Source organism: Sinohyriopsis cumingii, chromosome 15 (genome assembly GCF_028554795.1).
Source record: "Sinohyriopsis cumingii isolate HCF-2022 chromosome 15, ASM2855479v2, whole genome shotgun sequence".
NCBI classification, from domain to species: Eukaryota; Metazoa; Mollusca; class Bivalvia; order Unionida; family Unionidae; genus Sinohyriopsis; species Sinohyriopsis cumingii.
Window position 1 is genome coordinate 84,376,133 of NC_142975.1, and position 72,089 is coordinate 84,448,221.

The 72,089-nt window shown below is 34.9% G+C and overlaps 2 long non-coding RNA genes across 2 annotated transcripts; both read right to left on the reverse strand.

Annotated features, from left to right (window-relative positions):
• Positions 1-17,210: 17,210 nt before the first annotated feature.
• LOC149782230 (uncharacterized) lies at positions 17,211-19,039 on the reverse strand. Its single transcript, XR_016414574.1, has 2 exons — positions 18,963-19,039; positions 17,211-18,104 (listed from the first exon to the last, which is right to left on the reverse strand). It is a non-coding gene; the product is annotated as an uncharacterized LOC149782230 (long non-coding RNA).
• A 20,637-nt stretch (positions 19,040-39,676) lies between these two features.
• Positions 39,677-42,491, reverse strand: LOC149782231 (uncharacterized). Its single transcript, XR_016414575.1, has 3 exons — positions 42,362-42,491; positions 41,475-41,555; positions 39,677-40,619 (listed from the first exon to the last, which is right to left on the reverse strand). It is a non-coding gene; the product is annotated as an uncharacterized LOC149782231 (long non-coding RNA).
• Between the last annotated feature and the right edge of the window lie 29,598 nt (positions 42,492-72,089).

Here is a 72,089-nt window from a genome sequence, read left to right on the forward strand (position 1 = left end):
ATTTATAGTAAGTGATGACCAGAAACATTTTTCCAATCTGTTGGGACTGAATCAGAGGAGGTAAACATGCTGCAAAGGACTGGGTTTTTAAGGATGCAGAGTGTTAGGATGTCATGACTGCTTTGACTGTACTTAGATTTGAAAGCTGCTTAACCACGTCTTCAGTGGTGACAAAATATTGTCAATTGATGGCTTTGTTCAATTTCTCGGAAGTGCACATTTTTCTAAGCTTAAATGAAACTGGTATTGTGAAGATTGAACGATATGTTTTGTTTGTTTTGTTTTGTTGCTGTTGTTGTTTTGTTTTGACATGCTTTGCTTGAGGCATATTGACTTTCACTGAAGTAGATGTGTTCCTGTGAGTTTTATTTCTACACTGTATGCGAATATCCAAAATCTGTTATTAGGTTTGGTGTCTTCTCATCCGCTTTTAAAGGGCTCGGCTAATAGTTATCAGCTTGCCTTTTGATCTTGAAATCGATGAAAAATATTTAGTGGAAAATCTTTTATGTCTGAAAGCCTCTTGGTGCTTCACCAATATTACAAATACGGCTGACAGTAGTCTAAATAATTGATTTTTCCACGTCTGCCAAAAAATAAATTGGATCATATATAGTTGCAAATAAATATTGTCATAAAATCAGACATTTAATGATGTACGTAATAAAATACATTAGGTACGCGTGGAAAAATATACTGCCGCCAAACAAAAAGGCTTACATTATGATTTTGATTATAGACCATCTGTGTAAATACGCCTCAAGCCACATGCAGGTACCTAACCACACAAGTTAAATAACAACTGTCATTAATATTATCGCGGATCGTTGTGGTTATGCTTTAATGATTTCCAGTTTAAGGTAAATTCTGAGAACAATATCAACGATGATATATAAAATATATAAAACCAAACATTGTTCATGCATAATTTGTATCCGAATGCAAACATAATAAAGTATTGTCTGTTATTCCATAATGCACCAGACATAGGTTTACGATATTCATAATACGCACGTATGTTGCATGAATATTTATGGTATATGTGTGTCTGCCTAAATACCCTTCCGTAGGTTTGACCATCTGTCTGTCTCTGTCCGTATGTCTTCATGCAGATATAGTTAATCAATTGAAATTGATAAGGTCTTAGCATTATTATATATTGTCCCAACTGTAACAATACTGATTGGCTACAAACTATTGAAATGCATCATACAACGTACCTTCTACTTCTTTTAGCTCATGATCACGATTTAGTAACTCATATTTTCAATTTAATAAATCATCTTGACTTAGTAACCCATGATCTCGACTTAGTAACCCATGATCTCGATTTAGTAACTTCTGAGTCTGACCTATCTAAAATGCATTTTATTTAATGAATTTAAACATGAACATAGCAAGATATGCCATATAGAAGGTAAAGGATTAAGACAAAAACCATGACCTGCAAGGTTCTCCACGCTTGACGATGCATGAATTGTAAACAGATAAGAACATATGTCGGTTGACAGTAAGTTTTAATGACCGAACAAATTTTGAATAGTCTTGGTGAAGACTATCTTGGTTCAACAGTAGCATTTAGGAACATAAGATCGAAATTAGAATTGCACAGTACTTCCTTCTAGAGCGATTCGTTGCGAATGCGAATCATTTGGAAAACTGGATACTTGCTGTTTACAACTGTTCATGACCTGTGGAAGTGCATGCTTGTTAGAAACATGTGCGATTAGGTACATCTATTTGACTTTTACCATATGGTGTGAGGGATTGAAAGAGTTAGATACGTTGGTGTTGGTAATAAAAGCAAGTGGAGTGGAAAATAAATTGTGTGCACTTTCAGCATATTCATATCCCCAAAGAGGTGATTCGATTATAATAAGTGAACTGCAATTTGTCTAAGTATGACATAAAAAATGGTAAATATATCTCCAGATAAAAGAAAGATGTCTGGGAACACGAGTGTTAATGTGTTTTTGAAGTTTTAATGGAGTCAGTCTGCCGAGTCGCAATGGATAATGTATTCATTCTCGAGTGGCCGAAGGAAGAAACGAGTTGTAATAAAGACTGGTATTAACTTGTTTATATTAAGTAACAGCTGGGTGAATCAGAGGAGTGAGATCGGGAGATGTGCTGTAGGGAAGTGTGAGATAGGGAGGGATTGAATCAGTTGTCGTTTTATTAAAATATATTTTAATAAATCTGTGTTTTTGTCGGCTGGATTCAAAACTTAATTCTCGATGTAGTGCTTCAGTAGATACTTATTTCGTTCCACAAGTCACGATAATGGCTGCCTCATGCTGTATTATTGTTTGTTTGTTTTCGTTTTTTCATTTTGTTATCTGTTCTCGGGGTAATATGCGGTTAATTTTGATTTAGTAAGCTGTGATTTCGACTTAGCTAGAAATCTCGGCTTACGAAACTCATGATCTCGGCATAAGAACTCGTAGTCTCGACTTAATAAATCGCTATGTCGATGTAACACCCCACTTGTAAGGGAATTGGGTTGATTGGCGGATAGTACCTTCTTTCAAGGTGTCCGCTTTATTCGGTTCTCGTTATCTAGGAGATGATCGCCTCGGTGTTGTTGCCCGGATCGAGTAAACTTTTAGGTAGAATAAATAGAGATCTGAGCTGATATAGAGAACATAATGACCCGAGCCCCTGTACATAATGATCAAAATGTAATCAATTACATAAACAATGGTGATAATACAATACGTTAGGAAGATACACTTCTTTTTGGAATAAATCTTTCATCGAATTTCAAAACACAAATATATTTATAAAAATAGCCGATCTGTGTTACTGATAGAATTAGTTCATCATACGATCAATTGAACAATCGAATTCGTTGCCTTGTACAATTGCATAACCTGCTTAGCTCTGGTTCACTCTAATTTCACTGCAGCTGTTCTCTATCTTTCCGCCTTTGGCCTTTCTTCTTCTCTCCCAACCTCCCTATTGTCTAGCCTCCTTTCGGCCCTCAAACTTTATGTGGGTATGTGGATATGTAAGCATGTAGATACACAGATACTTGGATACGTCAGTGCGTAATTACATCTGAGGATACGTCTGGGAATACGTCTGAAGAGCTATTTTCCCCTTTTAAAACAAACAGAAAACAACCTAAACTTTCTGTTGGTTATCCTACTGTGAAGAGAACATTACTCCCCTCTCGTTATCAGATAATACTATCGGCATTCAAAGAGAAACATAAGGCTATTTAGTCGGACCAAGCATGGCAGACCGAAAGAATCCTATACTGTACTTCCTAATGGCTAATTCATCACTCCCATTAACAGCACACGAGACATACCAGTTCCGTTCTAGTCTCAATTATACAAATGAATGAACGAAATTCATTATATGGCTGAACTACCTTATGTTCAGCGAATACACACATTCAAGTCTTTACATACATTAAATTACACTTCATGGCTTAACAACGTTAATTTCAGTCAATATGTACTCAAGTCTTTATCATACGTAAAATTACCTAAGACCGGTAAATTCACACGGATTCTCGTAACTCATATCAACTAAAGTAATACCTGCAATTCTAAGAACCTAGTTCCTATACAAACAAGACGACAAATTCAAACAATCGACAACCTTATATAAAGAAGATTATTGTACGATTCATATAGATAAATTGAACACAGTTACACTCACATCAAGATAATTGATCAACGAATTTAAATTAATAAATTCATGCAAATATTTTCAAATAATTCAAGCAAATCATTATATTGGTATAAACGAATCTTATGAATCTGACGCAAATACCTTTGTGCTTTCAACCGTTTCTCGCTTCTACCGCCAAAATTGTGTCCGTCGACCTTCCAGACATCCGATCCCTTGGACAAATGTTTCAAAAGAGAATTTCCCCTGTACCTTTACTCTTGCAGCAAAGATTAGACTATTTAGATTTCCTGCAAGGAAATTTCGTTTGGGAAACACGCCCCAATTTAGCGTAACCAATCAGGATTAAACATATTTACCGCCTTTTATAACTAGGCGCAAAAATTGCGGTCAGCTTTCCTTAGGTTTTCGAATAACTGTTTCTGGAATAATAGTCCGTCTCGTGGCCTAAACTAATGTGCTTTTCGTAGATCGACAGAAATTTGTCCCCACACAGTCGACTTGCTCAGTTCGACTAAGGAACACAAGAACTCTAGATGTTTGAGCGAGAGTTTTCACCATAGCTGTATCTTTCTTTTGTGGACAACTTTTTAATTTCAAATAAAAATGTTCTTTTGAATACAGTCCTCAGTAAATCTGGTTATTTATTCCGTGGTATCAAGCAGGTCGTCTCTATAAGCAGCCAAAACATGATCATGTTCGATGTTAGTTATCAGTACCTTAGGACACATAACTGTACTCACCTTTTCCAGAAAATCATATTGTACCTTTAACAAATGAAATCTGTGAATGAGTCAAATGGTCAAAATAAATACCTCTACACTGGGTAATACATTCAGTCTAACGTGAACAATATGAAATAATGGGACTACCTGAAGTCCACATTCCACAGGTATTTGAACATTGATAAGAGCTCAAAATACCATGGCCTTGAATCATTTGGAATCAAGCAGCTGTATTTGTTTCTTTTACCCAAAACACCGTCTTGAAGAAAATGGTCAAATTAGTGTCTTCCAATGGCGTATCATGATAAATTGGCTTTGATGAAGGCTGCTTATTTTCCCTTATTTACTTTCTTTATTATTACCAGATATTTCTGTTTGGGTACGTATATGCATGGCCCTAATTCTGATCTATTCGGGTTTGAATTCTGAATTTTAAAAACAACACAAGTATACGTTTGTTTCTAATGCCAGAAATACAATTCTGCAATCCTCCGAGGGATTGTAGTAGGTGCGTGTGTGTGTGTGTGTGTGTGTGTGTGTGTTTGTGTGTGTGTCGTAGTCAGGTGAAACAATCGCTAGTTAGTAGAAACTTGTAAATGGTCCGGACCGTCTCTCTTCTGGTTGCCTTCCAATCTTTGACATCCGAGCAATCAAAAAGTAGACCAAATATGATGAATCATGCAAGATATATACTCGGACAAATAGTAATAACCAATAAAAACTACAATTCATTTGGATCCCCTCCCACATTCAAGTTGAGGGAAACGAAAAAGCAGACGCAGAGACAAGAAACTGTCTCAAGGCACCTATTGTTGAAAATAACGCCTTCATTGTCACTAAAATAAATAGCATCATTCATAACAAAATAAATGCAGTATGGCAAGAACACTGGGACAAGGCCACCACAGGTAGACAAATGAACAAAAGAGAAAGGAAAAACAATTACGCACATCAATAACTCGTCCTTCAAAAATCCATACGATGTCACCATAATAAACAGGATAAGATCAGTAAGAACCCTATTGGCAAGATCTTTAGCAAAAGATATCAAATGTGCCAAAAGAACAAACTGACCCCACTGCCCGATTCCGGAAACACCCCAACATGTGCTAAACACCTGCGACGTAGCACATACCCGGAGTTACTAGGGACCAAAAATAAAACCTTAGAGAGGTACATCTAATAACCTCCTGGAATGTGTAAATTAAATAGAAAAAAAGACGGCAAATATAAATTAACGAAAGAATTCAAAACTAAATGTAATGCGTAACCCCATCCACCTCCACCCCATCCGGCTACGACAAAACAGTAATCAGAGTGGTCGAAAGACAGCGCTTTATAGCAACCACTAAACCCAAAAACAGTGGCTCGGGAAAAATAACAATATGCTAAGCGATACAAATTCTCAAAACTAATCGAAAATAATAAATTAAACCCACCTCCTTGGATACAACAAAACAAATAGTCGAAATGGTCGAAAGACACAGCCTTATGGATTAAATAAAAACAGTGGCTGGTGAAAAAACAATATTACAAAAACAGATGACACTAATTCAAAACTGACCGAAATGAAAAAACCCAACCCACATCCCAATCTACGATAAAACAAAAAGTCGGAGTGATCGAAAGACATAACGTTATAGCAACGACAAAAACATAAAATAGTGGCTGAGAAAACATTAATATCAAGTTAAAAGCTAAAATAGTACTGATAGTAAGACAATAATAATAAAATCAACAGAAGGATACCAGTACGACTAAAATTAAGGCCATCAATGTAAACAGATGAAAGCAATCACACAAATAAGGACATCTAAACTAATAAAATAAACCACACAAAATACGCATAATAAAAGCGAAATCAGTCTACAAGCTAATCATATGACCAATCAGGTGAGGAGTACACAGGCAATCAAAATTCAGGAACAAAGGACCAACAGGGCAAATAAGAGCAGTAACAACGAAAATCAGGACATTTGCAGAAGACATCAAACCGCAAGATACGGGAAAATACGGGAAACAAGTAGCAGAAATAAAGCTCAGGAAAAGAAAGCAAGATCGTAGCAGGAAAAGGGAATAAGACAAGAGTTGCAGAAATAAAGAAAATCAAGAACAACATACGTAGAAAAAACATCATATACAGTACTAAAGAAAACAGGAAAAGAAGCAGACTTTAGGGAAACGAATGAAACCAGAAGAAACTGCCACACAAAACAATTAAAATAAACGCCAAAATCCCACCCTATAGATACGAAATTGCCACCCCAAATAAATAACTTCATGCCTAAACCCAAATATCCCACTTCACCACCACAAAAGAAACACACAAATCTATAACACACATCCAGTATAGCACATATAGAACACCACCCCACTTAAAGCACACACTTATGAAATAGGCTTTCATTGTGACCCAAGATTGCCCTCTTCCGACGAAATACTTTTTTGCCGTGAAATTATATTGATTAGTTCAGTTTACAAATTCATGACGTTCAGACACCCGAATGAAAATTACAAAAATCAACGGCTGCTGAAGCCTCGATAACTCAGAGCATATTTCTGAAAACACGGGTGCGAATAGTACACGAACAATAATACAACTTTTACAAAGTTGGAAAATTTACAACTTAGGAATCTTCAATTCAGATGTGACTCTCACATATTTGGAGGTAGGTTATGGGCTGATCCGCACAAAAAAGGAAACTGGACATAGAATTGATACAAATGTACTTACGCTGCTTGAGTGAAAGGTCAGACATTACAAATTTTAAATATTTGAGAAATAATCAAGTCTTATTTTTTCAAACAAAATGATACGAAAACTGAAGAAACTTTTCGTTCTTCTTCTTTTTGTGTCTATGCTCGATTTAATTCTGGTCCAATGTAAGTTTTGCACTATGTTCCTTCTTTCTAACAGTCATTCTGTATATGTTTGGACCCATCTCTCTGTCTATAAATCAATGCCAGCTCTAGAACCATTGACATGATATATTAATTCAAGATATAAAATGTTCTGACCTTGATGGAAATGTTATCTCGTTTGTATGATATATCAGCTCCTGACAGAAACTAAAGACGTTAAAGATAATGATTCCCAGCTACGAGTTCATGAGTCATGAGCAGCAGATTAAGTTGCCGTAAAGAGATAATACGAGATAATACGAGATAAAATTTAGTATAAGCTGCATTAATTATTTATTCTTGTGGCAAATGTTTTCTTTCCAATTCCAGATTTCGTGTACAGCTATTAGATTTTCTTTGGTAGCATTGCTAACTCAAATCTCAGATAGCATTCACTGCAGATTATAAAATAAAACCGTAGCGAAATTATTTTCCGTATTGCATAATCATATTATTTTTTAAATCTTCTTAATTTTCATGAAACAACTTTCCTCGAACGTTTCATAAGCAAAGGTGACGCAAAGATGGCAACCAGTGAGTTCAATGAAAGTCTGTTTATCAATGTTTTTTCTTCTTCTGCTTCCAATAATGTGTCGGGGTTCCTCGGGAAGATACTCGCACATGATGTGAAGTATGCAAATGTGGTGAGAGTTCCAAGTACAGCTAAAAACAGGTTACAAACATATCTGGTTGGGAGGTAAGTAATCCTCGCGTTAACACCAGATCTGAAAGCATCGATAGATTCGGCGTTGACTAGGTTGGATGGTAGGGAGTTCCAAAGGTGGCTTCCTGATCGAAAGATGTAGTTCTTGTATGCGTTGACTATAGTGAAGGGGGCGAGAAATCTGCGTGAATGTCCTTTAGTGTAAGCACCTGTCTGGTGGAGGGATGGTACTTCTGGGAAGAAAACCAGGTGGTGAACGTTGATTTTACTTTTTCGGGGCATGTGGACAGGTTTCTACGAAAAAATGCTGTGGTGCTGTTAGCCTTTCTTTGTAACAGAGTCAACGTGGCTGTTTCATGATATCGTGCTATTAATAGTGACTCCCAAATATTTGACCTCAGATGTCATCGTCGCTTTTGACCATGGGTTGAGTAAACGACTGAGACAATGTGTCTCTTGTTGGTAATACGGATGCCTTCGCTTGTGTCAGAATTGAACTCTATTAGCCAGTCCCTTTCCCATTGTTATAGGCGGTCTAGGTCTGCACGTAATAGATCTGCATACTGTTCCGCGTTCATTACGCTGTACAGCAATCTGTCATCAGCAAAAGGGCTAACTTGGGAGTCGACTCTCAAAGCCTAGTCCTTCATGTAGATCAAGAACAGCTGGTGACATATCAAATTCCCAGTGGAACATATATATATATATATATATATATATATATATATATATATATATATATATATATATATATATATATATATATATATATATATATATATATATATATATATATATATATATATATATATATATATATATATATATATATATATATATATATTGTTACGTGTTCAGGTTCTCATAAACAGTAACAAGAAAAAAGTGAAGACATCAAGCTTTGTTAAATTTAACACATCATTTATTTCCCTAAAAAAACAAGGTAACAATGAGGAAAAGAACTTACGCTTTTAAGAATCAAATCCAAAAATAATCCAAGAATAATCCAAGAATGAAAAGTTAGAAGTCCTAGTAATAAAATATTCTAATGAATTTTAGTTCGAGTCCCGACAAGAATCCAAAATGGAAGGCGATGACATATACTGTAGTCAGTGTTGTACGGATGTGTCTACAGTTCTTTGTTGAACCACAGACATTAATATTCCGGTGTTTGAATTTCAAATAAAATTTGGATAAATGTCTGCTCAAGAATTCTGTCTTAGAACTTAAATATTCCCAGGGAAAGGAATTAACAATTCCATAAAATCGAATTTCAACTGAGACTGGTTACAACAGAATTAACACCTTGACGTCTAAGTGTTTAAAAACCCGACTGACTAAATTTTCTATACAGAAAGGTTATATACTAATTTACGAAGCAAAACAGATTCCCTTATGAGGGTCACGTGATCACTCTAGAACAAGATAGAAGCTTTACATTACGTACTCACTGTACAGCCTCGATTTCACTCTATAAATCACACTAAGAATGAATAAAAAAGAAAGAAAAAAGTTATTTACTTTAACTCTTACTAATTATGTATCAAGGTCAGGAACTAGGTCAGCATTAAGATATAAAGTTCTAATATAAGGTGTTTACGAAAAAACAGTCAGGTCAAACTAATTTCTAGAACATTTCAAATTCCAGAAAATAGAATTACATTACAATAGCAGAGTTACAATGCCAAAGTTCTTTCACTGACAATAAAGCATTTTCGCACGCTCAGCAACTTCAATATTCTATTGTGTAATATTATAGAAAATGTATTTGCTAATATAATCAATATAATCAAACAGGTAAGAGAATTACAATCCGTTATAACTCAGAATCAAACCCGTGCAGCGAGTTTTGGCACCAGTCAGCCTCCTCTTGTGCACTAGTGCCAAAATTCACATTCTAGCTTTGGATACATACGTCCATGTATGTTCTCTCTCTCTCTCTCTCTCTCTCTCTCTCTCTCTCTCTCTCTCTCTCTCTCTCTCTCTCGCATTGACCCAGCCTCCTCTCGTGCACTAGTTCCCAAATTCACATTCTAGCTGTGGATACATACGTCCAAGTATGTTCTCTCTCTCTCTCTCTCTTGTATGAAGGCATCAATTTATCGTTACAGCTTAATGTATGAAAATTACATTTTAGCGTTGCTAACGTACCATTTAAATAAACTACTTTATAAATAATAATTTTAACTTTGCATTGACCCATTGGTATATTAATAGTTTTCCTTCAAAATTGAAAAGAGTGTGAGCTCTTTAAAAATCTATAGTGCATGAGTAAGTTAGATAAAAGTTGACAATATGGCTGAAATGAAAATATACTACCTACAACAAATAAAAACAAAATAAATAAATAAATACTTGAATGTATTGGGAGATATTCGTTAGAAACAACAAAAATGCTCTCTCAGCATGATTTTATAGATGATGTGGACATTGAGAGAAAGTCTTAAAACAGTTTTGATGTTGCACAAGACATCTTAGATAATGAAAATGAGGCCAACACCAATTCAAGGCCGGATTTAAACTTATCAGAGATGGATGATATGGGGAAACGGAAGGGAAATGTGAGAAACATTGAAAGTGTCACTGATGCTGATACCAAAGATGATACCAATGATGATGCTTTCACAGACATCGCAAGCAGAACAAGATTCAGATATAGACAAAATTAATGAAGGCACATACATGCAAATCAAAACCAAATTTGGAACTCTTAATAGAAGTGCCTTCAAAAAAAGATTGAAATCAACACTTGATGTCAAAGGTCTCAGGGATTCTAGGCAAGCTCTCTTTGATCTATCAAAACGGAAGAGATATGATTGTCCTGATGGTCGATTAGTAGAACGTTTACCTCGAACAAATAGTGCTCCTGTGGAGGATAAGTTATCGGAAGATATTTATATTATATTCCATTTCATTGAAGGAGAAAATAATTACAGTGACATGAAAGCATGTATATCTAAATGGGCATTGAAACATAATTATGAAACAAGATCATCACAGCGTTTAAACTACATTCGCATTGATTGTATATCACAAAGTCTGAAAGCTCCGGTCAATGATAACTCCTTACAAAGAACTCATGAAGATGCTGATAGGATGAGCACAATATTTGCGCAGATAGCAATAATGAATGATAAGTTTGAAGAAAAATTCTCCAGATTGGAAAACCAGTTAGGTGATATTATCACACAGACAGAAAATGAGATCCTAAACTTAAAGTCAGACTTAATGGAAACTACGAAGAAACTCGAAGAGGCAAACTCTCATATAGAACAACTGAAATTAAAGGAAGAAAAACTAATCAATAATAACAGAGGAATGTATTTCCAGATGTCATCAATGGCAACCCGGGAAAATGAGATTAAAGAATTATCTTCTCATGTACATCAACATCTAGATGTGATCATGAAAAAGATTAACTGTATTGAGGGAAAGTTAGACACAATTTGTACAAGACACAAACTTTTATACAATCAAACAAAGGAAGTGGTAGAAACGTAGACTTGCAAATGAAAGAAAATCATGGAAATCATGAACTATCAGCATACAAGGAGAGTAGACATGTTATCTCTCCATCTATTGACCAAGAAAATGTAGTACATGGACAAAAAGAAATACACAAAGAGCCTACTAGAGCTCTTCCAGCAAATTTGCCTGGAAATGGTCCCGCTATGTTTACATTGAAAGATTTCCCGCCACTTTCACGGAATGATCGGACTAACATAACCGAAAATGTGAGTCATAATCAGCGCACAGAAGGAACATCTAACAATGCAAGTACATCAACCCACAATCAGCAAAAGATATTAAGATATGAAGATAGAGCAAACATAAATATAAATGAAAACATAAATAAAGATCAAAGGCAAAACAAATCACCAAATGATCAAAGAATGCTTCCGAATGACGAGGAGAGACAAAATAAGAAAGATACATCGTATAGACATATTGAGACAATTATTACCAGACCAAATCAAAGGAATATAGAATCAGATGTGTTTGAACCAGTTGTAAGAAACAAAATAAGACGCATTCTGCTATCAAATGTCAAATCGAGAAAAAATATAGATGTAGTAAGGACAGCTATCGCAACTCAGTGCAAGGAGGAGGGTGTGACAGTAACATTCGTCCGCCTCATAAAGGAACGACCCCATTGGAATTGATCAAATATATATACATTTCGACTAAATGTACTGGATAAAGATTTTGAACTAATGATGAATAATGAATCATTTTGGAGTTCTGGAATAAAATGTAGGGAATGGATAACAAACAGAAAATGGAGAGAAGGCTACTCACTTGATGAAACGCATGAGAATTACAAAATATATTCCTAATGAGCATAGCCATATGACTAGTAATTGCTTCTTAATTATAATTATGCTCATTATTTCAACATGGAATGTACTTGGTATAATGTCTAGCACGCAGAAACTAATTGAATTGTTACCAGACACAGATATATTTGTTATCACTGAACATTGGCTTTGTACAAAGAATCTGACGTATTTAGATAAATTACATGATGATTTCAAAGTAGTTGCGTTACCTACTGAAGAGATATAACAATGCTATAGAGGTAGTGGCGGGGTTGCCGTATTTTATAGAAGATCACTATGCAAAGTAAGCACCTTACAAAATGAGTTCCCAAATATTATGGCGGTGAAAATCTTAGTGAGAGACTTGGAACCTATAATTTTGATTGCAACCTACTTTCCCTCGTCAACTAGAATTGATGATGCATATGACAAATTTTGTGAAAATGTTTTTGATGTGTATGATAGGTATCCTGCTGAAAATATATGCATAATTATAGGCGACATGAATGCAGATCTTGTGTGTAAAAATCCATCAAGAAGAGATCTTGCTCTCAAAAAAAGAATAGAACAGAGAAACATAGTTGCTACGCTGGTGATAAAACCACATGAACATTACATCACGTACAGATCAAAAGACGTGTCACGAACGTCCGCACTTGATTATATATTAATACCTGAAATAATTAGAGGTGCTGTAAAAAGACACGTAGTAAATGACAAAATTGATTTCTCAATATCGGATCACCTACCTATTACAGCGGCACTTGCAAAAGATATATTCAAGGAAAATAAAAAGACGTGTATCTCCAAGAATGAAATGGAACTTGGCAAATCCATTAGAAATGAGCATGTATAAATCTAATGTTAGTGCATTCTTTAATTTCACCTATGAGTGCAAAAAGGTAGAATATATAGAGAAGTATAATGAATTGATAACTAAGAGTGTAATAACTGCATCAGACCGATATATTCCAAAGTCCGAATTCAAATCGCACTTGAAACCATATTGGAAGAAAAGTGGGCTTGAAAAATTACATCAGAATATGAGAAAAGCGCGCGGAGAATGGATCAAAGCAGGAAAAAATAGAAGCACAGAGTGTAACATCAAAAGAAGATACAAGGACGTGAAAAGAAAGTTTAGAAAGTAACATAGGCTAGAGAAAAAGGTATATAAAGAGTGCATATTTGAAGAGATAGAAAAGAGCGCAGAAATGGGAATAGACGAATTCTATGCAGTCATACGGGAATATAGAAAAGATAAATCGGACATTGGTAATATTGCATTTCGAGGAGTAGAATCTAATACTTTTGATGAATGTGGCAATCTATGGAAACTATATTTTTCTGAATTAAGTGGTACAACAGATGAGGAACATAATGATTGTGTCAAAATGAAGAATATGTACGAAGAAAGCAAACTAGAGACTGATAACATAAAATGTAATAATATTACAGAGGAAGAAGTGTTGCAGCATATCAAGTCTCTAAAAACAGAAAAATCACCAGGCATTGATTGCGTATCGAATGAGCACTTAAAGTATGGTGGAAAATATTTAATCAGACATTTAACTGCCCTTTTTAATTACATGATCCAGTATGAGTATTTACCTAATGTATATAGATGTGGGATGATTATACCGATATACAAACAAAATGGTAAAGATAAAAAGGATCCGGTGAATTATCGTGGTATAACATTGACATCTTGTCTGGGAAAATTGTTTGAAAAAATATTGATGACCAGAATTCAAAAGTATTTAGACAAAATAAGCTTTCCACATCCTTATCAATTTGGATTTCGTAAGGAGGCTGGAGCTATCTCCGCTGCATTTACTCTTCAAGAATTTTTGATGTACTTTAATAATCATAACTCTAATGTATATGCTGTTTTTCTGGATAACGAAAAGGCATTCGATAGACTGTGGCATTGTGGACTACTAAAAAAAACTAAGAATATTAGGAATTATGCAAAAATATGGAGAATAATCGCCCATCCTAAACACAGTCAAGTGCCTGTGTAGCGTGTAGAGGATGTATATCGAACACATTTCCATTACGGAGAAACCTTGGTCAAGGGCGTGTAGTGTCGGCTTTTTTATTTCTCGTGTACATAAACGACCTATTGAATGAACTAGCAATGACTAATTGCGGGATAACAGTGAATCAGATGAACATACCTGGCATGCTTTTGGCAGACGACACTACTCTACTAAGCTCTACGCTGAATGGATTGCAAATACCCGTGAATACAGCTTATCAGTATGCACAGAAGTGGAATTTGAAATATAACTCTAACAAGAGTAATTGGATGATATTTAGTAAAAAAGATGAAGTGTACTCATCAAATGGAATTACTCTGGGATCACAGAATATTCCTAGAGCAAAAAAAGTGAAATATGAAGGAGTTACCTTTTCACAATCAATGAAAACTAATGATCGTACAGTCCATTCCTACGATAAAGCTAAAAGTGTAACAAACTCACTATACTCAATTGGATTAAATGCAAATGGGATGAATCCTATAGTTTCTGTGAAAGTCTGGGAAAGAGTTATATTGCCGTCTGCTTTGTATGGCTCAGAACTCTGGTTTAATATGTCATATCAGGGCATTGAATCAATGGAGAAAATACAACGATATTTCGCCCGGAGAGTACAAGGTTTCCCTCAAAGATCGCCTATTGGATCTACGACATCATGCTTGGGGATGATATCAATGGAAGCCCGCATAGATAAGCAAAAACTCGTATTTCTTGGTCGCATGTGTAGAACATCAGCAAAAATAACTGCTAAAAAGGTTTTCCTCTGGGTTGTTGGAAATTTGATTTTTGACCCCCAACATAGCTATAACTCTTTTATATATGATATATGATATAAATACTGTACTCAAAAAGTATGATTTAGAAGACTATCTCAACGACTTTATTTTCACTGGAAAATTTCCAAATAAAATAACATGGAAAAACTTAATTGGGACAAGAATACAGATATTTGAGGAGAGAAAACATGAAATGAGTATCAGAAATCCATCAGAGGCATTCGGTAGATTTTTAAAAATTAATCCAGGACTAAAAATGCATCATCTATGGAAAATAGCTTACACTGACTCAAGCAGAAAAATGGAATATGGGACATTAATTCGTATTGGAGGAATGCAAGCAAGACCTGGACTGTGTCCCCTATGTGGCAAAATGAGTCATGACCGTATTTTGCACATTTCGATGAATTCTGCTTTAACCTCAGACGACAGAAACCACTTGATGGAAAGTCTATTTTCGTATATGCCTCCAGTGATTTACCGTGGTTTCTGTGATCAGATCGATGATGTTATACTGATTATACTACTTGGTGATTTAAATGATATATCAGAACGTTTAGAATTTGAGGCATGGATAAATATGATCAGACTATCTACCAAGTATTTCATTAAAATAAAAGACATTATATATTGATTCAATAGAGAACTCACTCAGAATATAAGGAAAGAAATACTTGTACTGGATTGCAAAGCGATTAGGAAACTAACTATTTTTGTTGTGAGGATACATTTTCAAATGTTCTATCGTACATATATCTCTATCTAGTTTAGTAATGATTTTAATTTATTTATTCGTTTGCTATTGGAAATAATTCAATAAGTAACGAATCCACTATTTTTGTGATTCTATGTATTTAAATGCATTTCTTTTTTGTCTTAAAATCTTCAGAAAATGGAGGAATAAAAAAGAATATCATCATCTCTCTCTCTCTCTTGAATAAAGGCATCAATTTATCGTTACAGTTTAATGTATGAAAATTACATTTTAGCGTTGTTAACGTACCATTTAAATGAACCACTTTATAAATTATAATTTTAACTTTGCATTGACCCATTGGTATATTAATAGTTTTCCTTCAAAATAGATGAGATCTTACTGTTTTATATTCAACTATATTGAAGCCACGTTTTGACAAATTATTTGTATTCTTCCACTGAATATAAAATTGTAAGAAATGCCGCATTTATATGAAAGAAAAAGATTGGCATTTAACAGGCATAAGGTAGTAATATCCCTGATATATAAGCTAAAGTCGGTACCATTATGAGAAAGGCTAACACAACTGCTGAAAAAGGTGCGAAAATTGCCAGGACGTTTACCCCTTGTACCACCATAGCAAATGGTTTAAAAATAGGTTTAACGAGAGGCGGGGGAGCAGATGAAAGAGTGACGGTGATAGGAATACAAGTGATAAAAGTAGCCCAGAGTTTCTCGTTGGAAAAGTTACAAACATTATAAATCAAATTGCCAACCATTTGCATGAGTTAGCCAAAGAAAGGATCGGCCGCATTGGCTGGTATAACTGGCATTGTAATATGCTGTTTTAACATTGCTCGGAAACATTCAATGCTTAATTGACCGGTGACAATTTTGCTAATTTATGGATTAATTCGCTTGTTCTTTACAATTTAACTACAAGTGTTATATTTTGGTGACAATAGCAAAAAAAACTCAACAAAAGAAAGAAACTACAAGAACAAAAAGTAACTTTTTACACCAGATCGTCCAACTAGAAGAAGAATAATGACAGTAGGTTTGTGAACTATGTATTTAAACTTATGAGATGTGTCGTGATGGTTATAAGACTGTTTCATGACTACATAATTCATATCGCCGTTCTTCTGTCTTTGCCCTGCTTCTCTTCTGTCATTGGACGATTTGGTACAGACACCTATCATATGATAGTAAGTTATTCACACTTTCCTGTTTGTGCTAGATTGGGCCGAGAAAGAGAGATGGAGCGAAGGTAGGTAGATATGTAAAATGTTGGATAGAAAAGAAAGAAGAGTAGAACAGATGTTGATATACAGTTAGTCAAGTACTATCTGGTTTCTTTTCATGGAAATATTGTCCTTAAAGGTGTATAACACAAAATGGCTATTTTCATTTATTCACATGTAAAGCTACACTCAGACATGACAAAATGGATAACTAAATTGTAACAGATAGATGTAGATATATTTGCTGGGATTTTTAATGTGCCGCAGATGTCTGCAAAGAAAGAGGTGAGAGAGAGAGCTACTGCTTTCCAGTTCTTTTCTCAAAATGAATAAGGAGTTCTCATAGTTCTTACAACAATACCGTTTGTAAACGAGACTGATTTGAGACCTTAACGTGTGATTTATAGTGATTGTAAACTATCTTAATGGCTTTAGCATTTTCATACCTATACTCTAGGTGATCGTAGGGATGCAACAGAACAGGGAAAGGGTAAATAAATGAGGAGACATCGAACGGAAAAGAGGAAAAAAGATAAAATGTAAATATATGTGTGCAGAAATTTACTTTTAATTAAAACTTTCAAAATTGTTGGCAATACGTCTTGACATTAGGAGAGAGATGAAAACTTCATTCCATACTCCATTGCTTTATTTAAAACATAGCCTAAAATGTTATTCAAATAAATTGCTTATTGGCATAAAGTATACTTAGCAGAAATTTATTTGGTTTAAACATTTCCCTAAACAAGGGCATAATATATAATAAACAAAGACATTGTCCAATTATTGTTGACAACCTAACAGCAAGAAGAACAATAGTATTATCATTCAGCCTCACTAGAAACAGTGAAAAGTATCGGATGAAACAGTATCTATATCAGTTGGGGTGCTAACAGCCGAACTTCTCTGTAAGGACCCCGAAAAATTGGTGAAAGACCAGGTCTACTTATTGGCAGGAGGACCAACAGGACCTGTAGGACCAGTACGACCAGTAGCACCAGGCAAACCAGTAGGACCAGGACGACCCTTTAGACCAGGACTTCCAGGAAGCCCAGGCACTCCATCACGTCCACGAAGACCCTTCTGACCTGGAGGACCTAGAATGCAATTTAAAAAATTCACTTTTAACACTCCTCTGGATCAACGTACTTACATAAAACACAAGACTTGAAAAAGCATTCAAAATCGTTTCTAAAATAGCATAGCAGTTCTCGGTATTTAAATTTACTCGTCAACGTTGCGTTGTTATTTTGAATAACATCATCAACATTATAAATAAGTTTGATCCCAAAACCTAATAGATTTCTATGTACGATGGAGTTCGGGACTGAAACTGAAATATATATATAGAAATCTAATACTTATACATGAGGTGTAGATAAGTTAGAAAGACAGAAAACCTGGTAGCCACAGGAATAAATAATTCATGTAGCATAGACTAGATTTTAGGAATAAAATAAACGAAAGTATATAATAAGATAGGAGACGAAACACACTGCTCTGAGTGCGCATTGTTATTAAATGCGCCCACCGCCCATTATATCTTCCTGTTTTGGATAACGTGGGTACGTAAGAAAGCTTGCCAGCAGCTTCTCGTGGGTCGGTGATTACTCCCGGGATTTTCCAGGGTTCTTCCTCCACTAGTTATACTGGCCGCCATGTATAGCCTATCCTGTGCTGAAAAATGGTGTTAAACCCTACAGCAATAACAACATCAATCTCTTTTTGGGGTCGTTTTCTTACTTTACGATAACTTAATCTTTAACGCTTATCTCTTTAGTTTCTGTCAGGAGTTGGTATCGCATGCAAATGAGGTAACATTTCGTTCAAGGTCAGAACATTTTATCTCATGAATTAATACAACATGTAAATGTTAAAGAGCGGGCTCAGATTTATAGACAGAGAGATAGATCAGGCGTACTGTTAGAAGAAAAAGAACACAGTGCAAAAATTACCTCGTTGTGCCAGAATTAAATCGAGCATGGACACAAGGAGAAGAAGAACGACAATTGTTTTCATTTTTCTTCTGTGCTTCTCTGAAACAATTGAGACTTTCATGATTATTTTTAAATCATTTAATATCTATAATTTTAATGATCCATCTGTAGCGACGCTCACTGGTAGTAAGCGAGAAAATGAAGATTTAACGTTGCATATTTGTGCTCCTCCCACACAATCAATGAATTTGCAAGATTTCGTTTAGAAGGGAAACCACCGTTTATCTAAAGAGATTGCGAAACATTAAACAACAGGAAGATAAACAAACAAACAAATACACAAAAAGAGGTGTAGCTGCATATGGCACAAGGACGTATTCACCAGACCTTTACGCATGCGTGAAGAACAACGTTATGTCGGGTCGTGGAAAGACAAGGATTCGACCGTTGATTTTGACTATATCAAAGTTATGCAAAATAATATTAATTAGCCAAGAGCAAGATACATGGTATGCTTTTGTCCAAAGCTGCTATGTTTAACTAAGAGAGAATGCAGCCTTGTAAAAGAAAGTAGATGTAATTGTCCAAACGTTTTATATAACAGATTGGATGGCTGAGACAGGGATAGATTTGCACATTCATGTTCAGTTCACCTAGAGTTTGTTGAATTGGCTGAAATTATTAATGTATTTCTCCGTAATATTCCAATAAAAATAAACTTCGCTCAAGAAAGTTTTGGGGAGACTCACGATATTTCTTAAACATTAACATACTCTATGTAAAACCGTTAAAAATGTGTGTCACAACAGTGAAATAGTACTTTCAAGATAAACCAGTGTGTAAGAAGATGTAACTGCATGACGTGAAAGAGAGAGGACAGTCCTAATGTAGTGCCGTTTGTAGACTTACCTCGAGCTCCTTTCAATTATGAATAGTTCACAGTTTGTGCCTTCGCTTAGACAAACTAGCCTGCCAGTGGGATTTTATATCGTGACAATATGGACAGCTGTGCTTAGCTACTGAACTTTTGACACCGATGATGAACAAAATATGTCAGTAAAATTCATTATTTACTGGATAAGTCCACTGCCCAATCAGAAAGAGATGTATGGCATTGCAACATATGGTAATGCAGACAGCTGATGATGCACAGTTGGTCATAGAAACTGACGTGAAAATCGCTATTGTCTCTGGAAATATTTAAAATATCCACTACAAATGTAATATTAATAAACACCACAGGTGGAATACTATTATCCTTACCACAACCTCTACCACATGCCAAATACTAATATTACTCCTGCAACTAACGCCACTAATGCGTAGACTACAACAAATACTACTATTACTCACAGGTTTTCTGTAATGATACGTGATTGACTCTTACGTAAATATGAAAGTTTTCAACTTGAGTATTAGGTCTGAGAAAGAATTGCATATTTTGAGTCACCGCTGTGAGTGAAGATGAGTATTGCCTCAATATCTTCTAAAATGTGTTATCAGGCAGTGCTCGCATTACGGCCTGAAATATCCTTAAAATAAAATGTCGACGTATGCCTGTTTTAGTGTCGGATTTCACGAGTAAATGACGCTATGATGTGTTGTCATATTCATTCTTGTTCCGGGCCGCACCCGCAACAAATGACTGTATTACGCACAATGTCTGTGTTAACCACAATATTCAGCTGTAGCACACAAAAGAAATACATTTTTCTAGCAGAGGAATAAAACTTGTCCGCATACCTTAATATATCTGAATGATCCAGACGATATACATGGCGATACATGCAAAGAGGAAATTTAGTTCGACTGGTCCAAGGCAACCTGCTTGTTTTCTTATTTGTGTGTAAATGAAAATACGGTTCAGATTCTGATTAATTTTCCTATTACTATCTGCGAAATATCGGATACATGCTTTAGCAATTGCCTCAGATGTTGAGGAATCTTCATACTCAGCAATAAGTGTTTATGTCAATTGTTTATGTTCCTTATAATGTGGCCAGTAACACCTCAGTAGGTTTGTAGCAATTCGCACTTTAAAAATGGTGTCACTACATATTGTCTTTATGCGTGACATATGGACCTTTTAATTAAATAACAAATTAGAAACCTTTGCTTGATTTTGACGAAATCGTATATTTGAGGTTTCTAAAGAAACAATGATGCACATTAAAAGGAATAAACTAAAAATCAAATGAACATAAAAGCTATACAAAACAATCTCTCGGATCTGGGAGATGACTAGATAACCGAAAATGTTCAATAAATTAATTTTTTCGCAAATGTGTATGTAATCGGATTAGTCTCTGAAATAAAATTGATAAGAATGGTTCAGTGTAATGTATAAGATTCTGGATATTGCATTTTACTCAAGTCATTATTCATTCAACATAAATAAGAGTTTATTCAATAAAACAAATCTGAAAACGAAATTTCAAATCTGCAGGTGCTTTAGTTATTGCACGTTGACATACTCGCATCAAATAAGAAATTGGAGCTGTTAGAGGATACCTGTGCAGTTTCCAGTTTGTCAGCAGAGGATGGAGAGTGCACAAGTATAATCTGTCTATAGGAACCAGGTATACCATGGATTTCTGGGTCTTCTACAGGACATGGTTATGTCTACTCTGTCCTGCATGATTTAGACTAATCCTTAGTTAGTGAGGACATTCATCCCCACATTTATCTGGAATCTTGAGAAGGAACCATCTTACTTTTTTCTCGGTTAGACAAAATGGCCCAGTCTAGTCCCCATGGTTTGCATTCTATGGTCTTAAAGTAACAGAAAAGTGATAAAACCAACATACTTTATAAATTCAACAAATAATTTATTTCCCTATAATGCAAAGTAAAAGTTTAAAATAACTTACAGTATTGCAAATTAAATTACAGATAGCCCTAAAAGTTCTATCACAATTCCAAAAGTATAGAGTTCCCAATGTACTCCAGTGGTGTTCCAGATAAATTCAAACCTTGAATGTGCTGATATATGAATAACCTGGAATAGTACTGATTTTCTAAAAGTATTGAACCCCATTTTGTATAATTTCAACAGGCGTTTCTTGCGGTCAAATTTGTCAAACGCATCACTGAAGTCCACTACAATGACACCACTTTCATCACATGTTGTAATCTATCATGGATCCATTAAGACAACCGTACGAGCTGAGACTAACATTTGAGTTTCGTTCTAAATCCAAGCTGGCATGGGTACAATAGGTGATTTTTGTCAAGGCATGTCTTAATGTCAATGCTGACTTTGGTACAATAGGTGATTTGTGTCAAAGTAGGTCATAAGGTTAGACACAAGAATGTGTTCCAGAATTTCATAGCATATACAAGTTAGAGAAATTGGACTGTATTACTCTAATTTGGTTTTTGGACCTATTTATAGTAAGTGATGACCAGAAACATTTTTCCAATCTGTTGGGACTGAATCAGAGGAGGTAAACATGCTGCAAAGGACTGGGTTTTTAAGGATGCAGAGTGTTAGCTTGTCAAGACTGCTTTGACTGTACTTAGATTTGAAAGCTGCTTAACCACGTCTTCAGTGGTGACAAAATATTGTCAATTGATGGCTTTGTTCAATTTCTCGGAAGTGCACATTTTTCTAAGCTTAAATGAAACTGGTATTGTGAAGATTGAACGAAATGTTTTGTTTGTTTTGTTTTGTTGCTGTTGTTGTTTTGTTTTGACATGCTTTGCTTGAGGCATATTGACTTTCACTGAAGTAGATGTGTTCCTGTGAGTTTTATTTCTACACTGTATGCGAATATCCAAAATCTGTTATTAGGTTTGGTGTCTTCTCATCCGCTTTTAAAGGGCTCGGCTAATAGTTATCAGCTTGCCTTTTGATCTTGAAATCGATGAAAAATATTAGTGGAAAATCTTTTATGTCTGAAAGCCTCTTGGTGCTTCACCAATATTACAAATACGGCTGACAGTAGTCTAAATAATTGATTTTTCCACGTCTGCCAAAAAATAAATTGGATCATATATAGTTGCAAATAAATATTGTCATAAAATCAGACATTTAATGATGTACGTAATAAAATACATGAGGTACACGTGGAAAAATATACTGCCGCCAAACAAAAAGGCTTACATTATGATTTTGATTATAGACCATCTGTGTAAATACGCCTCAAGCCACATGCAGGTACCTAACCACACAAGTTAAATAACAACTGTCATTAATATTATCGCGGATCGTTGTGGTTATGCTTTAATGATTTCCAGTTTAAGGTAAATTCTGAGAACAATATCAACGATGATATATAAAATATATAAAACCAAACATTATTCATGCATAATTTGTATCCGAATGCAAACATAGTAAAGTATTGTCTGTTATTCCATAATGCACCAGACATTGGTTTACGATATTCATAATACGCACGTATGTTGCATGAATATTTATGGTATATGTGTGTCTGCCTAAATACCCTTCCGTAGGTTTGACCATCTGTCTGTCTCTGTCCGTATGTCTTCATGCAGATATAGTTAATCAATTGAAATTGATAAGGTCTTAGCATTATTATATATTGTCCCAACTGTAACAATACTGATTGGCTACAAACTATTGAAATGCATCATACAACGTACCTTCTACTTCTTTTAGCTCATGATCACGATTTAGTAACTCATATTTTCGATTTAATAAATCATCTTGACTTAGTAACCCATGATCTCGACTTAGTAACCCATGATCTCAATTTAGTAACTTCTGAGTCTGACCTATCTAAAATGCATTTTATTTAATGAATTTAAACATGAACATAGCAAGATATGCCATATAGAAGGTAAAGGATTAAGACAAAAACCATGACCTGCAAGGTTCTCCACGCTTGACGATGCATGAATTGTAAACAGATAAGAACATATGTCGGTTGACAGTAAGTTTTAATGACCAAACAAATTTTGAATAGTCTTGGTGAAGACTATCTTGGTTCAACAGTAGCATTTAGGAACATAAGATCGAAATTAGAATTGCACAGTACTTCCTTCTAGAGCGATTCGTTGCGAATGCGAATCATTTGGAAAACTGGATGCTTGCTGTTTACAACTGTTCATGACCTGTGGAAGTGCATGCTTGTTAGAAACATGTGCGATTAGGTACATCTATTTGACTTTTACCATATGGTGTGAGGGATTGAAAGAGTTAGATACGTTGGTGTTGGTAATAAAAGCAAGTGGAGTGGAAAATAAATTGTGTGCACTTTCAGCATATTCATATCCCCAAATAGGTGATTCGATTATAATAAGTGAACTGCAATTTGTCTAAGTATGACATAAAAAAATGGTAAATATATCTCCAGATAAAAGAAAGATGTCTGGGAACACGAGTGTTAATGTGTTTTTGAAGTTTTAATGGAGTCAGTCTGCCGAGTCGCAATGGATAATGTATTCATTCTCGAGTGGCCGAAGGAAGAAACGAGTTGTAATAAAGACTGGTATTAACTTGTTTATATTAAGTAACAGCTGGGTGAATCAGAGGAGTGAGATCGGGAGATGTGCTGTAGGGAAGTGTGAGATAGGGAGGGATTGAATCAGTTGTCGTTTTATTAAAATATATTTTAATAAATCTGTGTTTTTGTCGTCTGGATTCAAAACTTAATTCTCGATGTAGTGCTTCAGTAGATACTTATTTCGTTCCACAAGTCACGATAATGGCTGCCTCATGCTGTATTATTATTTGTTTGTTTTCGTTTTTTCATTTTGTTATCTGTTCTCGGGGTAATATGCGGTTAATTTTGATATAGTAAGCTGTGATTTCGACTTAGCTAGAAATCTCGACTTACGAAACTCATGATCTCGGCATAAGAACTCGTAGTCTCGACTTAATAAATCGCTATGTCGATGTAACACCCCACTTGTAAGGGAATTGGGTTGATTGGCGGATAGTACCTTCTTTCAAGGTGTCCGCTTTATTCGGTTCTCGTTATCTAGGAGATGATCGCCCTCGGTGTTGTTGCCCGGATCGAGTAAACTTTTAGGTAGAATAAATAGAGATCTGAGCTGATATAGAGAACATAATGACCCGAGCCCCTGTACATAATGATCAAAATGTAATCAATTACATAAACAATGGTGATAATACAATACGTTAGGAAGATACACTTCTTTTTGGAATAAATCTTTCATCGAATTTCAAAACACAAATATATTTATAAAAATAGCCGACCTGTGTTACTGATAGAATTAGTTCATCATACGATCAATTGAACAATCAAATTCGTTGCCTTGTACAATTGCATAACCTGCTTAGCTCTGGTTCACTCTAATTTCACTGCAGCTGTTCTCTATCTTTCCGCCTTTGGCCTTTCTTCTTCTCTCCCAACCTCCCTATTGTCTAGCCTCCTTTCGGCCCTCAAACTTTATGTGGGTATGTGGATATGTAAGCATGTAGATACACAGATACTTGGATACGTCAGTGCGTAATTACATCTGAGGATACGTCTGGGAATACGTCTGAAGAGCTATTTTCCCCTTTTAAAACAAACAGAAAACAACCTAAACTTTCTGTTGGTTATCCTACTGTGAAGAGAACATTACTCCCCTCTCGTTATCAGATAATACTATCGGCATTCAAAGAGAAACATAAGGCTATTTAGTCGGACCAAGCATGGCAGACCGAAAGAATCCTATACTGTACTTCCTAATGGCTAATTCATCACTCCCATTAACAGCACACGAGACATACCAGTTAAGTTCTAGTCTCAATTATACAAATGAATGAACGAAATTCATTATATGGCTTAACTACCTTATGTTCAGCGAATACACACATTCAAGTCTTTACATACATTAAATTACACTTCATGGCTTAACAACGTTAATTTCAGTCAATATGTACGCAAGTCTTTATCATACGTGAAATTACCTAAGACCGGTAAATTCACACGGATTCTCGTAACTCATATCAACTAAAGTAATACCTGCAATTCTAAGAACCTAGTTCCTATACAAACAAGACGACAAATTCAAACAATCGACAACCTTATATAAAGAAGATTATTGTACGATTCATATAGATAAATTGAACACAGTTACACTCACATCAAGATAATTGATCAACGAATTTAAATTAATAAATTCATGTAAATATTTTCAAATAATTCAAGCAAATCATTATATTGGTATAAACGAATCTTATGAATCTGACGCAAATACCTTTGTGCTTTCAACCGTTTCTCGCTTCTACCGCCAAAATTGTGTCCGTCGACCTTCCAGACATCCGATCCCTTGGACAAATGTTTCAAAAGAGAATTTCCCCTGTACCTTTACTCTTGCAGCAAAGATTAGACTATTTAGATTTCCTGCAAGGAAATTTCGTTTGGGAAACAAGCCCCAATTTAGCGTAACCAATCAGGATTAAACATATTTACCGCCTTTTATAACTAGGCGCAAAAATTGCGGTCAGCTTTCCCTAGGTTTTCGAATAACTGTTTCTGGAATAATAGTCCGTCTCGCGGTTAAGTAAACGAATGCTTAATTGAAAAATCTCTACCTCTACCGACCAGACATTAGAAATCATTGCAGTATAGCGATTTAACAAGCGCCTGTCCCCATAAATCTAACTAATTGTTCTCTGGCCTAAACTAATGTGCTTTTCGTAGATCGACAGAAATTTGTCCCCACACAGTCGACTTGCTCAGTTATACTAAGGAATACACGAACTCTAGATGTTTGAGCGAGAGTTTTCACCATAGCTGTATCTTTCTTTTGTGGACAACGTTTTAATTTCAAATAAAAATGTTCTTTTGAATACAGTCTTCAGTAAATCTGGTTATTTATTCCGTGGTATCAAGCAGGTCGTCTCTATAAGCAGCCAAAACATGATCATGTTCGATGTTAGTTATCAGTACCTTAGGACACATAACTGTACTCACCTTTTCCAGAAAATCATATTGTACCTTTAACAAATGAAATCTGTGAATGAGTCAAATGGTCAAAATAAATACCTCTACACTGGGTAATACATTCAGTCTAACGTGAACAATATGAAATAATGGGACTACCTGAAGTCCACATTCCACAGGTATTTGAACATTGATAAGAGCTCAAAATACCATGGCCTTGAATCATTTGGAATCAAGCAGCTGTATTTGTTTCTTTTACCCAAAACACCGTCTTCAAGAAAATGGTCAAATTAGTGTCTTCCAATGGCGTATCATGATACATTGGCTTTGATGAAAGCTGCTTATTTTCCCTTATTTACTTTCTTTATTATTACCAGATATTTCTGTTTGGGTACGTATATGCATGGCCCTAATTCTGATCTATTCGGGTTTGAATTCTGAATTTTAAAAACAACACAAGGATACGTTTGTTTCTAATGCCAGAAATACAATTCTGCAATCCTCCGAGGGATTGTAGTAGGTGCGTGTGTGTGTGTGTGTGTGTGTGTGTGTGTGTGTGTGTCGTAGTCAGGTGAAACAATCGCTAGTTAGTAGAAACTTGTAAATGGTCCGGACCGTCTCTCTTCTGGTTGCCTTCCAATCTTTGACATCCGAGCAATCAAAAAGTAGACCAAATATGATGAATCATGCAAGATATATACTCGGACAAATAGTAATAACCAATAAAAACTACAATTCATTTGGATCCCCTCCCACATTCAAGTTGAGGGAAACGAAAAAGCAGACGCAGAGACAAGAAACTGTCTCAAGGCACCTATTGTTGAAAATAACGCCTTCACTGTCACTAAAATAAATAACATCATTCATAACAAAATAAATGCAGTATGGCAAGAACACTGAGACAAGGCCACCACAGGTAGACAAATGAACAAAAGAGAAAGGAAAAACAATTACGCACATCAATAACTCGTCCTTCAAAAATCCATACGATGTCACCATAATAAACAGGATAAGATCAGTAAGAACCCTATTGGCAAGATCTTTAGCAAAAGATATCAAATGTGCCAAAAGAACAAACTGACCCCACTGCCCGATTCCGGAAACACCCCAACATGTGCTAAACACCTGCGACGTAGCACATACCCGGAGTTACTAGGGACCAAAAATAAAACCTTAGAGAGGTACATCTAATAACCTCCTGGAATGTGTAAATTAAATAGAAAAAAAGACGGCAAATATAAATTAACGAAAGAATTCAAAACTAAATGTAATGCGTAACCCCATCCACCTCCACCCCATCCGGCTACGACAAAACAGTAATCAGAGTGGTCGAAAGACAGCGCTTTATAGCAACCACTAAACCCAAAACAGTGGCTCGGGAAAAATAACAATATGCTAAGCGATACAAATTCTCAAAACTAATCGAAATTAATAAATTAAACCCACCTCCTTGGATACAACAAAACAAATAGTCGAAATGGTCGAAAGACACAGCCTTATGGATTAAATAAAAACAGTGGCTGGTGAAAAAACAATATTACAAAAACAGATGACACTAATTCAAAACTGACCGAAATGAAAAAACCCAACCCACATCCCAATCTACGATAAAACAAAAAGTCAGAGTGATCGAAAGACATAACGTTATAGCAACGACAAAAACATAAAATAGTGGCTGAGAAAACATTAATATCAAGTTAAAAGCTAAAATAGTACTGATAGTAACACAATAATAATAAAATCAACAGAAGGATACCAGTACGACTAAAATTAAGGCCATCAATGTAAACAGATGAAAGCAACCACACAAATAAGGACATCTAAACTAATAAAATAAACCACACAAAATACGCATAATAAAAGCGAAATCAGTCTACAAGCTAATCATATGACCAATCAGGTGAGGAGTACACAGGCAATCAAAATTCAGGAACAAGGGACCAACAGGGCAAATAAGAGCAGTAACAACGAAAATCAGGACATTTGCAGAAGACATCAAACCGCAAGATACGGGAAAATACGGGAAACAAGTAGCAGAAATAAAGCTCAGGAAAAGAAAGCAAGATCATAGCAGGAAAAGGGAATAAGACAAGAGTTGCAGAAATAAAGAAAATCAAGAACAACATACGTAGAAAAAACATCATATACAGTACTAAAGAAAACAGGAAAAGAAGCAGACTTTAGGGAAACGAATGAAACCAGAAGAAACTGCCACACAAAACAATTAAAATAAACGCCAAAATCCCACCCTATAGATACGAAATTGCCACCCCAAATAAATAACTTCATGCCTAAACCCAAATATCCCACTTCACCACCACAAAAGAAACACACAAATCTATAACACACATCCAGTATAGCACATATAGAACACGTATATCTATACCTTGCATATTATAGCACCCACACTTCTACCACCCCACCCCACTTAAAGCACACACTTATGAAATAGGCTTTCATTGTGACCCAAGATTGCCCTCTTCCGACGAAATACTTTTTTGCCGTGAAATTATATTGATTAGTTCAGTTTACAAATTCATGACGTTCAGACACCCGAATGAAAATTACAAAAATCAACGGCTGCTGAAGCCTCGATAATTCAGAGCATATTTCTGAAAACACGGGTGCGAATAGTACACGAACAATAATACAACTTTTACAAAGTTGGAAAATTTACAACTTAGGAATCTTCAATTCAGATGTGACTCGCACATATTTGGAGGTAGGTTATGGCCTGATCCGCACAAAAAAGGAAACTGGACATAGAATTGATACAAATGTACTTACGCTGCTTGAGTGAAAGGTCAGACATTACAAATATTAAATATTTGAGAAATAATCAAGTCTTATTTTTTCAAACAAAATGATACGAAAACTGAAGAAACTTTTCGTTCTTCTACTTTTTGTGTCTATGCTCGATTTAATTCTGGTCCAATGTAAGTTTTGCACTATGTTCCTTCTTTCTAACAGTCATTCTGTATATGTATGGACCCATCTCTCTGTCTATAAATCAATGCCAGCTCTAGAACCATTGACATGATATATTAATTCAAGATATAAAATGTTCTGACCTTGATGGAAATGTTATCTCGTTTGTATGATATATCAGCTCCTGACAGAAACTAAAGACGTTAAAGATAATGATTCCCAGCTACGAGTTCATGAGTCATGAGCAGCAGATTAAGTTGCCGTAAAGAGATAATACGAGATAATACGAGATAAAATTTAGTATAAGCTGCATTAATTATTTATTCTTGTGGCAAATGTTTTCTTTCCAATTCCAGATTTCGTGTACAGCTATTAGATTTTCTTTGGTAGTATTACTAACTCAAATCTCAGATAGCATTCACTGCAGATTATAAAATAAAACCGTAGCGAAATTATTTTCCGTATTGCATAATCATATTATTTTTTAAATCTTCTTAATTTTCATGAAAAATCTTTCCTCGAACGTTTCATAAGCAAAGGTGACGCAAAGATGGCGACCAGTGAGTTCAATGAAAGTATGTTTATCAATGCTTTTTCTTCTTCTGCTTCCAATAATGTGTCGGGGTTCCTCGGGAAGATACTCGCACATGATGTGAACTATGCAAATGTGGTGAGAGTTCCAAGTACAGCTAAAAACAGGTTACAAACATATCTGGTTGGGAGGTAAGTAATCCTCGCGTTAACACCAGATCTGAAAGCATCGATAGATTTGGCGTTGACTAGGTTGGATGGTAGGGAGTTCCAAAGGTGGCTTCCTGATGGAAAGATGTAGTTCTTGTATGCGTTGACTATGGTGAAGGGGGCGAGAAATCTGCATGAATGTCCTTTGGTGTAAGCACCTGTCTGGTGGAGGGATGGTACTTCTGGGAAGAAAACCAGGTGGTGAACGTTGATTTTACTTTTTCGGGGCATGTGGACAGGTTTCTACGAACAAATGCTGTGGTGCTGTTAGCCTTTTTTGTAACAGAGTCAATGTGGCTGTTTCATGATATCGCGCTCTTAATGGTGACTCCCAAATATTTGACCTCAGATGTCATCGTCGCTTTTGACCATGAGTTGAGTAAACGACTGAGACAATGTGTCTCTTGTTGGTAATACGGATGCCTTCGCATGTGTCATAATTGAACTCTATTAGCCAGTCCCTTTCCCATTGTTATAGGCGGTCTAGGTCTGCACGTAATAGATCTGCATACTGGTCCGAGTTCATTACGCTGTACAGCAATCTGTCATCAGCAAAAGGGCTAACTTGGGAGTCGACTCTCAACGTCTAGTCCTTCATGTAGATCAAGAACAGCTTGTGACATATCAAATTCCCAGTGGAACACACACACACACACACACATATATATATATATATATATATATATATATATATATATATATATATATATATATATATATATATATATATATATATATATATATATATATATATATATATATATATATATATATATATATATATATATATATATATATATATATATATATATATATATATTGTTACGTGTTACGTGTTTAGGTTCTCATAAACAGTAACAAGAAAAAAGTGAAGACAGCAAGCTTTGTTAAATTTAACACATCATTTATTTCCCTAAAAAACAAGGTAACAATGAGGAAAAGAACTTACGCTTTTAAGAATCAAATCCAAAAATAATCCATGAATAATCCAAGAATGAAAAGTTAGAAGTCCTAGTAATAAATGTTCTAATGAATTTTAGTTCGAGTCCCGACAAGAATCCAAAATGGAAGGCGATGACATATATTGTAGTCAGTGTTGTACGGATGTTTCTACAGTTCTTTGTTGAACCACAGACATTAATATTCCGGTGTTTGAATTTCAAATAAAATTTGGATAAATGTCTGCTCAAGAATTCTGTCTTAGAACTTAAATATTCCCAGGGAAAGGAATTAACAATTCCATAAAATCGAATTTCAACTGAGACTGGTTACAACAGAATTAACACCTTGACGTCTAAGTGTTTAAAAACCCGACTGACTAAATTTTCTATACAGAAAGGTTATATACTAATTTACGAAGCAAAACAGATTCCCTTATGAGGGTCACGTGATCACTCTAGAACAAGATAGAAGCTTTACATTACGTACTCACTGTACAGCCTCGATTTCACTCTATAAATCACACTAAGAATGAATAAAAAAGAAAGAAAAAAAGAAGTTATTTACTTTAACTCTTACTAATTCTGTATCAAGGTCAGGAACTAGGTCAGCATTAAGATATAAAGTTCTAATATAAGGTGTTTACGAAAAAAAATGTCAGGTCAAACTAATTTCTAGAACATTTCAAATTCCAGAAAATAGAATTCCATTACAAAAGCAGAGTTACAATACCAAAGTTCTTTCACTGACAATAAAGCATTTTCGCACGCTCAGCAACTTCAATATTCTATTGTGTAATATTATAGAAAATGTATTTGCTAATAGAACCAATGTAATTAAACAGGTAAGAGAATTACAATCTGTTATAACTCAGAATCAAATCCGTGCAGCGAGTTTTGGCACCAGTCAGCCTCCTCTCGTGCACCAGTGCCCAAATTCACATTCTAGCTTTGGATACATACGTCCATGTATGTTCTCTCTCTCTCTCTCTCTCTCTCTCTCTCTCTCTCGCATTGACCCAGCCTCCTCTCGTGCACTAGTTCCCAAATTCACATTCTAGCTGTGGATACATACGTCCAAGTATGTTCTCTCTCTCTCCCTCTCTCTCTCTCTCTCTTGTATAAAGGCATCAATTTATCGTTACAGTTTAATATATGAAAATTACATTTTAGCTTTGCTAACGTACCATTTAAATAAACCACTTTATAAATTATAATTTTAACTTTGCATTGACCCATTGGTATATTAATAGTTTTCCTTCAAAATTGAAAAGAGTGTGAGCTCTTTAAAAATCTATAGTGCATGAGTAAGTTAGATAAAAGTTGACAATATGGCTGAAATGAAAATATACTACCTACAACAAATAAAAACAAACTAAATAAATAAATACTTGAATGTATTGGGAGATATTCGTTAGAAACAACAAAAATGCTCTCTCAGCATGATTTTATAGATGATGTGGACATTGAGAGAAAGTCTTGAAACAGTTTTGATGTTGCACAAGACATCTTAGATAATGAAAATGAGGCCAACACCAATTCAAGGCCGGATTTAATCTTATCAGAGATGGATGATATGGGGAAACCGAAGGGAAATGTGAGAAACATTGAAAGTGTCACTGATGCTGATACCAAAGATGATACCAATGATGATGCTTTCACAGACATCGCAAGCAGAACAAGATTTAGATATAGACGAAATTAATGAAGGCACATATATGCAAATCAAAACCAAATTTTGAACTCTTAATAGAAGTGCCTTCAAAAAAAGATTGAAATCAACACTTGATGTCAAAGGTCTCAGGGATTCTAGGCAAGCTCTCTTTGATCTAGCAAAAAGGAAGAGATATGATTGTCCTGATGGTCGATTAGTAGAACGTTTACCTCGAACAAATAGTGCTCCTGTGGAGGATAAGTTATCGGAAGATATTTATATTATATTCCATTTCATTGAAGGAGAAAATAATTACAGTGACATGAAAGCATGTATATCTAAATGGGCATTGAAACATAATTATGAAACAAGATCATCACAGCGTTTAAACTACATTCGAAGTGATTGTATATCACAAAGTCCGAAAGCTCCGGTCAATGATAACGCCTTACAAAGAACTCATGAAGATGCTGATAGAATGAGCACAATATTTGCGCAGATAGCGATAATGAATGATAAGTTTGAAGAAAAATTCTCCAGATTGGAAAACCAGTTAGGTGGTATTATCACACAGACAGAAAATGAGATCCTAAACTTAAAGTCAGACTTAATGGAAACTACGAAGAAACTCGAAGAGACAAACTCTCATATAGAACAACTGAAATTAAAGGAAGAAAAACTAATCAATGATAACAGAGGAATGTATTTCCAGATGTCATCAATGGCAACCCGGGAAAATGAGATTAAAGAATTATCTTCTCATGTACATCAACATCTAGATGTGATCATGAAAAAGATTAACTGTATTGAGGGAAAGTTAGACACAATTTGTACAAGACACAAACTTTTATACAATCAAACAAAGGAAGTGGTAGAAACGTAGACTTGCAAATGAAAGAAAATCATGGAAATCATGAACTCTCAGCATACAAGGAGAGTAGACATGTTATCTCTCCATCTATTGACCAAGAAAATGTAGTACATGGACAAAAAGAAATACACAAAGAGCCTACTAGAGCTCTTCCAGCAAATTTGCCTGGAAATGGTCCCGCTATGTTTACATTGAAAGATTTCCCGCCACTTTCACGGAATGATCGGACTAACATAACCGAAAATGTGAGTCATAATCAGCGCACAGAAGTAACATCTAACAATGCAAGTACATCAACCCACAATCAGCAAAAGAAATTAAGATATGAAGATAGAGCTAACATAAATATAAATGAAAACATAAATAAAGATCAAAGGCACAACAAATCACCAAATGATCAAAGAATACTTCCGAATGATGAGGAGAGACAAAATAAGAAAGATACATCGTATAGACATATTGAGACAATTATTACCAGGCCAAATCAAAGGAATATAGAATCAGATGTGTTTGAACCAGTTGTAAGAAACAAAATAAGACGCATTCTGCTATCAAATGTCAAATCGAGAAAAATATAGATGTAGTAAGGACAGCTATCGCAACTCAGTGCAATGAGGAGGGTGTGACAGTAACATTCGTCCGCCTCATAAAGGAACGACCCCATTGGGATGGATCAAATATATATACATTTCGACTAAATGTACTGGATAAAGAGTTTGAACTAATGATGAATAATGAATCATTTTGGAGTTCTGGAATAAAATGTAGGGAATGGATAACAAACAGAAAATGGAGAGAAGGCTACTCACTTGATGAAACGCATGAGAATTACAAAATATATTCCTAATGAGCATAGCCATATGACTAGTAATTGCTTCTTAATTATAATTATGCTCATTCTTTCAACATGGAATGTACGTGGTATAATGTCTAGCACGCAGAAACTAATTGAATTGTTACCAGACACAGATATATTTGTTATCACTGAACATTGGCTTTAGATAAATTACATGATGATTTCAAAGTAGTTGCGCTACCTACTGAAGAGATATAACAATGCTATAGAGGTAGTGGCGGGGTTGCCGTATTTTATAGATCATCACTATGCAAAGTAAGCACCTTACAAAATGAGTTCCCAAATATTATGGCGGTGAAAATCTTAGTGAGAGACTTGGAACCTATAATTTTGATTGCAACCCTCAACAACTAGAACTGATGATGCATATGACAAATTTTGTGAAAATGTTTTTGATGTGTATGATAGGTATTCTGCTGAAAATATATGCATAATTATAGGCGACATGAATGCAGATCTTGTGTGTAAAAATCCATCAAGAAGAGATCTTGCTCTCAAAAAAAAAATAGAACAGAGAAACATAGTTGCTACGCTGGTGATAAAACCACATGAACATTACATCACGTACAAATCAAAAGACATGTCACGAACGTCCACACTTGATTATATATTAATACCTGAAATAATTAGAGGTGCTGTAAAAAGACACGTAGTAAATGACAAAATTGATTTCTCAATATCGGATCACCTACCTATTACAGCGGCACTTGCAAAAGATATATTCAAGGAAAATAAAAAGACGTGTATCTCCAAGAATGAAATGGAACTTGGCAAATCCATTAGAAATGAGCATGTATAAATCTGATGTTAGTGCATTCTTTAATTTCACCTATGAGTGCAAAAAGGTAGAATATATAGAGAAGTATAATGAATTGATAACTAAGAGTGTAATAACTGCATCAGACCGATATATTCCAAAGTCCGAATTCAAATCGCACTTGAAACCATATTGGAAGAAAAGTGGGCTTGAAAAATTACATCAGAATATGAGAAAAGCGCGCGGAGAATGGATCAAAGCAGGAAAAATAGAAGCACAAAGTGTAACATCAAAAGAAGATACAAGGACGTGAAAAGAAAGTTTAGAAAGAAACATAGGCTAGAGAAAAAGGTATATAAAGAGTGCATATTTGAAGAGATAGAAAAGAGCGCAGAAATGGGAATAGACGAATTCTATGCAGTCATACGGGAAAATAGAAAAGATAAATCGGACATTGGTAATATTGCATTTCAAGGAGTAGAATCTAATACTTTGGATGAATGTGGCAATCTATGGAAACTATATTTTTCTGAATTAAGTGGTACAACAGATGAGGAACATAATGATTGTGTCAAAATGAAGAATATGTACGAAGAAAGCAAACTAGAGACTGATAACATAAAATGTAATAATATTACAGAGGAAGAAGTGTTGCAGCATATAAAGTCTCTAAAAACAGAAAAATCACCAGGCATTGATTGCGTATCGAATGAGCACTTAAAGTATGGTGGAAAATATTTAATCAGACATTTAACTGCCCTTTTTAATTACATGATCCAGTATGAGTATTTGCCTAATGTATATAGATGTGGGATGATTATACCGATATACAAACCAAATGGTAAAGATAAAAAGGATCCGGTGAATTATCGTGGTATAACATTGACATCTTGTCTGGGAAAATTGTTTGAAAAAATATTGATGACCAGAATTCAAAAGTATTTAGACAAAATAAGCTTTCCACATCCTTATCAATTTGGATTTCGTAAGGAGGCTGGAGCTATCTCCGCTTCATTTACTCTTCAAGAATGTTTGATGTACTTTAAAAATCGTAACTCTAATGTATATGCTGTTTTTCTGGATAACGAAAAGGTATTCGATAGACTGTGGCATTGCGGACTACTAAAAAAACTAAAAATATTAGGAATTAATGCAAAAATATGGAGAATAATCGCCCATTCCTAAACACAGTCAAGTGCCTGTGAAGCGTGTAGAGGATGTATATCGAACACATTTCCATTACGGAGAAGCGTTGGTCAAGGGCGTGTAATGTCGGCTTTTTTATTTCTCGTGTACATAAATGACCTATTGAATGAACTAGCAATGACTAATTGCGGGATAACAGTGAATCAGATGAACATACCTGGCATGCTTTTGGCAGACGACACTACTTTACTAAGCTCTACGCTGAATGGATTGCAAATACTCGTGAATACAGCTTATCAGTATGCACAGAAGTCGAAATTGAAATATAACTCTAACAAGAGTAATTGGATAATATTTAGTATAAAAAAAATGAAGTGTACTCATCAAATGGAATTACTCTGAGATCACAGAATATTCCTAGAGCAAAAAAAGTGAAATATGCAGGAGTTACCTTTTCACAATCAATGAAAACTAATGATCGTATAGTCTATTCCTACGATAAAGCTAAACGTGTAACAAACTCACTATACTCAATTGGATTAAATGCAAATAGGATGAATCCTGTAGTTTCTGTGAAAGTCTGGGAAAGAGTTACATTGCCGTCTGCTTTGTATGGCTCAGAACTCTGGTTTAATATGTCATATCAGGGCATTGAATCAATGGAGAAAATACAACGATATTTCGCCCGGAGAGTACAAGGTTTCCCTCAAAGATCGCCTATTGGATCTACGACATCATGCTTGGGGATGATATCAATGGAAGCCCGCATAGATAAGCAAAAACTCGTATTTCTTGGTCGCATGTGTAGAACATCAGCAAAAATAATTGCTAAAAAGTTTTTCCTCTGGGTTGTTGGAAATTTGATTTTTGACCCCCAACATAGCTATAACTCTTTTATATATGATATAAATACTGTACTCAAAAAGTATGATTTAGAAGACTATCTCAACGACTTTATTTTCACTGGAAAATTTCCAAACAAAATAACATGGAAAAACTTAATTGGGACAAGAATACAGATATTTGAGGAGAGAAAACATGAAATGAGTATCAGAAATCCATCAGAGGCATTCGGTAGATTTTTAAAAATTAATCCAGTACTAAAAATGCATCATCTATGGAAAATAGCTTACACTGACTCAAGCAGAAAAATGGAATATGGGACATTAATTCGTATTGGAGGAATGCAAGCAAGACCTGGACTGTGTCCCCTATGTGGCAAATTGAGTCATGACCGTATTTTGCACATTTCGATGAATTGTGCCTTAACCTCAGACGACAGAAACCACTTGATGGAAAGTCTATTTTCGTATATGCCTCCAGTGATTTACCGTGATTTCTGTGATCAGATCGATGATGTTATACTGATTATACTACTTGGTGATTTAAATGATATATCAGAACGTTTAGAATTTGTGGAATGGATAAATATGATCAGACTATCTACCAAGTATTTCATTAAGATAAAAGATATTATATATTCGATTCAATAGAGAACTCACTCAGAATATAAGGAACGAAATACTTGTACTGGATTGCAAAGCGATTAGGAAACTAACTATTTTTGTTGTGAGGGTACATTTTCAAATGTTTTATCGTATATATATCTCTATCTAGTTTAGTAATGATTTTAATTTATTTATTCGTTTGCTATTGGAAATAATTCAATAAGTAACGAATCCACTATTTTTGTGATTCTATGTATTTAAATGCATTTCTTTTTTGTCTTAAAATCTTCAGAAAATGGAGGAATAAAAAAGAATATCATCATCTCTCTCTCTCTCTCTTGTACAAAGGCATCAATTTATCCTTACAGTTTAATGTATGAAAATTACATTTTAGCGTTGTTAACGTACCATTTAAATGAACCACTTTATAAATTATAATTTTAACTTTGCATTGACCCATTGGTATATTAATAATTTTCCTTCAAAATAGATGTGATCATACTGTTTTATATTCAACTATATTGAAGCCACGTTTTGATAAATTATTTGTATTCTTCCACTGAATATAAAATTGTAACAAATGCCGCATTTATATGAAAGAAAGAGATTGGCATTTAACAGGCATAAGGTAGTAATATCCCTGATATAAAAGCTAAAGTCGGTACCATTATGAGAAAGGCTAACACAACTGCTGAAAAAGGTGCGAAAATTGCCAGGACCTTTACCCTTGTACCACCATAGCAAATGGTTTAAAAATAGGTTTAACGAGAGGCGGTGGAACAGATGAAAGAGTGACGGTGATAGGAATACAAGTGATAAAAGTAGCCCCGAGTTTCTCGTTGGAAACGTTACAAACATTATAAATCAACTTGCCAACCATTTGCATGAGTTAGCCAAAGAAACGACCGGCCGCATTGGCTGGTATAACTGACATTGTAATATGCTGTTTTAACTTTGCTCGGAAGCATTCTATGCTTAATTGACCGGTGACAATTTTGCTAATTTACGGATTAATTCTCTTGTTCTTTACAATTTAACTACAAGTGTTATATTTTGGTGACAATAGCAAAAACAAAACTAAACAAAAGAAAGAAACTACAAGAACAAAAGATAACTTTTTACACCAGATCGTCCAACTAATGCTTGGTAATTTCTTTCGTCAAAGAAGCGAAGAAGAGTAATGACAGTAGGTTTGTGAACTATGTATTTAAACTTATGAGATGTGTCGTGATGGTTATAAGACTGTTTCATGACTACATAATTCATATCGCCGTTCTTCTGTCTTTGCCCTGCTTCTCTTCTGTCATTGGACGATTTGGTACAGACACCTATCATATGATAGTAAGTTATTCACACTTTCCTGTTTGTGCTAGATTGGGCCGAGAAAGAGAGATGGAGCGAAGGTAGGTAGATATGTAAAATGTTGAATAGAAAAGAAAGAAGAGTAGAACAGATGTTGATATACAGTTAGTCAAGTACTATCTGGTTTCTTTTCATGGAAATATTGTCTTTAAAAGTGTATAACACAAAATGGCTATTTTCATTTATTCACATGTAAAGCTACACTCAGACATGACAAAATGGATAACTAAATTGTAACAAATAGATGCAGATATATTTGCTGAGTTTTTTAATGTGCCGCAGATGTCTCCAAAGAAAGAGGAGAGAGAAAGAGCTACTGCTTTCCAGTTCTTTTCTCAAAATGAATAAGGAGTTCTCATAGCTCTTACAACAATACCGTTTGTAAACGAGACTGATTTGAGACCTTAACGTGTGATTTATAGTGATTGCAAACTATCTTAATGGCTTTAGCATTTTCATACCTATACTCTAGGTGATCGTAGGGATGCAACAGAACAGGGAAAGGGTAAATAAATGAGGAGACATCGAACGCAAAAGAGGAAAAAAGATAAAATGTAAATATATGTGTGCAGAAATTTACTTTTAATTAAAACTTTCAAAATTGTTGGCAATAAGTCTTGACATTAGGAGTGAGATGAAAACTTCATTCCATACTTCATTGATTTATTTAAAACATAGCCTAAAATGTTATTCAAATAAATTGCTTATTGGCATAAAGTATACTTAGCAGAAATTTATTTGGTTTAAACATTTCCCTAAACAAGGGCATAATATATAATAAAGAAAGACATTGTCCAATTATTGTTGACAACCTAACAGCAAGAAGAACAATAGTATTATCATTCAGCCTCACTAGAAACAGTGAAAAGTATCGGATGAAACAATAACTATATCAGTTGGGGTGCTAACAGCCGAACTTCTCTGTAAGGACCAGGAAAAATTGGTGAAAGACCAGGTCTACTTATTGGCAGGAGGACCAGCAGGACCTAAAGGACCAGGAAGACCAGGAACACCAGGCAAACCAGTAGGACCAGGACGACCCTTTAGACCAGGACTTCCAGGAAGCCCAGGCACTCCATCACGTCCACGAAGACCCTTCTGACCTGGAGGACCTAGAATGCAATTTAAAAAATTCACTTTTAACACTCCTCTGGATCAACGTACTTACATAAAACACAAGACTTGAAAAAGCATTCAAAATCGTTTCTAAAATAGCATAGCAGTTCTCGGTATTTAAAATTACTCGTCAAAGTTGCGTTGTTATTTTGAATAACATCATCGACATTATAAAGAAGTTTGATCCCAAAACCTAATAGATTTCTATGTACGATGGAGTTCGGGACTGAAACTGAAATATATATATAGAAATCTAATACTTATACATGAGGTGTAGATAAGTTAGAAAGACAAAAAAACTGGTAGCCACAGGAATAAATAATTCATGTAGCATAGACTAGATTTTAGGAATAAAATAAACGAAAGTATATAATAAGATAGGAGACGAAATACACTGCTCTGAGTGCGCATTGTTATTAAATGCGCCCACCGCCCATTATATCTTCCTGTTTTGGATAACGTGGGTACGTAAGAAAGCTTGCCAGCAGCTTCTCGTGGGTCGGTGATTACTCCCGGGATTTTCCAGGGTTCTTCCTCCACTAGTTATACTGGCCGCCATGTATAGCCTATCCTGTGCTGAAAAATGGTGTTAAACCCTACAGCAATAACAACATCAATCTCTTTTTGGGGTCGTTTTCTTACTTTACGATAACTTAATCTTTAACGTTTATCTCTATAGTTTCTGTCAGTTGGTATCGCATGCAAATGAGGTAACATTTCGTTCAAGGTCAGGACATTTTATCTCATGAATTAATACAACATGTAAATGTTAAAGAGCGGGCTTAGATTTATAGACAGAGAGATAGATCAGGCGTACTGTTAGAAGAAAAAGAACACAGTGCAAAAATTACCTCGTTGTGCCAGAATTAAATCGAGCATGGACACAAGGAGAAGAAGAACGACAATTGTTTTCATTTTTCTTCTGTGTTTGTCTGAAACAATTGAGACTTTCATGATTATTTTTAAATCATTTAATATCTATAATTTTAATGATCCATCTGTAGCGACGCTCACTGGTAGTAAGCGAGAAAATGAAGATTTAACGTTGCATATTTGTGCTCCTCCCACGCAATCAATGAATTTGCAAGATTTTGTTTAGAAGGGAAACCTCCGTTTATCTAAAGAGATTGCGAAACATTAAACAACAGGAAGATAAACAAACAAATACACAAAAAGAGGTGCAGTTGCATATGGCACAAGGACTTATTCACCAGACCTTTACGCATGCGTGAAGAACAACGTTATGTCGGGCCGTGGAAAGACAAGGATTCGACCGTTGATTTTGACTATATCAAAATTATGCAAAATAATATTAATTAGCAGTGACCAAGATATATGGTATGCTTTTGTCCAAAGCTGCTATGTTTAACTGAGAGAGAATGCAGCTTTGGAAAAGAAAGTAGATGTAATTGTCCAAACGTTTTATATAACAGATTGGATGGTTGAGACAGGGATAGATTTGCACATTCATGTTCAGTTCACCTAGAGTTTGTTGAATTGGCTGAAATTATTAATGTATTTCTCCGTAATATTCCAATAAAAATAAACTTCGCTCAACAATGTTTTGGGGAGACTCACGATATTTCTTAAACATTAACATACTCTATGTAAAACCGTTAAAAATGTGTGTCACAACAGTGAAATAGTACTTTCAAGATATACCAGTGTGTAAGAAGATGTAACTGCATGACGTGAAAGAGAGAGGACAGTCCTAATGTAGTGCCGTTTGTAGACTTACCTCGAGTTGCTTTCAATTATGAATAGTTCACAGTTTGTGCCTTCGCTTAGACAAACTAGCCTGCCAGTGGGATTTTATATCGTGACAATATGGACAGCTGTGCTTAGCTACTGAACTTTTGACACCGATGATGAACAAAATATGTCAGTAAAATTGATTATTTACTGGATAAGTCCACTGCCCAGTCAGAAAGAGATGTATGGCATTGTACCATATGGTAATGCAGACAGCGGCTGATGCACAGATGGTCATAGAAACTGACGTGAAAATCGCTATTGTCTCTGGAAATATTTAAAATATCCACTACAAATGTAATATTAATAAACACCACAGGTGGAATACTATTATCCTTACCACAACCTCTACCACATGCCAAATACTAATATTACTCCTGCAACTAACGCCACTAATGCGTAGACTACTAAAAATACTACTATTACTCACAGGTTTTCTGTAATGATACGTGATTGACTCTTACGTAAATATGAAAGTTTTCAACTTGAGTATTAGGTCTGAGAAAGAATTGCATATTTTGAGTCACCGCTGTGAGTGAAGATGAGTATTGCCTCAATATCTTCTAAAATGTGTTATCAGGCAGTGCTCGCATTACGGCCTGAAATATCCTTAAAATAAAATGTGGACGTATGCCTGTTTTAGTGTCGGATTTCACGAGTAAATGACGCTATGATGTGTTGTCATATTCATTCTTGTTCCGGGCCGCACCCGCAACAAATGACTGTATTACCCACAGTGTCTGTGTTAACCAAAATATTCAGCTGTAGTCACACAAAAGAAATACATTTTTCTAGCAGAGGAATAAAACTTGTCCGCATACCCTAATATATCTGAATGATCCAGACGATATACATGGCGATACATGCAAAGAGGAAATTTAGTTCGACTGGTCCAAGGCAACCTGCTTGTTTTCTTATTTGTGTGTAAATGAAAATACGGTTCAGATTCTGATTAATTTTCCTATTACTATCTGCGAAATATCGGATACATGCTTTAGCAATTGCCTCAGATGTTGAGGAATCTTCATACTCAGCAATAAGTGTTTATGTCAATTGTTTATGTTCCTTATAATGTGGCCAGTAACACCTCAGTAGGTTTGTATCAATTCGCACTTTAAAAATGGTGTCACTACATATTGTCTTTATGCATGACATATGGACCTTTTAATTAAATAACAAATTAGAAACCTTTGCTTGATTTTGACGAAATCGTATATTTGAGGTTTCTAAAGAAACAATGTTGCACATTAAAAGGAATAAACTAAAAATCAAATGAACATAAAAGCTATACAAAACAATCTCTCGGATCTGGGAGATGACTAGATAACCGAAAATGTTCAATAAATTAATTTTTTCGCAAATGTGTATGTAATCGGATTAGTCTCTGAAATAAAATTGATAAGAATGGTTCAGAGTAATGTATAAGATTCTGGATATTGCATTTTACTCAAGTCATTATTCATTCAACATCAATAAGAGTTTATTCAATAAAACAAATCTAAAAACGAAATTTCAAATCTGCAGGTGCTTTAGTTATTGCACGTTGACATACTCGCATCAAATAAGAAATTGGAGCTGTTAGAGGATACCTGTGCAGTTTCCAGTTTATCAGCAGAGGATGGAGAGTGCACAAGTATAATCTGTCTATAGGAACCAGGTCTACCATGGATTTCTGGGTCTTCTACAGGACATGGTTATGTCTACTCTGTCCTGCATGATTTAGACTAATCCTTAGTTAGTGAGGACATTCATCCCCACATTTATCTGGAATCTTGAGAAGGAACCATCTTACTTTTTCTCGGTTAGACAAAAGGGCCCATTCTAGTCCCCATGGTTTGCATTCTATGGTCTTAAATTAACAGAAAAGTGCTAAAACCAACATACTTTATAAATTCAACAAATAATTTATTTCCCTATAATGCAAAGTAAAAGTTTAAAATAACTTACAGTATTGCAAATTAAATTACAGATAGCCCTAAAAGTTCTATCACAATTCCAAAAGTATAGAGTTCCCAATGTACTCCAGTAGTGTTCCAGATAAATTCAAACCTTGAATGTGCTGATTTATGAATAAGCTGGAATAGTGCTGATTTTCTAAAAGTACTGAACCCCATTTTGTATAATTTCAACAGGCGTTTCTTGCGGTCAAATTTGTCAAACGCATCACTGAAGTCCACTACAATGACACCACTTTCATCACATGTTGTAATCTATCATGGATCCATTAAGACAACCGTACGAGCTGAGACTAACATTTGAGTTTCGTTCTAAATCCAAGGGGGCATGGGTACAATAGGTGATTTTTGTCAAGGCAGGTTTTAATGTCAATGCTGACTTTGGTACAATAGGTGATTTGTGTCAAAGTAGGTCATAAGGTTAGACACAAGAATGTGTTCCAGAATTTCATAGCATATACAAGTTAGAGAAATTGGACTGTACTACTCTAATTTGGTTTTTGGACCTATTTATAGTAAGTGATGACCAGAAACATTTTTCCAATCTGTTGGGACTGAATCAGAGGAGGTAAACATGCTGCAAAGGACTGGGTTTTTAAGGATGCAGAGTGTTAGGATGTCATGACTGCTTTGACTGTACTTAGATTTGAAAGCTGCTTAACCACGTCTTCAGTGGTGAAAAAATATTGTCAATTGATGGCTTTGTTCAATTTCTCGGAAGTGCACATTTTTCTAAGCTTAAATGAAACTGGTATTGTGAAGATTGAACGAAATGTTTTGTTTGTTTTGTTTTGTTGCTGTTGTTGTTTTGTTTTGACTTGTTTTGCTTGAGGCATATTGACTTTCACTGAAGTAGATCTGTTCCTGTGAGTTTTATTTCTACACTGTATGCGAATATCCAAAATCTGTTATTAGGTTTGGTGTCTTCTCATCCGCTTTTAAAGGGCTCAGCTAATAGTTATCAGCTTGCCTTTTGATCTTGAAATCGATGACAAATATTAGTGGAAAATCTTTTATGTCTGAAAGCCTCTTGGTGCTTCACCAATATTACAAATACGGCTGACAGTAGTCTAAATAATTGATTTTTCCACGTCTGCCAAAAACTAAATTGGATCATATATAGCTGCAAATAAATATTGTCATAAAATCAAACATTTAATGATGTACGTAATAAAATACATCAGGTACATGTGGAAATATATACAGCCGCCAAACAAAAGGACGATACATGTTAGGCTTACATTATGATTTTGATTATAGACCATCTGTGCAACTTCGCCTCAAGCTACATGCAGGTACCTAACCACACAAGTCAAATAACAACTGTCATTAATATTATCGCGGATCATTGTGGTTATGCTTTAATGATTTCTAGTTAAAGGTAAATTCTGAGAACAATATCAACGATGATATATAAAATATATAAAACCAAACATTGTTCATGCATAATTTGTATCCGAATGCAAACATAATAAAGCATTGTCTGCTATTCCATAATGCACCAGACATGGGTTTACGATATTCATAATACGCACGTATGTTGCATGAATATTTATGGTATATGTGTGTCTGCCTAAATACCCTTCTGTAGGTTCGACCATCTGTCTGTCTCTGTCCGTATGTCTTCATTCAGATATAGTTAATCAATTGAAATTGATAAGGTCTTAGCATTATTATATATTGTCCCAACTGTAACAATACTGATTGGCTACAAACTATTGAAATGCATCATACAACGTACCTTCTACTTCTTTTAGCTCATGACCACGATTTAGTAACTCATAATTTCGATTTAGTAACTCATAATTTCGATTTAATAAATCATCTTGACTTAGTAACCCATGATCTCGATTTAGTAACTTCTGAGTCTGGCCTATTTAAAATGCATTTTATTTAATGAATTTAAACATGAACATAGCAAGATATGCCATATAGAAGGTAAAGGATTAAGACAAAAGCCATGACCTGCAAGGTTCTCCACGCTTGACGATGCATGAATTGTAAACAGATAAGAACATATGTCGGTTGACAGTAAGTTTTAATGACCAAACAAATTTTGAATAGTCTTGGTGAAGGGTATCTTGGTTCAACAGTAGCATTTAGGAACATAAGATCGAAATTAGAATTACACAGTACTTCCTTCCAGAGCGATTCGTTGCGAATGCGAATCATTTGGAAAACTGGATACTTGCTGTTTACAACTGTTCATGACCTGTGCAAGTGCATGCTTGTTAGTAACATGTGCGATTAGGTACATCTATTTGACTTTTACCATATGGTGTGAGGGATTGAAAGAGTTAGATACGTTGGTGTTGGTAATAAAAGCAAGTGGAGTGGAAAATAAATTGTGTGCACTTTCAATATATTCGTATCCCCAAAGAGGTGATTCGATTATAATAAGTGAACTGCAATTTGTCTAAGTATGACATAAAAAAATGTTAAATTTATCTCCAGATAAAAGAAAGGTGTCTGGGAACACGAGTGCTAATGTGCTTTTGAAGGTTTAATGGAGTCAGTCTGCCGATTCGCAATGGATAATGTATTCATTCTCGAGTGGCCGAAGGAAGAAACGAGTTGTAATAAAGACTGGCATTAACTGTAACTTGTTTATATTAAGTAACAGCTGGGTGAATCAGAGGAGTGAGATCGGGAGATGTGCTGTAGGGAAGTGTGAGATAGGGAGGGATTGAATCAGTTGTAGTTTTATAAAGATGTATTTTAAAAAATCTGTGTTTTTGTCGTCTGGATTCAAAACTTAATTCTCGATGTAGTGCTTCAGTAGATACTTATTTCGTTCCACAAGTCACGATTATGGCTGCCTCTTGCTGTATTATTGTTTGTTTGTTTTCGTGTTTTTCATTTTGTTATCTGTTCTCGGGGTAATATGCGGTTAATTTTGATTTAGTAAGCTGTGATTTCGACTTAGCTAGAAATCTCGACTTACGAAACTCATGATCTCAGCCTAAGAACGCGTAGTCTCGACTTAATAAATCGCTATGTCGGTGTAACACCCCACTTGTAAGGGAATTGGGTTGATTGGCGGACAGTACCTTCTTTCAAGGTGTCCGCTTTATTCGGTTCTCGTTATCTACGAGATGATCGCCCTCGGTGTTGTTGCCCGGATCGAGTAAACTTTTAGGTAGAATAAATAGAGATCTGAGCAGATATAGAGAACATAATGACCCGAGCCCCTGTACATAATGATCAAAATGAAATCAATTACATAAACAATGGTGATAATACAATACATTAGGAATATACACTTCTTTTTGGAATAAATCTTTCATCGAATTTCAAAACACAAATATATTTATAAAAATAGCCGATCTGTGTTACTGATAGAATTAGTTCATCAGACGATCGATTGAACAATCGAAGTCGTTGCCTTGTACAATTGCATAACCTGCTTAGCTCTGGTTCACTCTAATTTCACTGCAGCTGTTCTCTGTCTTTCCGCCTTTGGCTTTTCTTCTTCTCTCCCAACCTCCCTATTGTCTAGCCTCCTTTCGGCCCTCAAACTTTGTGTGGGTATGTGGATATGTAAGCATGTAGATACACAGATACTTGGATACGTCAGTGCGTAGGTACATCTGAGGATACGTCTGGGAATACGTCTGAAGAGCTATTTTCCCCTTTTAAAACAAACAGAAAACAACCTAAACTTTCTGTTGGTTATCCTACTGTGAAGAGAACATTCCTCCCCTCTCGTTATCAGATACTACTATCGGCATTCAAACAGAAACATAAGGCTATTTAGTCGGACCAAGCATGGCAGACCGAAACAATCCTAGTTTCATAAGCGTAATGTACTTCCTAATGGCTAATTCATCACTCGCATTAACAGCACACGAGACATACCAGTTCCGTTCTAGTCTCAATTATACAAATGAATGAATGAAATTTATTATATGGCTGAACTACCTTATGTTCAGCGAATACACACATTCAAGTCTTTAGCATACATTAAATTACACTTCATGGCTTAACAACGTTAATTTCAGTCAATATGTACGCAAGTCTTTATCATACGTGAAATTACCTAAGACCGGTAAATACACACGGATTCTCGTAACTCATATCAACTAAAGTAATACCTGCAATTCTAAGAACCTAATTCCTATACACACAAGACGACAAATTCAAGCAATCGACAACCTTATATAAAGAAGATTATTGTACGATTCATATAGATAAATTCAACACAGTTACACTCACATCAAGATAATTGATCAACGAATTTAAATTAATAAATTCATGCAAATATTTTCAAATAATTCAAGCAAATCGTTATATTGGTATCAACGAATCTTATGAATCTGACGCAAATACCTTTGTACTTTCAACCGTTTCTCGCTTCTACCGCCAAAATTGTGTCCGTCGACCTTCCAGACATCCGGTCCCTTGGACAAATGTTTCACGAGAGAATTTCTTAAAAATTCACTCTCGGAGTCCCTGTACCTTTACTCTTGCAGCAAAGATTAGACTATTTAGATTTCAAGCTAGGAAATTTCGTGTGGGAAAACCGCCCCAATTTAGCGTAACCAATCTGGATTAAATATATTTACCGCCTTTTATAACTAGGCGCAAAAATTTCGGTCAGCTTTCCCTAGGTTTTCGAATAACTGTTTCTGGAATAATAGTCCGTCTCGCGGTTAAGTAAACGAATGCTTAATTTAAAAATCTCTACCTCTACCAACCAGACATTAGAAATCATTGCAGTATAGCGATTTAACAAGCGCCTGTCCCCATAAATCTAACTAATTGTTCTCTGGCCCAAACTAATGTGCTTTTCGTAGATCGACAGAAATTTGTCCCCACACAGTCGACTTGCTCAGTTCGACTAAGGAACACACGAACTCTAGATAAATGTTTGAGCGAGAGTTTTCACCATAGCTGTATCTTTCTTTTGTGGACAACTTTTTAATATAAAATAAAGATGTTCTTTTGATTACAATTTTCAGTAAATCTGGTTATTTATTCCGTGGTATCAAGCAGGTCGTCTCTATAAGCAGCCAAAACATGATCATGTTCGATGCTAGTTATCAGTACCTTAGGACACATAACTGTACTCACTTTTCCAGAAAATCATATTATATCTTTAACAAATGAAATCTGTGACTGAGTCAAATGGTCAAAATAAATACCTCTACACTGGGCAATACATTCAGTCTAACGTGAACAATATGAAATAATGGGACTACCTGAAGTCCACATTCCACAGGTATTTGAACATTGATAAGAGCTCAAAATACCATAGCCTTGAATTATTTGGAATCAAGCAGCTGTATTTGTTTCTTTTACCCAAAACACCGTCTTCAAGAAAATGTTCAAATTAATGTCTTCCAATGGCATATCATGATATATTGGCTTTGATGAAGGCTGCTTATTTTCCCTTATTTCCTTTCTTTATTATTACCAGATATTTCTGTTTGGGTACGTATATGCATGGCCCTAATTCTGATCTATTCGGGTTTGAATTCTGAATTTTAAAAACAACACAAGTATACGTTTGTTTCTAATGCCAGAAATACAATTGTGCAATCCTCCGAGGGATTGTAGGAGGTACGTGTGTGTGTGTGTGTGTGTGTGTGGTTACTCGGGTGAAACAATCGCTAGTTAGTAGAAACTTGTAAATGGTCCGGACCGTGTCTCTTCTGGTTGCCTTCCACAGATTACTGTTTGCAAACCCAGCGTCCGACACCCCAAAAGATAAAATAAAATTCCCGACAACAAAGACCCTAATATTCCCTAAAATTAACAAGAATAGTCTAGGTCACCATGACCCTTATATTCATCATACTTGTAAACAACAAATTATAGGTCACCATGACTCTTCTCTCCAAAAGGAATTTTCTATTTCTATGTCATTATGTGGATATATATATATATATATATATATATATATATATATATATATATATATATATATATATATATATATATATATATATATATATATATATATATATATATATATACTCCTACATCAATACCTTACCTGGAGTATTAAAATTATCTTAAATTGCTTTACGTCCTGATCTTTCCATATGGTCGCTTACTTAAACACCACACACACACACTTTTACACAGACACATACATTCACAAATATTGTACACAAAGATATCTTCACATGCAAACCCCAAAGTGTTATTAAATAGCTTGTATAGTGTGGGTTTTTTAATTTTATATTATTATCTTTGCTAATCCCCCAAGCTAAATATATCACATGCTCAAATTTGGCAATAGGGCCCACGGTTGTCAAACTAATCAGTTCCGTTATTCACTTTGACTACATATTTTTCCAGCGTTTGATATGGCAAAACACAAATTTTATAATAGGTAAGACATTACGAATTTCGTCGCACATCGTGATTTGTATATAACTTATTTCGCAAGCAAACTTAGAACGTTATTAAGATCATAAAAAGATGTTATTTCCCATAAATATATATTTTCGTGTAGTTATAGAATAGGGTCATGATTTGGATCCATTCCGCAAATAATTTCAAATATTCTTCAGTAACTGAACAGTCCCAGAATGCTCATTTTGTTCTATTCTGCCTGCCCGTTAACACAAGGTGAATTTATCATTATCATTTGAATCATTTTTTTAAAAATCTGGTTGTTGACAATATTTATATGACGATCCCTGAGGTTTTGGGCTAAGTTTAGCCAAAAACAGAAGAGCTAGTCCATTCATCTACATCATTGTTCTTAGTATGTCTTGATCTACAAATTTAAGGAGTGAAATTATGTCAAGAACTACATCAAAAGCTTGTTCACCTTTTTTTTTAAAAAAAAGTTGAATTTTCTTTTTCCACTTGACTGATATCTTTGAGATACGAGCAAAGCACTGTAGGAAATTATTATTTGTGGGGTTTTTTTTTCTATTTAATCAAAGCATAATAAAGATCTCTATGCGTCAAAAAGATGCTAGATAAATACAACACCGTTTGTGGTCCATATTTAGTATGATTTCAAATGATCTATGCTAACTAAATTAAGTATATCTTGAGAGAAGTGTTCGTTAGCAGTAGATGGTTCATTTTTCCGTAATGATAAAACATAAATAACATAATGCCAAACATAATTTTAATGGAGTAAAAAATTTCTTTCTAAATTAGATTTCCTAATTTAATACCTCCAAATATTTCCAAATTATCCAAATATTTGTTCAGAAACTAGTTTTTGTCATTCGTATAGTAAATTAATACAGGAAAGTTTTATATACCACGCAAAATGAATGCAAGTTAATCATATGTAATCCCCTTTCCCCTTTTCCTTAAAAGAAGCAATAGAAGTATTAACCCTCATAGTTTTATCGTTCCAAACTCAACTGGAAAAATAATGCATTCAGTTATTTTTCTATATGAGATGGGAGATTTGGTACTGCTGAGAAAAGACGAATGAATTTAGGCAAAATCAAGGATTTTATCAGTGTAATTTTCCACGTTTTGCTTCACGAGTCAAACAGCTTCTTTAATTCCTTAAATTTCGTCGAATAATTAAGTTCTACCATTTACTCCAAGATCAAAGAAAAATTTCCTTCCAGTAATCTAAAATTGGACGTTGAACAGTTCATACCAATTTCTTGATATATGCTTTAATTAGAAGGTTTATTATTTCCAATCCACCTAGCTCTTGATTTAAAAACATTACAGTACAGAACTGATACCAAGGCAAAAATACTGAACATCTTCAGTTGTCTTCAAGGACTCATACCAACTTGTCTTAATATTACACCTACCACCTCTTTTTGCCGAATGTCGTTAACATTTATTTGTTTTTGCTTCGTCCTTCCGTAATAGTGGGGTTATTATTTGCATTCACTAAAGTATATAAGGTTTGTTTTTCAGCTTCAATTTTTATGAAATTTCTTTCTCCTCTTTGTCCCTAGTTTCTGAAATCCTGATCGATTGTTCGGTTCTGATTTGATAATCATTTAATCATTTTCAGTACAAAAAACAATTGATCTTTACAAGTTGATTTGACCTGAAGTTAGTTTATCTTATCACCTTATTAATAGTATTTCTCTACTGTGTTAACTTAACATTGTTTTACTAAATATAAAAAATATCATTTTCCTTAGTCAGTTTTGAATTGAATTTCTAGAGCCCAAGATCCCTTGGCGATGGAGATACATGCACTTTTAGTGTTATTGCTGAATGATCATTTTCATGACCTTGGATAATATAAGAGTCCATACAATTTGAAAACATGTCCACACGGTTTGAAAACATGCCCATACAGTTTGAAAACTTGTCCATACAGTTTGAAAACATGTCCATACAGTTTCAAAACATGTTCATTGTAAAAATTTATGAGGCCCTATTTCAGATTTCTAAAACGTCTTGGCTTTGTCATCATTATGAGCGTTAAGATTCATCAGCGTAAATCTCGGTCCATTACCTGATACATGTACAAGAATGTATCTGACCTGGTAATCACGTTTGTTTCTGTAAATAAGAAATACAAAATTATTTCTAAACAAGATAGCAACACCAGCACAAATACTAGATTCATGGATAAGAGGAAGCTTATAACTCCATGCATCATCCCAATACTGTTTAATCTCAACTGCACACCATGTGTCCTGTAAAGACATAATGGATCCATTCTTCTGTTCGACCGAGCAGAAGATATCTCTTCTTTTGCGACTGGAAGAGTTTAGTCGACTAACATTCACTGACAAACCTTTATCTCGGAATCCACATGTAAATTCTACTTTTGACTAAGATTTTCACAGATTTTATATAACTATGCATTACAAAACCATTACCGGAAAATGCGTGACGTACACCTTGAGACAAACACACATGTTTGAAAAACTGATGAGTGTAATGCAGTGATATGCACCAATGAGTACATATACGATGTATGTTCAATAGTGCAAATTCTTTCCTACGGTTGCACAGTATTTGGCAGAACACCTTTAAGCGAATTTAGTCCAACACAAACAGGTATTTTTTTTGTCTGACGCACACCAATGACCTTAAAAGAAGTGCCGTTTTGTGTCCTGAGGCAACAGACTTTACCTTTTTGTCCAAGGAAAAGTAAGCGACGCCAACAGGTAATACACTTTGAAGCCGTCTGAGCGTAACCATAACATAAATGTTGTGCATTTGTTATGCACACCCGAATTTTGAAAAGGTTTAACCAAATATTATTCAGGAGGTCACTGAGGTTGGATTGGTAACCTTGCAATAAAAAGACCAAAACGGAGAAAATCTGCAGCAAGTCTCTAATGCATATATTCCATTATATATGGGAGTCAGCAATGGAATTCATTGTGATTATTACTGCATAATATTGTCGAATGTAATGTCTCTGCTACATTTGTGGATATTTGTTCTTATACCGTAGTTTTAAAACTTTATCAAAATTATCAAACTTAAATCATTTTGCATCTGATCAGCCTATACGTTTTGAGTGGGATTCAACAGTTAAAAATACAAAATTAAATTATCAGTACATTATTGCACAAGAAGGTCAGACACGAATTGGTCAACCATTAACGTACACTACTGGTCTTGGAAAGAAATTGTCACTTATAAGTCATATATTTTTCTTTGTTAGTAGGCTTAATAACTAATAGTTTTGTTGATGAAAGATATTTTTACAACAAAATAAGAGTTTCTCGAAACAAACCTTTAACTGAAAACTAAGCATCAAGTATGAATGGTAATATCGACATGGGGTGTTCACCCAAAGACTTCTTTAATGTCTGGTTAAATTAAAATCGTTTTTCTCTTCGATTCAGTATGACCGTCAAATCGGCCATCATAAAATCGTCCTATTGCTACTTCTCCAGGACAGCTGATCATATCAATGTGGGGTATTCATGGAAAAAAACTACTTATCATGTCTAGTTGATTCCAATCTAATGCCTATTATGGCCGCCTTCTCAATCATTTAAAACTCTTGTTATCGCTATTCTTTCTAACAGAATTTCATAAAAACTCGGTGTTTTCACTAGAAAACTGTTCACGATATCTAGCTAGTAGTAAATGAAAATGATGTCGTTCTTACATCCAATACGGCTGCCACAGCGGCTAATTTAAAATCTTGATAAATGATTTCAACACTCAGCAGTTTAAAGGAAGAAATTATTTTTTCTTGAATTCCTGGAAATTATTATCGGTGAGTAGAACGTCAATCCCTTCAAAATGACTTTTGTTCTTTACCTATCCCGTGGGCAACAATTTGACTTTGTGATATTTAATGAAATATGTATCCTTCGGCAATGAAAATAATACCAGCGGCTGTATTGTTTAAAATATTTTCTAAAAAATGTGTCTAGTGTTACGCATATCTGATTTAACTTATATTTATTTTAATATTATTGTTTGTTTGTCAGCTTGAAACTTTCTTTATTATATTACATGCTATTACAATATAATCTTGCTTACGTGATTTGGAATTTTTTCCGGAAAAGAGTTTGACCATGACAGTTCATTTGTAAACACCTAACCTAATTCCCAAAATTAATTCAAAATTAGTAACAGACACGTGAACAAGTTCTTTTTTTATTTATTTTTTATTGTGGGAGTAATAAGGATGAGATCGAGGCTGTATTGGATACGTGACTCTAGGCTTGTAAATAGTTGTTGTAAAGTAAACAACTTTTTTTGTCTTTTATTCTTAGAGTAAAATGATTGCTTTTTGTCATCAGGTCTATGTTGGGAGTACGTGATGTAAACATGATCACGTGACCCTCATACGGGTATCTATTCTGCGCCTCAAAATAACTGTATAACCATTGTTTTAGAGAAATAATCTCAGTCTGGGCCTAAAACACTTGATGTCAAGGTGTTCTTTTGTTGTGTCAGTTTGGATTCAAAAGGATTAATTCTTTTTTCTGAAAATATGTGAGTGCTTATACAAAATTCTTGAACAAAAACATTTCTTACAAATTTTATTCGGATTTATAACACCGGAGTGTTATTTCTTGTGTTTCTACAAAGAACTGTAGACAACAACAATGTACAGGATACAGCATACGTCATCGCTTTCCATCCTGGATTCTTCGTCGGGAGTCGAACTTGAATTCATTAGAACATTTCATTATTAGGACTTCTAAAATTGTATTCGTGGATTATTGTTGGATTATTTTTTTATTTGATTCTTAAAACCATAAGTTGTTATTTTTTTCATTTTTACAGTTTTGTTTCCAGAGAAATAAATTATTTGTTAAAATTTTTAAAAGCTTGTTTTCACTCTTTCTTTTTCTACTGTTTATTCGAGCCGAAAGAAGTAACATAAGAATGGTCATATCAACATGTGATTTTCACCCAAAGACTTTCAGTTTTAAACAAAACATCAGTAATAAATAAAGAGATGAGTGATGCAAATATTACACGACAGTTTGATTCATATTATGACTGATATACTGCGAAATTTACTATATTTGTGTAATTATTTGAAAGAAATGGAAATTTATGAACCACAATTGACAATTATTGCGTCCAAACTCGGTATACTGCGTCACTTGATTATATGATTAGATGAACATGGATTGCCATGCAAAGGAGGAGGAAATAAGAAAAACTAGACAAAGGAAATTTTTAAAAATTTAAAAAAAAATATATATATAAAAAATAAAAATTCACTAACATATATGAATAACAGTGAAAAATACCAGCAGCAGCAGTGATAGTGATATGTCCACCGTGAATTGCGTTGTTACCCTTCATCTCCAAGTCAAAGCACTGGGCGCATGGTGACGTATAGCTGTTTAATTCCGAGTTGGCACAAAGCGTAGCAGACGCGGAGCGTGAAAAGTCCACAAATAATTTTACGGTCAAATTGTTACATTCGGCAGCGTTGATACCATCCACTAGTATTGTAAACGTCGTCTGTTTATTAACGATGAATAAATAAATCAATAAAAAGAACTATAGTAGTGAATACTTTGATAAATGCTTGCCTAGTAAAATAGTAATGTTTGAAGATACTGTTGTGAAGCGACCTTAACTTTTAAGATCTTGCCGAATGGAATCCTTGCGACTTTCATTCCATTCTCGGCAAGTTATATGCGAAGTCCAATATTCGAACAGGAGATGTTTGTATTAGTGAAATAGGACCAAAGGTTGACAATAAACACACACTGACACAAGCACGCACATCTACGTGACATAAGAATACACTCTTTCAAAGGAAGCTTTGTTATAAATACTGAAAATAGATTCTTTAAAAAGTTGTAAACAATGCCACAAATACATTCTCAAAAACCTTTCGTTAAGTCAGAAGTCGTATTTATATTATTAAGTAAGAGAGGCTTTGGCAAGATTTAATGCACATATTTATAGAGTATTATTCACGGTGATAATTGATTATTGTCATCATCATTATCTCCTTTTTTCTTCTTCTTCTCCTGCTTCTTCTTCTTCTTTTTCACTGCCCTGATGATGGTATTTTCGCTGCCCTTAGATATCAAGACTTTATGTGTTATTCATTCTGTCCTGATGAATTCTACTTTTTGAAGTAGGTTTGGCTTTAAGGTATTATCCAATTTTCTCAGGCTGTATCTCAATCTGCCAAGTATTACTTAAAAAGCTTCTGCTACAGGTGGCTCTATCTATGTATGTTGTCAGGGCTTGCGTTTCATGCACTAATTACTGTACTTTGTTATTTAGTACCTTCCCTTTTTCCTTTGACGATCCAGTCCTCAAGTACTGCTCATTTATGTTTACGTTTCCTTCCTTCTCTGACATACTGTGCTGTACCCTTCTCATGCATCATGTGCTCTACTCTTTTCTGACATCCTGTGCTATATCCTTCACTGACACCATGTGCTATATTCTTATCTGACACCCCGTGCTGTATTCATTCCCGACATCCTGTGCTATATCCGTCTCCAATATCCTGTTCGGTTTCCTTCTCTGACATCCTATGCAATTATCCTCTGTGACATCTTGTACTATATCCTTCTCTGAAATCCTGTGCTATATCCGTCTCTGACATCCTGTGTTATATCCGTCTCTGACATCCTGTGATGTTTCCTTCTCTATTTCACTACTTAACTCTGAAGCAATCTCAGTGTGTCCTTTTCTACCATGAACTGTCCAAGCATTTCCGTTTGGCGCTATCGCAATGTTCATGCGACTTTTGTTCTTATTAATCTTCATATCCTTTTTCAACCTAAGAACAGGTATCAGTGCTCATAAAGCCCGTTCTTCCCACATTCGTGCAAATGTAGGTATTACTTATCTCTGTTTTTCAGCGGCAAACACTCTCTCTGTTTTGGACATAACGTCTATTTTTGGACTATTTCACATTTACGGTGCCTCGAGACGTCCATAAACATTAAGTGATTGAGCTTTTTCTTTGAGGTCCTTTCTTTATTAATATCACGCATAATGCCGTGTTAGTGTTCTTACCGAAGAAATCAGTGCATTTACTAACAGATTCGGCCCCGCTCCTTCCATTTTGAATCTGACATCACCCAGCTTAATGTCACGAAACATCTTGCGCTCTTTAAGATTTCAGACTACTTGCGATCAGTACCCGGATGTTTCTGCTTACACACCAACAAATCCCATATAAGGATTGCTATGTAGGTTTCCTTAACGTAAATCCATGTCTTAAATATGTTCTGCATTTTATCGATTATTATTATTATTATTATTATTACCTGACCCTGCAGAGCGCACAATCCTGCTTTAATCGTTGAGCCGGGAGATAAGTTGCTAACCTGTATCGTCCTCTCATTGACTTGTATACCTGCAACGGGATTAAATTTCATCTGATCAACCTACCATAGCATGAACCTACGTAGTCTTTGATTCCTTGATCCCATAATAATATTGTTTTTCTTAATAATTTGCTTGGTTAGCTAAGCGCTTTATTTGCGTCTGAACGTAAATTCACTGATGCTAATTCACTAATGAGCAAGGCGGTCCTATCTATTTTTAGATGTATCTTGACCTCCGAAAAAGCTTCCCCTACAAATAAAAGGTATTCTAAGCACCGTAGTTCCGAGAGTCGTTGCAATTATCATCTGACTCGGGTGGGGGGTGCGCTGAATACCGCACATCACTGTTTGACGGAAAATGTTCGTAAATTATGTGGTTTTGATTATTCAAACAATCGTTGGATTACTCGTGTACTGGTTTACTTATTTGGAAATACCATAATGGTTATATAAGGATCTTTGAGCCTCGATAAGATGGGAATTTCTTTTATATGAAAACAAAAGCGGTTGCATTTATTAGAAGGGTGCGTCTATTAGAATACATACGATATAACATATTTTTGTATCCATTTGCTCCTGTAGGTTTGGTTTCGATATTGAGCCATGAATGTTGAGAATCACATAAAATTAATGAAATCTCTATATAAAAAGTACCATATTAAGGGACAAATGTTCCCGTACTTTCTTTAGATTACACAATTTAATCGCCACGACAAAACAACTTGAAGGACATACGGTACTAACTATACGGAAGAACTGTGAACCAGTCTAGAAACAAATAATAGCGTATATACAGGTTTGGTGGTCCATAATTGGTTAATAATGAAAATTAAAATTTTAGCAAAAATATCTTTTGAGAGCTTATCCTATCTGTAATTTAAAAACAAATATAGACAAAATTATATTGATGCAATTTTAGTATTTTTGCAGGCTTAACTTAGGAGTACTCAATAATAAAAGCAGCACCTGATTCATTTGGTGCAGAATCAATAACATGTGTTTTATGCACATGTAGATTTAAAAAAAAATATGCCGCGGGTCATATGGTGTTCTCCACACAGAAGCTTGCACCAAGGATAGGTGTGCATAGAGAAATATAAGTCTGATCATCAGCACCCAGAAATTTTAAGTTATTGAATTTTAAATATGATGGTGTTTCCATGAGTTTACTATGGGAGTTGAATTAATACCGTGACTCCTGAAAGTTCAGATTCACTAGAACTTTGTCACACGGCAAAATTTAAACAATACAATGTGCAAAAATAGTCAGTCTACGAACACTATACAACGGAAACATTTTCCCACATACTCGACTGTCACGTTATAAGTAAGGAACAATAGCCAGATTGCAACATGTATATGCTAGACCCTGAGGCTAATTATTCGCTTCATAAATGTTGCGAGTGTCAGCCTTGCGAACAATGAGTGTCAAAGCGATGTGTACACAGCTGGCCGGCCAGCTTATGTTACAATAGTGTAAGCCAACATGAAAAGGACAGGTGGGAAGCCACTTGTGTATTACATGGCCATAAGAACTTGTTACTAGCGCCTTATTTGGCTGCGTGCGATTCACAGGTAAGTTGTATGAATTGCCGGTGTTGGGCGCAAATGAACATCAAGTGGGGGTCGTAAATCCACCTTTTACAGACTGCCGGAGAGGGGGCAATGTCTGCTAATTATGTAGACCATGGATGAATCGATATCCACTCGGAACTGAGCAAGGCGTGGTCACCATTGGAATCGCAGGTTTAAATCTTGTGTCTTGAAACTAAACGTCAGTAGTCGCTAAACCATCCTGCGGAAATTACATGAGGAAGTTATAAGCTACTCCGACGTCATTCGAAATTGGCGGGAAACATTGCTATTCTGGGAATTGCAAAGTAGCTTCGGAAAGGAAGCTTTTAGGGATCGGAGGAACTGTAGGAGACAGAGAAGGGAAATACCCTGGTACAGTTGGTCCCGAGTCTCTGGGAGACAAGAAAAGCAGAAACACAGGACAAGAGGAAAATCTATCACATTCTGTCAGATGATGAAATAGGCCGTCACTTGGTCGAGTGAAAGACGAATAATAGGGTTTTGAATATTGAATTTTATTTGAGGAAGGACTATTTGTAATTGAATGGCATTAAATTTGTTCTTTATTTGAATTTCACCTTTTGTGTATTCAGTAATTTAACTGTCGGCATCAATGCCGTGGGGGCTCAGAGCTTTGCATCTCTATCACTACTTCAATTTCTAACAAAAGCGAGCCAGGGTGGGTCTTCTGTAATAATTAAAGATAATACTGGGAGCACCCCACCCCAACCTAAGGTAGTCTACGAGACCTTTACATGGACAGAGGAATATTTGTTCAGTAAATTTGCATATTATATTTTTCTAAATACGGTATTTACGCAGGGAGGAATATTTGCTCGTCCCAGGCATATTAAATCTCAAGTTGTCCCAGGCATATTCAATCTCAAATTGTCCCAGACATATTAAATCTCAAGTTGTCCAAGGCATATTTAATCTCAAGTTGCATGGGGTAGATATTTACTTTACAAAACGGGATTGTGGTCTATTGTGACCCATGCATAACAATCCTTGCTGATAACAGACCTCGATGCTAACAGTCCTTGTTCATAACTATGGCATGGAAAATACGACCAATTGTAATTTGAACCTAACGTATTTTCTCCTGTATCGGACATATTATCAAGACGCGTATTCTGTATCGGACATATTATCAAGACGCGTATTATGTATTGGACATATTATCAAGACGCGTATTATGTATCGGACATATTATCAAGACACGTATTATGTATCGGACATATCAAGACGCGTATTATGTATCGGACATATTATCAAGACACGTATTATGTATGATCAATGTTCTTTAACCTATTTTTTTTATATTAGGAAAATGTGCAAGAAACATAACAGGAATTTGCTACTACTGTTACTTTACTTTCACAAAACAAAACATATGACTTATCTTGATATATCTAAATATATTGTGCGGATATGTGGTGACAGCCTTTGTTGATAATTCCTAAATTATTGTCATAATAGTAACATATATCAGACTGAAAATCAAAAGTTGTCTACTAGAAATAGTAAGATAACATAGAGAAGACGGGTGTCGTAGCTACAGGTATCTAAAATGAAAACGATTTTAATAGTTAGATTGTCTCTGGAAGATGGATGTACTATGGGCAACTTAAATAAATCTTACGGTGACTACGTGATTTTTCAAGTCATATTTCTTGTTGCACTTTACCTCTCTAATATTTGCAGCAATCATACCAAATAAAATTAAATAGGAAAACAGATGAGAGCTGCATTTATTGATGCTTAGGTATATTATTCAATAACTATTCCGTCTGGAGTGGCCATCACACGGCTTTCTACTATCCATCTTACATTTATCTACTATCTAGAATCCACACTTTACCATCAACCCGCCGTTTAGACTGGCCAGTACCGAGTTATTTAAAAGCAAGCATACAGTAATCTATTACCCAACATTCACAATTTATCGTTAACACGCCGCTGCAGCGATCAGTACCTCACATTTACCAATACGCTGTATCCCAGTTATCTTCAACCCAACATTCTCGAAATTACAAGCCAAGACAACGTTCATAAATTTATGCCAATATTAATATTTCATTTTCATTTCCTAAATTGACTCTTCCAAACTTATTTTCTTAAGTGTCAGTTTCAATTTTGTTTCTAAAATTATCGTCTTTAATTGTCATTTCCATATTTATGTTCTAAGTTTTTATTTTTAATTTTAGGTTTGTGACGTTGCTTAGGATATAATTGTTTTGTTTTCCTTTTGTGGAAAACCAAAAATTGACACAGAGAATGTAAATTTATGTTGCGCTTAAAAACGGTAAAACTAGCAGAACATGTTCTTCTACAGACAAGTAAGAGAGGAGTAGACAGATGAAATGGACGAAGAAGAGGAAGGAGACCCTGATGCACAACGGTTGCTAGACATGGAACTTCACGCAAGAATTGAAAACGACCAACCATTTTTTCGTCAATTTAATAAAGTATATAGAATGAGGCCAATAAAATCTCGCAAACCCTAATCAGTGTAGTGGCCGTTTGTTGTACGCATTATGGGTGACTACTACCAAAATGTCTTCCAGAACTAATCCATAACCAGTCTTATGTAGGATGCTGAACAGTTCACGGAATGATATGAATTGGACTAGTTTGCGGAGTCCAAATTGGACGAATCCCGAGTTACGCAGAGAGTTTTGAGGATGATATCTTCAACAAAAGATATAGTCTATCGCCGTGAAAATCCCTTGTTATGGCTCCTATCAAATTACGTAGTTTTTCAGGTTCGAAAACCCAGTTTGATAATAACATCTTAAATCATATATGATCCTTTCATCACCGTTCTAAAAGTAAACTTTATCCTTGCTTAACAGTGTTGTTCAAAATTCAATTAGTCACTTAGACCTTTTATATTTAATTGATCATTAGGGCATGGAATATAGACATTATACACGAAATTCAGCATTTTAATACGTAGGAAAAGTTACAACCATATAGCGTGATTCTAATTTCGAATGAGGCTAACACAATATTGGCAATAGATAATAGTCCGAATCAGATAACTGGGCAGAATCTAACTTACAGTACTATTCCTGCGTCTTCATGAACGTTCCAGCTGACGTTAGGAGCATTCTACCTAGTCTTCTTATACCCTTCCATTCTCGGACACACAAATACGAATGTGTGGTCGGATTCACATTCCTATTGTAACTAAAAGCACCTAGAAGCGTATGAGCACGCAACCAGGGTGTCTCAGCATGTGTGGATTTATTCCCACCGGACGTCTTATGCTACAGTACATCTACTTAACTGATGACGAATGTATGTATTGATCGATTCTCATTCTTCTAAAATACAGACATTGTCGACTGTTGTTTTGTTGCCACTCGGCACAAACTAAGTACGACGGATCATCTAAAAAAGTTCAAGTTCCATGCATGCACGTTGTCGTCATGTGGTTTGATCATATACACACAAGACGTCTAATTAAAGAGTATACGGTGTATGCATTAAAGCGTAGGGGAATGTGGCTCTTTTTCCTCTCGTACGATACATTTAGTAGCCCACGGTGTGGGCATGAATGATTCATAAACTCCCGAATTTGTCCACACGACAATTATCCGAGGTTAGACAGTCAGCCAGGCTTGACATATTCCATCATCTTCTTTCCTCTCCGTCTTAAAAAATAACGGCGGAAGACTAGGGTCTAATACAACCATTAGCTCAGAATCTATAAGAATACGTAAACAATATAAGGTGTTCCAAAGCACAGGCCCTCAGGTGGCAACGATTCACACATAATAAATAATTTATAAATAGGACTCAACAAACTTACCCTAAAATTAGTTAGGTGTACAAATATAAGTCCTTCAAACAGAATACATAAAAATAATAAGTTGGTACCTCCAGATTCAAGACGGCCTTTATAAGCTGGTTAAATAACAAAATACACAAAGGAAGCGTTAGTACCTCCAGATTTGAAATACAAAACACTTTTTTTAAGGTGGTTAAATCACAAAACCATCAGACCACCGCCACATAAGATGGCATAGATTCAATAAATAAGAAACTAATCCAGTGATCAACGGCCAAACGCTTACTAGCTTAAAAATGTCGCAAGTAAGGAAATCCATGGCAGAAATCATTATATAAAAAATGATTCCTCTAAACTCCATTCTCTACTAATACATGGCATGAAAATACAAGGAACCTTTTTCCTAATTACGTCCAAAAATGGACTATTCATGCAGGTTATTGGATAATAATAAAATGTAGGTATTGGATAGGAATAAATTAAAACTTTGTGCTAGACAGTCTAAACATGTTGCCATTCAGTATATGTCATCTAGAGATCCATACATTTGTCATTATGGAAATGGTGAACAGTAATACATTATAGGTGCTGGGTAGTATATAAAAAATATGACGTAGTATCTAAAATTGTTAGCAATAAATTTCCCGTAGAGTTATATACATGTTTGTAAAATGAGTAATGTTAAGTGCCCTATGTGCCACAAGTGGCATATCTCATTACTGCCATCTATCTATACAAGTAGTGCAGCAAACTATCTCATATATCAAAGCTGTGGAAAATTCACGTTTCTACTTGTGTTCAAAATATTAATTTTGTACCTTAATGGGTACTGAAGCTATGCCCACTTCCAGTCACCCAGAGTGTGTGTGTGTGTGTGTGTGTGTGTGTGTGTGTGTGTGTGTGTGTGTGTGTGCACGAGAGAGAGAGAGAGAGAGATCATTTTGTGTATGTTAACGTTATCAAATATGGAGAATCCTTACGTTGCTTTGCGATAAAGTTCTTTTTGTTAATTCTCTGTTAGTGATGTTTTGTTTTAAAGCAAAACCATCAGACACAGAAAAGGACAACATGGTAGTTCCTATAGTGTGTAAACCATGACTGAGACAACGAAACAGAGAAAAATGTAAGGTTAGCACCTCTGTTAGATTTGCCTGGCGCATGGGTGATTAAAATAGATCATGATCCCTGGACATTGTCTTATAACAGCTCAGGGAATACAGGTTTATTCCAGCAATTAATATTAAATAATATCCTTTAAGTGAATCTTACGTGCAATCATATAATAGTTATTTAGATCGACGTGTTCATCGGAACTGATATTCCTCCCGTCATATCCCCTGTGTTCCTGAAGGAAGTGAAGTGTATCGTTAGTATCGAGAGTCATATTTAAATAACAAGATGGCCGCTATCGCTTAACCGGCTTGAAGCAGCTGTTCCGTTTTTAGTGCCGTTTTCATGATATCTGTGCGTGTTGCCTGTCTTCATCTACGTTATTGTGTTCACTATGTATTGGCTGTTCAATTCGTATGTGTTTCTTCATCTCCTTGTTTTGGAAATGAGAACAATTAGACTTTTTCTCAGCTGTCTTGCTCCACTGTTTTTAAAAAAAACCGCCATCACGTGATACTGGCCAGTCAACCCGTTTATGCTATGATGGACCCCTCATTAATTGTTTTAAATGATCACTCCTTGGCTCTCCACACTACATTGTGCTCTAGACCAAACGAACTGGGACTACATTCATCATTACCTAAATGTAAACAGAAGCGAAAAAAGAAACGTCGATTCAAAGCTGGCCGGCGCAGAACAGGAAGAAGAATTCCATTTATCTCCCTTATCTCGGCTCAACAATTAAACAAAAATTCGACCGTTAATTTAGATAACCTAATTCAAATCCCTATTAATTCTTCAACCTTTGTGTCAACTATCCAAGAGATACCTCTGCGCATTGCATTATTAAATGCCCAGTCAGTAGGACCACCGAAAAAACGCACAGAAATAGTTAATTTTATCAACGACCAGAATATTGACGTCTTTTTCCTGACATAAACATGGCAAAAAACATCAGGCGATGAGCCCAAGTGTGCGGATCTAACACCCACTGGTTACTCCATTAAGTAATTTTCGTGGAGATGTAATTACTTATTTCGACTGCAAGAACAAACTTAAAGACCTAATAATGTTTGCTACCTTAAATATTCTCACCCATTTTTTTAATTTTTTCTAATTTCATGGTGTTTGTTTTTGTAATCATATCATTATATGTTTTTATCTTAGAGGTGTTGTCTAATGTTGTAAAGCGCTTAGAGCTTCTAAAGATTAGGCGCTATACAAAGTCCTCATTATTATTATTATTATTATTATTATTATTATTATTATATTTTGGGTCGGAAACTAGTGTGATTCGGAAATCCTTGTCTTCAATCCTTGAGATTCCTTTCTGTAATAATAATAATAATAAGAAGAAGAAGAAGAAGAAAAAGAAGAAGAAGAAGAAGAAGTAAAAGAATCACCATCTCCAGCAGGAAGCAACTTCTTAGTAAATTTCTAAAATATATTGACAAATAAAACTCCAATACTTTAACGTTAACCATTTAAATTTATGAACAAAAGGAAACTAAAATATTTTTGCTCCAAAACAAATATTTAGTATTCATATACTTGCAGATAGTCGTAGTCGAACCTAACAATATTCTGGCACAGTGACGTTCCAATCTCTTGACACAGCGAACAGTAAAATAGGATCTATTCTTGGCTTTTTTGGTAGTATTTGCTTTCCTGTAAAACATATAGCATTTTTCACTTATTGTTACTCATTGTTAGCCGTTTAAATTGCACGTAGGGTTTTAGGATATTTCCAGCAAGTCTGATAAGATCACTTTAAGTATTCAAACGGGTAGACTTTAAAATAATATTGTATTTACTATGTATTAGTTGGAATAACGACTGCCATTGACATAATGCATGCTTGTCCAGGATACTGGTAAAGACATATTGCATTTTTCAGTTATTTTTACGCATTGTTGGCCGTTTGAATTGAACATAGGTTTTTACGGTATGTCCAGCAAGTCTGATAATATACTGCCATAGATCTAATGCATCCTTGGTTCCTTGGTGCATTCTCTGGTAAAGACCAAATGAAAACTGAGAAGTAAAATAAATATGTATTCTCTGTAATACTTTCATAAACAAGTGGTTTGCAGAGATTTAAAATACATTTTGCTTTTGTCCAATAAAGTAAATGATGAGTTAAATGAACATGTTTTTGTTTGGGTTTGTTTTCCTTTGTTTTGATAAAATGTAGTTCGTCTGCACCTTAGCCACTCACCAAGGACTAGACGGATACAATTTTAAATACAGCCGAAGGAAACATGGTGAAAACAAGCAATGCCTGAAAACAGTCAAATTGTCAAAAGTCAGGCAGATAACTGCAACTCAGTCACCATTTAGTCACCAAACGTTTGCTCAATATCGCTTTTAAACTATAACTTCAGAACTTCTGGTTCTTCTGTCATAAATGTTCACAACATTTAAGGTAACAAGTCTCGCAAGAAACTTCAACATCTTCCTCGAAGGCGACAGCTGCAGTCTTCTGACTGGGAATAATATCTTTGAGTAAGATCTGGAGTCGAATGAAGTTGTATGATTCAGGGAAATGTTGAATGGATGCCCGTCGGCACTTGGATATCATGAATATTGCTAATACAATGTCCACTATACTTATCTCTTCGAAAATATGTTCATGCTTACACATTAATGAAATTTTAAAACGCATTACTTTAAGATACAAAACGTTTCTTTATATTGCTAACTGTAAGAATCTTGAAGAAAAACGTATTCATGGGGGAAAATAATTATGACGACTTGTTAAATATTACACTATCTTTTTAACATGCGAAAAGGATGCAACAGATAAAATCTGAAAAATAATTCGGGGAATATTATTTTCATATTACACACATTGTGATACATCAAAATAGGGTATAATTCAAATTCCAGTAACTTACTATGGGATGAGCATTACGAAAACGCTTATTACAATCACGATCTTCTATTGTACATGGACATTTTATATCTGGACTGAAATATTCAGCTAACACCTTTCTCTGTCAATGTGGCATTCACGGCATCCACTGAGCCGTCCGTAAGAGTCTAGGTAACGTTCATGTCACTGTCTGCACGTATGTGAGGATTTTCCTTCAGGTAAAGGTATATCCATTTCTCTCCTTCATGGAACAGGAATTGTAACTCCTCTGAAAGATCAACATCTAGTGGACGCTTGTTATTGTAATTGTCCTGATCTCTCACCCAAACATGCTCAGAAGTACCTAGAACCAGTATAGAAATAGAAAAATACTTAAGTAAGTAAATACAATAAATCAATAAATAATAGTTTATCTATCAGTTATTGAATGCATAGTACATATATTTCCCAGAGTCTTAAATTTATTTTATATTGAAGAAAGCAAAGGGTGCTAAATTTATCAGTCACCCTGACAATTTCAGCTAAAAATTCAAAGCACCTTCAACCTCAAATGGCTAAAACCTTTTCCAACAAATATAGTTTAGTATTTAAAAAAACGCAAACATTATTAAAGTCCACGGAGAAAGGATTGCTTTGAGTTAATAAATCAATATATCTGTTATTGAAGTAATGTATCAAACAAGCGGTTGATCAAATACTGTACGAAATTACTTTACAAATAAAGAGAGTGTATTTTTGAATTAAAATCACTTCGCCCTCCTGAAAAAACAACTATAGACACACACACACACTCACACTCACACACGCAAACATGCACACACACACACACACACACACACTATTCCAATCAAAAGAGACAGACAGAAAATAATTATTATACCTTGATACTATATTATATGTTTGAATTACATGAAATGAAGTGATATAGACAAATACCAATACGGCAGGAAGTTAGAATCCTATCAAAACGCAATTCGAAGATGTGCCGCTAGCGACAGTATATAGTTCTCACACGCTGTTGACCTAAAATACACACTCGTGCGCTTATGCAATACAAACACAAGAAAAGATGGAACAAAATAGACACCGATGACTACTCTTGACTAGGAGACATGATTTATTCATGTCATCAAGACAGTCGGACAAAGAGATGAATAAGGTAGATTTTTTGTTGTGACGACAATTCAATATATTTCATTGAATACACGGAAAAGAAAATGTTATAGTGCCCGAAAGGAAAATCAGATCAGCATTACAAACTAAGTAGAATTTATATTTGAGAAAAGTTTTTTATGATGAAAATTTATTTTGTCATTGCCTAATTTTGGTACTACAAGGTAATGCGACTTCTCTGTCTCCCTTATTCAAAATCTATTTCATAATTAAAATAGAACATGTTGCTATACATATGCTTCTTGTAGAAAATGGCCATTTGTATGTTGTATTATCATCAGATAATTGTAAGAAAGATAACATTCAAAAACATTGGATGTCCATGGAGATGAAGATGGCTGGAGATGAAAATGGCATTCACAGAAAATATTGATAAATCACAAGCTTTGCACAAATTTAAATCTATCAGTGAGAGTACTGGAAGGTAATATTTAGGTTAACATCATCCCAAAACGTTATTCGTTTGAGAATACTATATTAAATAAAACAAAAAATTGCCCATTTCAACAGAGATGTTTCATTCTAATGTCGCCCAGATCGGATGATTGTCAGAAAACTTACAGCAAAAATAATACTCAAATATGTGACTTTGCGCTCTACAGTGAAGTGAATCATGCGTACACAAAATCATTGAAAGCAATAGTTCATGATAAAATGAAATTGAAAATTAAACAACAATAAAGTAACCAAAAAAATGAAGGAAATACTGCATAGTAGAGAAAAGGGGTTACCTTACCTGTGTCAAATACGGCTACAGTACAAAGCATCAAGATGAAATGATAATATTTTATTGTTTTACTTCACACAGCTTCGTTGTCTACAACCTAGAAATTGACCAGTTTACTTTCTTCAGAAATGCAAGTTTATATAGATACCAGAATCAAAAGAAAAATGCTTAATAAGAAGCCGATTCTGTCTTTTAATCTGCCTAAAACGGATCTTCTTTAATCCGTAATGAACACCGTTGTTTTGGGTAGAAAGCAGATTAATACAGTTGAAAATTAAGTAGGATAAGACGATGCCATGCCGTCTACCGGTCATAACATGCTATGTATATAAGGTCTTAATCATGATTATTTTCGTGAAACGAGAATGTTTAATCACTTAAACTGTCTTAATCTTCTCTATTAGATTATACGATCATGTAATACTTGCAGTCTGCCTGTCATACCAAATTATGTAGTATGGTCCTTATCATGATTAATCTCGTGATATGCCAATCTGCTATCGCTTTAACTGTATTAATCTTCTTTGCTAGATTATACGCTTATCTAACGTTTTAAGTAATATGAAACGATACTGCACGGAGCTGTTAATGTGAATTCAATCACACTTGTTTATACCTCTAAGCCTTTTATGAAGTGGATTATACTAACTTACAATTTAGCTTATGTATTATTCAGCATAATGTACCTAATTCAAGATATAATAACTCATTTAAATGAAAGATGAATAAGTTGCTGTCGTGCTTAGGCTTGGAGCCTATGATTAGAAATTCTTGGATTAACTTGAAAAATGTGTGAATCTTCTTTACATCAGTTTAATTTTCAGAACCACGTCCTGTACAAAACGGGAATAATTTACTACGAATGATCGTGCTCTTTTGGAGCATTCCCTCTGTCACCAATATGATACACATCTTTTCTTTCATAACAATCAGTAAGACCACATTTGCTCTTCTTAGAAACGTATATGACAATAAAACAAATTTAGCATTTGTTTGCGACCAATTATACTTCTATTGGAAGCATCAATGCGAAAATTATTATTATTATTATTATTATTATTATTATTATTCAACTCAATCTTTCTTGCTCATACTTTGCGATTGACGTGACCTCTACAAGTAATCCAGGTACCAGTAAGCCAAACTGTATTTTATAGACTGCTTTCTCAAATGCTTCAAACTTATTTATATGCGAACCTAAAAATGCGTGCAGATTTATTAAATATTTGCATCACTTTTAAAATGTATCGAAAGAAACAAATTTTAAAAAATTTAAAAGTGGTAAAAGATAGCAAATAGTTTATTTAACTTTTCTATGTGAGTACCATTAAATAAATTTCACAAAAACATATTAATGTAAATATCGATATAAAACTGACAGTATTCAATATTAAGTGCAGGCGTAAACAAATACAGATAATATGCTTCAAGATTCATTGAAAAATGTAATTTCTCGTCTCCTCGACTGTACCTATAGTATGCGCTTATACGTTTACAAGACTGTTCTTTTTGTTTTAATTTTTTATCATTAAATATATTCAACAATAAATTTCAGCTTGTTAATTAATACAGAATGATACCGTATATGTGGCTAATACGAAGTTTACACATGTCTTCTACTTTAGATTTTGTGAACTGAAACCTAAAGTGTTTCAAATATAGCTGCAATGTTTGGAGTGAATGTTTAAATAGTTTTATATAATGTTATTTTACAGTCGCAAAATGGTACAAAAAGAACAAATAATGAAAACGATGAGAATGAAAATGATTTAACGTCAAGTAAAGGTGTCTATCTCCTGTAAATAATGTTTCAAATATCGAGTCTACTTTAATGCAATAATAAAATATTAGAACTTACTGGTCAATGCATGCCTATCACTCATCATTTAATGTCTATAAACACAAGCTCACGTAACGCTTTATTTTCATTTGCATTCACGACTGGTGAAAGTACGCCTTTTTGAAGAATACAGTAAAGACCCTCACTATCGTTCTATCATTGGAATCTTTATTCCGAGAAAAGGAAAGCAGTACAAACACTCTCTTGTATTTACCACATTCGTCCTACTCGTTACCGCCTTATTTAAAGACAGCTTGTAGTATTCCACACCTTTATTGTCATCCGTTCATCATTATGAAACATATTAAAAATGATCGCCAGCATCTCCATTCGGTCTTAATAGAATTCAAGTTGCTACGGCGTGTTCACATTTGTTATTAAACTGCGACATTTGACGGCCATCCTTCCTGTTCCTGAAGCAATATCCCATATGAAATTCTTGGTGTATATTTGTTCTAGATAAACACCAGGCCAAATAAAATTATCCTCCTTCAGTATGTATAGAGACCGGAAATCAACATTCCCTTCTAATGCAACCATTTTCATATTTACAGTAGATTTTCCATGTTAGGTATTGTTTTCGCTTTAGGATCTATGAAAGTTTTCTAAGTGCATGCTGTAAGCTGTTAATTTATCACTTCAGATCTGAATTTAAATTCGGTTTGAAACTATAAACTGTAAATTTACCTCAATTACATTAGATGTTAATTTAGATTCATCGTGCATTTATACAGCAAAATAATTGCTCTCATTATTGAAACTGACTGAAAGCACAAACCATGGTCAGCTTCTTGTCAACATTACTTATTCAACTTTATAGTCTTAGGATAACTTGGGAATAATCTATATCATCACAATTGTGCAAAATCTCCTTGACAATGACGAGTGAAATTTTATATTGATCCTTGTATGCATATGTACATCATTTCGATAGATTTTAATAGATTATTTATATTTATATGGTTTTTC